This window comes from Bufo gargarizans, chromosome 2, assembly GCF_014858855.1.
Source record: "Bufo gargarizans isolate SCDJY-AF-19 chromosome 2, ASM1485885v1, whole genome shotgun sequence".
Taxonomy (NCBI): Eukaryota; Metazoa; Chordata; class Amphibia; order Anura; family Bufonidae; genus Bufo; species Bufo gargarizans.
Window position 1 is genome coordinate 611,293,421 of NC_058081.1, and position 72,089 is coordinate 611,365,509.

Genomic DNA, 72,089 nt, shown 5'->3' on the forward strand with positions numbered 1-72,089 from the left:
GCTATCAGACAATGGGGGCATATCCTAGCGATATGCCCCCATTGTCTAAGATGGGAATACCCCTTTAATTCTCCAGGTCAAAAAGAGGGACATTTAAAGGGGTTCTGAAGTTATTTTAAACTGATGATCTATCCTCTGGATAGATCATCAGCATCTGATCACCGGGGGTCTGACCCCCGGGACCCCTGCCAATCAGCTGTTTGAAAAGGCAGCAGCGCTGGCAGTAGCGCAGCGGCTTCTCGCCGTTTACCCCAGGCCCAGCGACGTCACGACTAGTGTCAGTGACCCTGAATCCACTGAATTACACTAACAGCATTATGTCAGTGTAATTGCATAGATTCCAGCTCTCACTGATGTCTACTGCTCTGCGGCCCAGTACAGAGTGGGCACTCACTCACCACTGCTCAGATGATCATCACTGACATTGGAAATGCAAGTCTGGATAAAGTCCACCCATACTTCTTATTTTGCGGCATGTGAGAAAAAAAATAAAAAAAATCCACCATGTAGCCTAAGGACTACTTTCACACTGGCGTTTTGACTTTCCGTTTGTGAGATCCGTTCAGGGCTCTCACAAGCGGTCCAAAACGGATCAGTTTTGCCCTAATGCATTCTGAATAGAAAAGGATCCGCTCAGACTGCATCAGTTTGCCTCAGTTCTGCTTTGGAGACGGACACCAAAAGACTGCTGGCAGCGTTTTGGTGTCCGCCCGACGATGCGGAGGCAAACGGATCCGTTCTGTCACACAATTTAAGTCAATGGGGATGAATCCGTTTTCACTGACACAATAGAAAACGGATTCATCCTCTATTGACTTTCAATGGTGTCCAAGACGGATCCGTCTTCGCCATGTTAAAGATAATACAAACGTATCCGCACCAAACGCGAGTGTGAAAGTAGCCATTATCTACAGCGTGTCAATGTATGCTGCAGATCTCCACCATAGATTTCACCCAATGCACAAAGTGGCCAATCCAGAGCAGAATCCCCAACGCTACGTTATCCCCCATCCACAGGATAGGGGATATCTATTAGATCAGTGAGGGTCATGAGGATGAGGGCTCTGCCCCCAAAATGAATGGAGCTGCCGGTTGGGCATGCACGCAGCCGCTCCATTGCTTTTTATGGAAATTTCAGAGATAGGCCTCGTGCACACGACCGTTGTTTCATTCCGTGTCCGTTGTTCAGTTTTTCGTGATTTTCTGCGGACCCATTGACTTTCAATGGGTCCGCTGAAAACTCTGCTAATGCACCGTTTGTCATCCGCGTCCGTGATCCGTGGTTCCAGTCCGTCAAAAAATATAACCTGTCCTATTTTTTTCACCGAAAACGGTTCGCGGACCCATTCAAGTCAATGGGTCAGTGAAAAAACGCGGAGGCACACAAGATTGTCGTCCGCGTCTGTTTTTTTCCTATCATTTGCATGACAAACTTGACTTAGATTTTTTTTTTACTTTCCTTCATGTCTGGTGATCCTCCAAAAATAAAGGAAGACACACGGAAACGGATCACGGAACCCCATTTTGCGGACCAGAACACAACGGTCGTGTGCATGAGGCCATAGTGGAATGCTGCACTTGGGGAGCTCTACGGAGCACGGCGCCGCCATTCTCGTGATCGGTGGGGGGTCCAGTGGTACAACCGAGGATAACGTGGTATAACCGGAATACCCCATCTGCTCTTATTTTCTCCAAAGCGTTTGGATGAGGTTTGTTTGCGGTTACTGTAATGTGGTGCAAATCCACAGAACCCACCGGTGTGAGGCCAGAGGCACATTTAGAGGGGTTGTCCATGCTAAGAGAACTGAGTCCAGAAGAGTCAGGGAAGGTACAGGTCCCATGGGCACAAGGACATTACATGGATGCTTCTTCAGGGACCACTGAAACTCCTAATCTGCCATCCAATGACCCATAATCTGATAATCCGGCACGGAGCTGCTGCATAGCGGTTCTCCATCCTACCGAGAAATCCACACTATTCGATAATCCGCCTGTCCCATTCATGCCGGAGTAAAGGAAATGTATGGCAATTCAAACCCACGTCCATTGACTGCCGCCTCGTCACGGATTTCCCTGTCCTGGCGGATGAGTCAGCCGGTCTCAGCACGAGCCCGTGAATCACCTCCCCCCTCCTCACGGCCCCTCGCACGATCTCGGCCTTTCACGACTGACGCCCCCAGAGAACGGGGCCGCCCACGTGTGCGCCAAATTTTAAGCCCACCCACCAAAGCTGTAGGCGCCGCTGTGATTGGCTGCGCGGTGCGGGGAGGCGGGGTTCTTAGCCCGGGTTAGAAGACGCAGTCGTGTTATTGGTTGGCTGGGTGGGGGGAAGGGGCTCAGACAGCGCGAAGCACCGGAGAGCGAAGTCCGGGAGATCTGGCGCCGCATGGAGGACGGGACCGCGCTGCTGCTGCCGCCTCTGGCCGGCCTGACCGCCACGGCCGGGATTACCGGGCTGCTTCTGTACAAGCTGCTCCGGAGGTGAGGAGACCGCGGGGCCGGGCTTTGTTAGGTGAAGTAGGGGGAGGGGGCGTTAACTCAAGCAGTGCCGGACGTGTTCTGAGAGATTTTCCTACCTCAGATAAGTGACCGCTACTAGCGGGATAGTGAGTAACGGAAGAGCAGAGGCCCGGGGGTGACCGGCAGCCTCCATGTGCTGAGGGCAGTGCCCTTCTATCAGGGTCAGGGACAGATATTAGGGTGGTGCCTGAGGCGCAGATTAGTGGGTGCCCTGTGTGCACACTGTCAGTAAGGGGTGGCAGAGCATGGTCTGGTGGCATAGTGGGTGTGTTGTGGGCATTTACATTGTACACTTTCGGGGGTCTCCTTAGGGGTGCAGTGAAGGGGGGAGCCTTGTGTGTGTCTTGCTCATGCTGCAGCCTCCCTACCTGGGTGTCTTCAGCTTTTGCTGTTGTCATTGAGGGTCCGGTCAGAAAGCTGATCCGGTAGGCAGTTCCGCCAGAGTTCACCGGATCCGGGCTAGGCGCATACTGCCCTGTCACCACCAGATCCTCACGCTTTCTGGAATATATTCTGCTTTTTGGTTGGACAAAAAGCGTCCAGGTTCCATTATGTCAATGCGGTCCTGCGGTGAATGGCGGTATGAGCACCGTGGCCTTCCCTCCGCTTTTCCTGACAACACGTTCATCGGTCACGTGGCCTAGGAGCAGCTCATTCCCATAGAAGTGAATGGGGCTGAGGGCGATACCAAGCACAGCCGCTATACAAATGTACAGAACTGTGCTTGGCGAGCCAAGAGAAGGCCGTGCTGCTTAGTGGAGCGCTGTAGCCTTCTCGAACATCTGATCGGCGGGGGTCTGAGGTGTTGTACCCCCACTAATCAGATACTGATGATCTATACAGAGGTTAGTCTGTCAGTATGAAAATGTCTGAAAAACCCTTTTTACACAGTGACTTTATAAAAGTGGTCCTAGGGTACTTTCACACTAGCGGTTTTCTTTTCCGGCACTGAGTTCCGTCAAAAGGGCTCATTACCGGAAAATAACTGATCAGTTTTATCCCCATGCATTCTGAATGGAGAGTAATCCGTTCCGGGTGCATCAGGATGTCTTCAGTTCAGACATTTTGACTGATCAGGCAAAAGATGAAACCACAGCATGCTACGGTTTTATCTCTGGTCCAAAAAACTAAAGACTTGCCTGATTTTTTTCCCATAGGAATGTATTGGTGCCGGATCCGATGTAACGTTACATTACCCTACCTTCTAACTTCCGGTCGCACCGCTAATGACGTGAGGAGGCGTTCCTGAGTTTTGACGATCTGCTCATGAGCAAACAGACAGTTTAGGGAAAATCTCAGTGGAGTTCAGCTGCAGTGTCCCACTGCGCATGTGTCGGAGAGCCTCAGTAGGGAAATATTACGGCCCAGTGCGCAAGCGCAGCTGACTCCAGAACATCCATCCGATCTCCGCGCCTGCGCAGTGTTGGGGTAGGGAGATCTCATGGCCATATTTTCTGATATATATAAAAAAATAAAAGTCTACAGCACTCCTTGAAAGGTGAAAAAAAATTGCTATTTATTCACACGTCATATAGCGCTATATGACATGTGTGAATAAATAGCACATTTTTTTTTCACCTTTCAAAGAGTGCTGCAGACTTTTATTTTAATATATATATCAGAAAATATGGCCATGAGATCTCCCTACCCCAACACTGCGCAGGCGCGGAGATCGGATGGATGTTCTGGAGTCAGCCGCGCAGACCGAAAAAAAGTAAAAAAAAAATAAATGGGATTCTGATCAGTCTTACAAATACCATCAGTTGGCATACGTTCCGGTGACGGGAACTGCTTGCCGGGTCTCTCTGGCGCAAGTGTGAAAGTAGCTTTAGGCACAGGACCGTATGTATTTTGCAGTCCGCAAACCGTGAATCCACAAAATGCCGATACTGGTTGTGTGCATCCCGCACTTTCCTCGCTCCCTATTGTAGACATGGCTGGCAGGTTCTTTATGAGGTTCTGCTGCACAGATGCAGGCTGCAAATGGATGACGTCTGAGTGCTGTCCGTGTTTTTTGTGGCCCTATAGATGTGAATGGTCCTGTGTGCAGAAGGTCCATTATAAACTGAGGAGGGCACTTGATGGCCTCATGATCAGATCCCGCCATATGGAGTCGGTTCCATGAATCCTGTGCCTTTGCCGCCAGTCCTCTGTGTCAACTTCTAACCGACTTCCTCTAGAAACCGAACCAATGTAATTTTATGTGGATTTTCTTTGCAGATTTTTCTCAGTTTCCAAACCAAAAATCTGCCTGCGTGCTTGTGGATTTGGATACAGATTTGCATTGTAAAGCGTGAATTCTGCGCTTGTAATCCGCAGACCTTTGACATGCTGCAGATTTCAAAATCCACACCGCAGGTCAATTTCCGTGTGGGAAATTTTCCACACCTGTGTAGAGGAGTGTGAAAATGTAATCTAATTAGCTGGTGCTGTAATAGCCTAGGTCTACACAACGACTTTTGTCGCGCGACAATTTTTATAATGGCAGTCTATGGTGTCGCGCTGCAACATACTGCGACGCAACAGTCGCAGAAAATCCATTCGAGATGGATTTTTCTGCAACTGTTGCGTCGCTGTCACAGCATGTTGCAGTGCGACACCATAGACTATATGCACACATTTCATGCGGTAACTGTACCAGCGTACATAGATAAGATTTCTAAAATCTTGTGCACATGGTGCAGAAATGTACCCGCGGTGTAGATTTAGAAATTTGACACTTGTCAAAAGTATGTGCAGACTTCACCCTTTGATCTGGGGCCGATCTGCCTCAACGGGTGTTGGTGGAAACTTAGGAAAAATCTGCGTGGAAAATGGCATAAACTACACTGCCATGTGCCTGTGCCCTTCTAGCTAGTAGTACAGGGTGGCGCAGCTTCTGGGCAGTTGTCTTTCCAGCTGCCCAGGGATCTCTCCAGGACTTGAGGAATGTCCTCACAAAGTCTTTGTTTCTTGTCACCCGTCTGTCGGCGGCAGGGAATTTGGGGACCAGTTGCTTCTGCACAAGTGTCTGGCAGATTAAGCCGTACTGTATGACATGGGAGGAACGCTCCAGTTTTCAGAAACAGTATCCAACTTTTCACCACTAAAATCTGCTTGAGGCCCCATGCACACGGCCGTTGTTCACAGCCGTGTGCGGGCCGTGGAACCGCGGCCTGGATCCCTCCTGAGAGCAGGAGCGCACGGCGTCACTGGTTGCTATGACGCCGTGCGCTCCCTGCTGCCGGCACAGTACAGTAATACACTGGTATAGATCGTACCAGTGTATTACTGTACTGTGCCGGCAGCAGGGAGCGCACGGCGTCATAGCAACCAGTGACGCCGTGCGCTCCTGCTCTCAGGAGGGATCCAGGCCGCGGTTCCACGGCCCGCACACGGCCGTGTGCATGGGGCCTGAGGGATTTGAGTCTTGTGCTGATTTTTGAGGAGTTTGATGGTTTTTCCTTCTGAGTAGCGATGGTCCCGTTACTAGAGAGCAGTGTATTGTGAGCGCTCGTCTGGCAGTCCCCTAGTCAGAGCTCAGCTAATCGGTCACATTGCTGACAGCAGGGCACAGCTAAGGCTACTTTCCCACTTGCAGCAGAGTGATTGGGCAAGCACTTCCGATCCGGCATGCAAAATGCAGATCTGTCTTACAAATGCATTGCAAGAACGGATCAGTTTCTCTGGATGTTATCCGGAGAAACGGATTAGTTGTATTTATTTTTTTTTTTCACATTTTTACTAGTATGCGCAGACCGGAAGGACTGGTCCGGCATTGCAGTATTTTTTTATACATTTCAATGTAAATTAATGCCAGATCCGGCATTCCTGGCAACTGATCTGGAATTTTGGACGAAGATAATACCGCAGCATGCTACAGTGTTTCCTTCGTCCAAAACGCTGTTCAGTGACTGAACCGATGCATCCTGAACGGATTGCTCTCCATTCAGAATGCATTAGGATAAAACTGATCAGTTATTTTCCGGTGTTGAGCCCCTAGGACGGAACTCAGCGCCGGAAAAGAATAACGATAGTGTGAACGTTCCCTAAACCACTGTCTGTTTCCCAATCTCCACCAAAATAATTTTGACATTGGCTCTGGGTGTGAACGGGGGAAAAAACATGAAATAATTCTACTAAATCTACATGGAGCGACAAAGCTAGTAGGAAAATAGTTCTTAAAAGGAAAGGGGTGTCGAGTGTTCTGTGAGACTTCCCCTCTAGCCTTAGTGTGACAGGATGAGACGTGACCCCCTACTATGATATTGACAATCACGTCAGACCCCGTAGTACGGGGCTATTACGAAATATTATTTTTATAATATAATGGGTCTCTATGGTGATGGATGGCACTGTATGGCATTAGTCTGAGGCATCCATTAACGCATATGTTAAATAGTTGGCAAAAACATGATGTGAACCCAGCCTAATACTTAATTTGCCTGAGATTGAAATAAAAACTATAAAGTAAAATTAAATTTTTAACCTAAGAAAGTTGCATCAACCCACCAGTTTAAGTTGTCCGACCCCGAAAACAAATTGTAATGAGGGGGAGCCCCTGGGGTCACTTGCAGCTTGAGGTTACATCACCGATGAGGAGTAGTAGGTAAGTTGGACAACCCCTTTAAACAGTGGTCATTTAAGGCTACTTTCACACTAACGTTAATGTTTTCCGGTATTGAGATCCGTCATAGGGTCTCTATACCGGGGGGGGGGGGGAATCTGTTTTGTCCCTATTCATTGTCAATGGGGACAAAACGTAACTGAACAGAACGCTCCAAAATGCATTCTATTCTCATACCAGAGAGCAAACTGCAGCAGTTTCTGTCCCGAGATGCGGAGCAAGACGGATCCATCCTGACCCCCCAATGCAAGTCAATGGGGATGGATCAGTTTTCTCTGACACAATAGAAAACTGATCCGTCCCCTACTGACTTTCAGTGGAGTTCATGACTGATCCGTCTTGGCTATGTTAAAGATAATACAACCAGATCCGTTCATAACGGATGTAGACGGTTGTATTATCGGTAACGGAAGTGTTTTTGCTGAACCCTGCCGGATCCTGCAAAAGCGCTAGTTTAAAAGTAGCCGAAGAATGAAACTTTCTGAGGTTAATTCTTGGCTTTTTGTTGGTTGAGTTGTAAATGGGTCTAATGTGGGCATTTGATAGTTAAACTAATACTTATTGGTGGCGATAGGTGACAAGTTTTTGTGTTTTGCAGGAAACGGCCGACACACGTGAAGGTGAACTGCTGGTTCTGCAGCCAGAACACTGTGGTGCCCTATGGAAACCGAAACTGCTGGGACTGCCCCAACTGCGAACAGTACAATGGCTTCCAAGAGGTAGGAAGTGGCAGCCATGGTTTCTGTGGCTTGACTTCCCTTTAGGCTTGTCTGGATTATTAATAGGACAGAGTGGTCTCTGCTTTAACCCCTTAAGGATGTAGGGAGTACTTCCCGAGTCCTTAAGGACTCAGGGCGTACTGGTACGCCCTAACTTTAAATCGGTATTCCCGGGGTTTAAACGGCTGACACTCTGGTATAAACGGCTGACATCTGTGCGGATGTCAGCCGTTTAACCCTTTCCATACCCTGTATGGGAAAGGTTAACTGTTAAGGTGCGCAGTGTTCGATTTGGTCTCTAGACATTTACCAGCAATAGTGGCCCTGTTAGAAACACACCTTACAGGTGATAAAATAGCGGCACTGGGCGGAAGGAGATGGGCCTCTCACGAATACCATTCCTGCCACTCTATATACTCCAGGGGAATCAGTGTGTATGTTCATAGACAGGTAGACTATGACCCAATAGAACAGCTAATTGATCAAGAGGGCCGGTACATCTTTTTGCACTGCTATTGGCAGGGGCAAAGGATAATCTTAGCGTTTATATATATTCCGCCCCCTTTACTACTACTGTATTATGTAAATTGATGGCATATATTACAGCACGAGAGGAGTGCCCGGTGCTGGTGATGGGTGATTTCAACTCGGTCATGGACACTAAGAAAGATAGGACCTCCACCATAACTAACTACGAATCAAATCTGGGATCAAGTACAGTGCTATCCAGAATCAGTACGGAGATGGCACTGGTCGATATCTGGCGATCCCTTTACGGAAATAAGCAGGTATTTTCTTGCTTTAGTAACACATATAGGTCCATGTCTCGAGTTGATCTGGCTCTCGCCAGCCCCGGGCTTATTAATAGGGTTAAAAAAATGAATTATGAATGTCATGGCATCTCTGACCATAGCCCGGTCATGGTAACACTGGACAGCCCTAAGAAACCAAACCAAAATAGAATCTTTAAACTTAACCCCCATTGGATGACATTGATAAGGGATCTAGATAAGATTAATGAAGAAATAAAACTCTTTTGGAGGGATAATGTTAATTCAACACATATTCATATGGTTTGGGACTCGCTTAAGGCATACCTCCGGGGTATATATTCTCATGAAATCAGGAAACAGAAAAATCTTTTCGCCCAAACCCAAAAAGAAATAGAAGGGAGGCTCAACCGGATAACAAATGAGATTCTCTTTGTAAACACTATAGAAAAACAACTCCAACTTAAAAAGGTACAGGAGGAATATAAACAAAATTTATACAAAAAAGCACAAAACAAAATGTTTTTTTCAGGGTTGAGGAGTTTTAGTGAGTCCGGAAAGCCAAGCAGATTATTATCTATGATAGTAAAAAATCAAAGGGGAGGTTCCAATATTACTGGAATTAGGACAGAGGCAGGGAATATCGTACGAGACCCTGATGACATCCTAAAGGAATTTACTAGGTATTTTTCTACATTATATCAAGCCGGGTCCCAAAATCAGGGAGGAAAAATAGATCAATATTTGGATAATATTGACATCCCTGAATTTGACCAACAAGACATTGATTGGTTAAATAGACCTATACAACTGACCGAGCTACAGACCACGTTGCACTCCATCAAGGGTAATACGTCCCCAGGGGCGGATGGTTTTCCATTCGAAGTATATCGGCAACATGAGGGAACGATTCTTCCCCCAATGTTGAAGGTACTAAATCAATCTTGGACAAAGGGTTCCCTACCCCCCTCATGGATGGAAGCCATCATCACATTGATCCCCAAAAAGGGGAAGGATCCGCTGTTGGCTGCTTCCTATCGCCCTATCTCTCTGTTGAACACAGATTATAAAATTCTTGCCAAATTGTTAGCCAACAGATTAAAAACTGTCATACATAAAGTAGTCCATGTAGATCAAACCGGGTTTATTCCCAAAAGAAATATACAGGATAATATAAGGCGGGCGTTCTTGAACATCCAGACGGGGGATGGGGGGGACTGCTCCATCCTGTCCCTTGATGCCGCTAAGGCCTTTGACAGGGTGGAGTGGCCCTTCCTTTGGAAAGTATTATCACGGGTGAGGATGGGCGAGTATTTCTCCAGATGGGTTCGCATTCTGTACCAAAACCCGGTATCGAGGGTCCGAATTAATGGAGAGTACTCTGCCCCCTTTCCCCTGACCCGAGGAACACGCCAGGGCTGCCCCCTTTCCCCTTTGCTCTTCTCGCTATTCCTGGAGCCAATTGCATGCAAAATTAGAACAGATGAGGAAATATCTGGCTTCGGGTGCGAGGGGGAAGCTGATAAAATTAGTTTATATGCGGACGATATGCTGCTCTATCTGGGAAAGGGGTATATTAACCTGCCCAGGGTTATGGACAGTCTGGATGAGTTTGGATCCCTATCTGGATACGACATAAACTGGGAAAAATCTAAATTTCTCCCACTGAGACGCCCAGTTCCACGGGGCCACAATTTTCGGGTCAGTATATTGACCCCAGCAGACTCCCTACTGTACCTGGGTATCCAGATAGGGACCAAATTGGAACACTATTTGAAACTGAATATAATCCCAATAATAGATAAAGTTAGGGAAAAAATTAGAACATGGCTAAAGCTCCCTATATCACAAATTAACCGAATAGCGCTTATTAAAATGACATTATTACCAATGTTATTATACGTTTTCAACGCCAGTCCAATCACGATAGAAGACAAGTTTTTCAACAAGCTAGAGACCCTCTTTAATGAACTTATTTGGGGCCGCAAACGAGTTAGAATTAAGATTCAGTATCTGTATAAAGAAGAGGGTGGAATGTCCATCCCTTTCTTAAAAGGATATTATTTAGCTGCCCAACTGAGATGGTGCGCTAAGAATCGGAGGAATAAATGCATCTGTCTTCTTTTTGGGGAGCATTGTAGACCATGGTCGGATCTTTTTCATATTCTTGAAACCGGTATTCTTAAGAAGAAAACAATAACAAATCCGTTTTGTAGAATGCTCGGGTATATTTGGCAACAAATTAGAGATATGACGGGCATATCTGAGGCAGTTCAGTACACCCCACTGTGGGGGAACGCACACTTATCACAAGTTATGCAATTAGGTCACGCTGCATATTGGGAAAAAAATGGGATATATTTCATTGCACAATTTTTTCATCAGGGACTGATTAAGCCCTTAAATGAAATATTACCAGACATTATATTAGGATTTATTGATAAATTTCGATATGAACAACTACGTCACGCTATACAATACACGGAGAATAAGAATTATTTGAAGATAGTAAGGAATACTTTTTTAGATTTTTGTTTTGACATGACATTTAACAGCTCTATATCACATATAGACGCTAAGTTTAAATATGAATACACAAAAACGATCACATTTAGGGGTGAAGCTAAATGGGAAAGAGATTTACATAAAGGGGAACCTATTATCTGGAATACTGTGTACAGAAACATTAAAAGATCGACCGTCTCACCCGCTCATGCATGGATTCTTCTGAAAATTATACACCGTCTCTATTATACACCAGCATTATTGCATACCATTTATAAAGATAGGAAACAGAACTGCTATAAATGTAACAAAGACAGAGGAGATTATAAACATCTGCTGTGGGAATGCCCAGGGATAAATGAATATTGGATAAAAATATTTCGGAAACTGCAGGACCTTTCCCCAATGAAATACCAGGCATGCATTGATTATGCCATTCTGGGTACACTCCCAGAGACAGACGAAAATAAAACAGAGCAGATACTGTGGTTTCGGGGCATTGCACTAGCCAAAATAATAATTGTGAAACATTGGGGCACCATGAAATACCCCAGTTTTCAGGAGTGGTTGGAGTGGATGAACAGAGTTAGGCAGTATGAACACACCCTAGCCCAAACAGCACGGAAAAAGGCAGCCTGGCTGCGGATCTGGGGTAACTGGAAACAATGACAGTCTATGTGGGTACAGCGGTTTTGTGGAGGAGAAGGGGGGGCCACTGGCAATTGGAAACAATAACAATGTTAAAGATGCAGATATGGCAGCCCCGCGGAAAGGGGGGAAAAAAAAAAAAAAAAAAAAGGGGGGGGGTGGAGGGGGGAACAGGGGGGGTTTATAAATAATTAAAATGGAAATTTAGTACAGGTTGAGATGAAACCATCTCTGCACTCTCACTTTATCTCTTTTATATTGAAATGGAAGATTGTTGTACATTAATCTTTTTTGGAAAATAAAATATATTAAAAAAAAAAAAAAAAAAAACTGTCAGGGAGCTCCCTCCCATTGGGGGGCTGCTGTGCCTTTGCAGCCCCCCGATGGAGAGGGATAGAGCCCCCAGACAGCCCCGTCCCTACCCTTCCCCGTCTGCGAAGTTGTGGCAGACGGGTAAGGGTCCCGTGGCAACGGGACGCCTTCTCAGGCATCCTGCTGTCCATGGTGCTGAACAGATCTGTGCTAAAGGCATAGATCTGTTCAGACAAAGTGTAAGTAAAATACAGTACAAAACACCATATACTGTACTGTATTATACAGACATCAGACCCACTGGACCTTCAAGAACCAAGTGGGTCTGGGTCAAAAAAGGGTAAAAAAAGTTGAGATAAAAAAAAAAAAAACATTTATCACTGAATAAAAATTAAATACACTACACATATTAGGTATCGTCGCGTCCGTAACGACCTGATCTATAAAACGGTCATGTTACTTTCCCCTGGTAAAATTACCACATGATCTAACCTGTCAGATGAATGTTGTAAATAACAAAAAAAAAGTGCCAAAAAAGCTATTTCTTGTTACCTTGCAGCACAAAAAGTGTAATATAGAGCAACCAAAAATCATATGTACCCTAAACGAGTACCAACAAAACTGCCACCCTATCCCCTAGTTTCTAAAATGGGGTTACTTTTTTGGAGTTTCTACTCTAGGGGTGCATCAGGGGAGCTTCAAATGGGACATGGTGTCAAAAAAACCAGTCCAGCAAAATCTGCCTTCCAAAAACCATACGGCGCACCTTTCACTCTACGCCCTACTGTGTGCCCGTACAGTAGTTTACGGCCACATATGGGGTGTTTCTGTAAACGGCAGAGTCAGGGCAATAAACATAGTCTTGTTTGGCTGTTAACCCTTGCTTTGTTAGTGGAAAAAATGGGTTAAAATGGAAAATTAGGCAAAAAAATGAAATTCTCAAATTTCATCCCCATTTGCCAATAACTCTTGTGCAACACCTAAAGGGTTAACGAAGTTAGTAAAATCAGTTTTGAATACCTTGAGGGGGTGTAGTTTATAGAATGGGGTCATTTTTGGACGATTTCTATTATGTAACCCTTGGAAAGTGACTTCAGACCTGTAGTGGTCCCTAAAAATTGGGTTTTTGTAAATTTCTGAAAAATTGCAAGATTTGCTTCTAAACTTCTAAGCCTTGTAACATCCCCAAAAATAAAATATCATTCCCAAAATAATTCAAACATGAAGTAGACATATGGGGAATGTAAAGTCATCACAATTTTTTGGGGTATTACTTTGTATTACAGAAGTAGAGAAACTGAAACTTTGAAATTTGCAAATTTTTCAAAATTTTTGGTAAATTAGGTATTTTTTTTTTTTTTTTTTTTACTTCATTTTACCAGTGTCATGAAGTACAATATGTGATGAAAAAACACTCAGAATGGCCTGGATAAGTCCAAAGTGTTTTAAAGTTATCAGCACTTAAAGTGACACTGGTCAGATTTGCAAAAAATTGCCAAGTCCTTAAGGTGAAATAGGGCTGAGTCCTTAAGGGGTTAAAGTGGTACTCCCACAAAAGTGTTTATTCTATGACCTGTTAAGCCCCCTTCAAACAAGTGAGTCTGCACATCAGTCTCGCAGTGTGAGTATGCAGCAGCTCCCGTCCTGCCCGCCCAGCACTGATGGAGTCTCATAGCATTATACTGGTTTATGATGCTATGTAACCTTTACAGTTCTGGAATGTATTGGATAATGCTGTTAGTGTTATCCAATACATTCCAGACCTCTATGGGTTACATAGCATCATAAATCAGTATAATGCTATGCGGCTCCAGCAGTGCTGGCCCAGGCAGACCGGGACCTGCTGCATACTCGCACTGGAAGTCCGATGCGAGAGACTCGCTGGCCTGAAAGGGGCCTTAGAAAGGTACGTGATGTAAATTTTAGTGAAGGTAATTTTATTTTTATTTTTTATACAGGGTCTGTGTTTGTGAGTTATCCCCTCCCTTCTGATCCTCAGCATAGTGACCAGCACTATGACTGTCCAGATAGCACAGCATCTTGTGTGGACAGGAAGTCAGTTTCTATAGGAACCTCAACGTCTGTCTCATAGGAATAAATAGAGAAGTAATTGACTTCCTGTCCTGCGTCAGTTGGAGATCAGTGTTGGTCACATGACACAGCTGAAGATCAGAAGGGAGGTTATAACTAACAAATACAGTCTTTTGTAAGAAGATTATCTTCACTACAGTTTGCATTATGTACCTTTTCTAATGGACCAGAGAATAAAGATTTTTGTGTGTTTCTTTAAGAGTAAAAGTAATAGATGACTTTAAAGGAGTCGTCTCATCTCGCCATTACTAAGGTGAGATGAGACACAGTCCTGACCACCTCCTGGCTGGGAAAAAGCAGTGCGCTCAGGCGTTTCAGTACCTCTCATTGCCGTGGTCGGGACTGTGTCTCGTCTCGCATTACTAACGGCGAGATGAGAGAACCCATTTAACAAATCCAGTACCACAACTCCCAGTGACAGTTAATGATGGCCCCCAAAGATCTTGGAAGTCATCTGCTCTCCTGACTTAGATGTTGCCCAGAAACAGTGCCGCACCTGTCCACAGGTTGTGTGTGTGGTACTGCATCTCAATCCTACTTCAAAGGAATCCAGAGCCAACCCATGGACAGGACAGGTCTGGCTATGTTTCTGCGAGAAGTCCTATTTACAACCCCCATGTTGCCCCATGGTTTGTGCAGCATGAAGCTCCTAAAAGGTTTTATTTTTTTTATTTTGGTCATTTCAGTGACATTGGAGCTGTAATTTGAGGTCCCTGAAATCACATAGGAGATGGAAAAGGATGAAGAATCTGCTGCATATACACTGCCTGTCCCCCAAAAAAAGTCGCCACCTGGATTTAACTAGGCAAATAGTAATGAGCCTCCTATTTGATAATTCCTGCATGGGCGATTATCTTTCAGCTGGCAATAAGTTATTTAACCCCAACTGGTGCAATGAGTTGCTTCTCATTTCTTAAACAACCATGTCAAAAGACACATCTCGTGGTCGTGGAAAAGATGTTAGTCTGTTTGAGAAGGGTTAAATCATTGGCATGCATCAAGCAGAGAAAACATTTAAGTATATTGAAGAAACTACAAAAATTGGGTTAAGAACTGTCCAACGCATTATTCAAAACTGGAAGGATAGTGGAGACCCATCGTATTCGAGGAAGAAATGTGGCGGGGGAAAAAATCCTGAATGATCGTGATCGGCGATCACTTAAATGTTTGGTGAAATCAAATCGAAGAAAAACAGTAGAACTCAGGGCTATGTTTAATAGTGAAAGTAAGAGCATTTCCACACGCACAATGTGAAGGGAACTCGAGGGATTGGGACTGAACAGCTGTGTCCGTAAGAGAACCACTAATCAGTGAGGCAAAGCAGAAAAAAGGCTTCAATTTGCTAGGGAGCATAAAGATTGGGCTCTGGAGCAATGGAAGAAGGTCATGTGATCTGATGAGTCCAGATTTACCCTGTTCCATTGTGATGGGCGCATCAGGGTAAGAAGAGAGGCAGATGAAGTGATGCACCCATCATGCCTGGTGCCTACTGTACAAGCCTGTGGGGGCAGTGCTATGATCTGGGGTTGCTGCAGTTGTTCAGATCTAGGTTCAGCAACAGTATGTGCTCCAAGAATGAGGTCAGCTGACTACCTGAACATACTGAAGGACCAGGTTATTCCATCAATGGATTTGTTCTTCCCTGATGGCACGGCATATACCAAGATGACAATGCCAGGATTCATCGGGCTCAAACTGTGATAGTGGTTCAGGAGGATGAGACATCATTTTCACACATGGATTGGCCACCACGTGTCCAGACCTTAACCCCATTGAGAATCTTTGGGATGTGCTGGAGAAGGCTTTGCGCAGCAGTCAGACTCTACCATCATCAATGCAAGATTCATGCCACACTGGATGGAAATAAATCTTGTGACATTGCAGAAGCTTATCGTAAACCAAATGCGTGCCGTAATCAAAGCTAAAGGCGGTCTAACAAAATATTAGGGTGTGTGACTTTTTTTGGGGGGACAGGAGGTGTATAATGAACATGTCCCATTAAAGGGACTCTGTCACCAGTTTCTAACCCCCCCTTTTAAAACTATTGTTCTCTCCATGGTGCCCTTGTGATTACAAAGCTGTTGTTATAAGATAAATCCGCCGTCTAGTTTTGACAAAAATAGCTTTTATCTAACCTGTCCATCTTCTGGATAAGGTGCCCAGGGCGTTTCTGAAGGTCTGAATCTGCCGCTCGCCGAGGTCTGAATCTGCCTCGTTGAGCGAAGCGCAAATGCGCGCTTCGCTCAACGAGGCAAAATCTAAAAGTCCGCACGGGCGCATCAGGCACAGGCCTGTGCGCACGCGCGGGATGTTTGAAAAGGAGGAGGGGGCACTGAGGAGAGCCGGAGGCGGATTTCTTTTACATTCAGGCGGCGCTGAAAGGATCAGGGGAGGAGCTGGGCACCAACGGCGGCGAGCGGCAGATTCAGACCTTCAGAAACGCCCTGGGCACCTTATCCAGAAGATTGACAGGTTAGATAAAAGCTATTTTTATCAAAACTAGACGGCGGATTTATCTTATAACAGCTTTGTAATCACAAGGGCACCATGGAGAGAACAATAGTTTTAAAAGGGGGGGGGGGGTTAGAAACTGGTGACAGTCCCTTTAAGCTGTGGAAGAGCATCCCTATATGTGTTGGGGACCTGTGAGTTTCCATGGTTACAGACTACAGAAAAACTCTGTAGTCTGATCTGGAAGTACTGCGTTGAAGGGGCATTCCAGCATCCAGTACGACTGCTGCACAATGGATGGGAACTTCTGTTTCTGGCTTTGTCTGCTGTTTTGCTAGCAGTGACTCCGGAACATTAGTGATGGTGAAGGGTGTCTGACCCCACCGATCTGATATATGATAACCTATGTGGAGGAAAAGTCATCAGTATATATAAAAAAAAAATACTAGTTTTAAATTTTTACATGGGCTGATGATCAGCTAAGCAGACGTTCCCAGGAATGTTTGTTCCTGAATATTTCCCCCTTTTTAACACCCTTCTGACAAATGTGCAGACTTATTGTCATCTGATCAAATCTTTTTATGTAGGTATAAACAGGGTGTGCCGGGAGGCGGACCCACACCGATCTGAGATTGCTGATCTTTCCCCCAATTAGGCCATCAATCTCACGAAACTTGACCACCCCTCCAGCTGTACCAGCTGTGCCCCTGTTTGTTTACTACAAGCACATATTTAGAAATTGATGAGAAATTAAAATATGGTATTGGACTAATCATCCTTTGTCTGATTACAGAATGGTGACTACAATAAACCTATTCCGGCACAACACAGCGAACATCTAAACCATCTGGTGTCCGGTGGGAGCACAATTGCAGAAGCTACGAAGCCACAGCAATGGGTGAACTGTGGGACGCTGCTTTGTAGGAAATGTAACAATAATCAGAGCACCAAGATAAAGCAGCTGGCATCGTTCTTACCCAGAGAAGAGGTGGGTGAAATGTGTATCCAATCTATATTGGAGTGGAGTAAGGAGTAACTAGATCCAGGGAAATATCATGCTAGGCTGATGCCCAGGTGGCTGCCCAAGCCCTCCTCATGAACGCCAGACTAGTACATAAAGATCTGATGCGCTCAGCATTAATAAATGAAGGCCTGTGGCTGCAGGTGCCTTCCTGAATTCAGCTGTATGGCCAACCTCAGGAAGAAGATAGTGTGGCGTGGGTGACAGTATTTTGTGCTGCACTATGGTGTTGTGTCCCTTACTATTTCTGTTGGCCCCGTTCTGTCAATTTGGACCTTTCCTACTACTTGGGGCTGCGTTAAGTTCTCAGTCCACCCCTGGATTGATCTTTATCTAGGGCAGGCATGCTCAAACTGCGGCCCTCCAGCTGTTGTAAAACTACAACTCCCACAATGCCCTGCTGTAGGCTGTTCGGGAATGCTGGGAGTTGTAGTTTTACAACAGCTGGAAGGCCGCAGGTTGAGCATGCCTGATCTAGGGTATTCATGAATCCTCACTGTAAGCATAATCACCTTTTTTAGTTTTGGCCCCCAGCATAGATACAATGCTGGATACGTGCTGCCACCAGAGGGCGTTTGCTGCACGCTCGTTTATTATTATTATTATTATTATTTTTATTTATTTCTTCAAACAATAGGCAGTAAGCTCCCTCTAGTGGTGGCTGTAGGAAAAGAGCATGTTCTCTTTTAGATCTATACCTATAGAGGGGATTTTGCAGCTTAAATTTGATCAGAAATGTTAACCTGTTTAGTGGTTAAGGTCAGATACTTAGCTAAAAGAAAGGGGCAGTATCCAGCGTGCATAAAAGTCTGCCTTTATCAACTCATGGTTAAAACCTTCTCCTGAGATGAATGCAGAATCAAGCTCATGGCTGCCATGATTAAGGCTTCATTCACACATCAGAGTTGGTCCAGTGATTTCCAAAAGTGATTTTGAGCCCAAACCAGGTGCGGGTCAAAAACATATAATCGGTGCAGATGTTTTCCTTATGTCTGTGGAGGCTCCAATCCTGGTTTTGGCTCACAACCACTGATGGAAGTCACTGACCAAAACGCTGAAGTGTGAATGAAGCCTAAGACTGTTTGGAAACTTCAGCTCAGGAGAATGATTTAACCGCGAGTTGATGAAGGAAGGCGGACGTTTATGCACTCTGGATGCGTTTTTTTTTTTTTTTTTTTTTTTTTTTTCCTCCCCCCCCCCCCCCCTTTTTGGATGTTTTTCACGTAAAGGATACGGACACCCGTGCTGTGCAACATGAATGTTGCATCCTGGTAAGCTGGCCATGTCTCTATACATTTTCGGATATAATATGAGTGCTATTTTAACCCCCAAGACTACTTGTTGCACTGGAAAATTCCAAGTTTAGAAGGCAACTTTGTTCCCTGTTTCATAGGAGCAATATGATAAGGAGATTGAAGTCTATAAACACCACCTGGAGCAGATGTACAAGCTCTGTCGGCCATGCCAAACCGCCATAGACAGTTATATCAAATACCAAAACCGACAGCTGAGGGCCATTATGCTAAACCAACAGTTCAAGCGTCGGGAGCAGGACAAGACCTATATACAGGTAGGTAGAAGCTGTACCAGACTGCATGAAGAGAAGTCCCCCCAATGTATTTCCACTATCAGAATCGCTCCCTTTATGAGCAGGGGCAGTTTTAATTGCTTGCTTGCCCTGTATAGTTTATCTGTAGTCCATCAGGCAGTGGTAATTGCAGTGGTCTCCTTCATTGGTAAGTGGGTAATTGTTGCGAAGTAACACTTCCTTCCTAACAATCGTAATGCTCATCTGTCAGTGTGATACAGCCCTAACCCATATTGCCATATATATATATTTTTTTTCAGCCCCAGAGCTCTTCAAACGCCTCATTCATTCGGATCCCTACCAAGGTTGTCCTCCTGCGCTGCCTCGCATTCCTGAGTTGCGCGTTCCTTGTGTCTGTTGCGTGGTGGGGCACAAGGGACCTTTTCTCTATAAAAGACTCTACAAATTTAGCTACTGAGGCCAGGAATGAGTCTCACCCAGGAGATGCTGGGCGGCTGTCTCTTATTGAGAAAGTCATTGGAGTTCTGCCAGAGCATACACTGGAAAACCTGAACGAGGCTTGGTGCTTCGGACGCGACCATCAAATCGGCTTAGCGTTTCTCGGCCTCTTGACTTGTGTCTTTGCCATGTTCCTTGCCGGACGTATTAGGTCAGTTCTTTTCTGGGACCATTATTTTTTATAATCAATCATTCTTGTTCTTTAGTGTCCCTATGTTGTTATCCCTATATGTTCTGCGTATTGATAAATGTATTTAATGCATCATTTTATTTTGATCCCATGTTTATTCTAGGATGCGACGTGTTGACGCATTTGCCTCGTTCCTCTGGGTCCTAGTGACGGGACTCTATCTATCCGAGGTGTACTTTCTGAAGGAAACTCCAAGCTGGATGAAGACAGTGAAGCTTGGCACCACTTCCTTGTGTTGCCTGGTCGGTCTCACCTCTGCAATGGCAACAAAGAAAGCAGTTGGTCAACGGAGACAGCGTCCTCGAAGGTCAGAGCCAGAACAGTGAGCCATGGGACCGGAATGAATGTCCTTTCTCATTACTATTGATCCTCTGCTGGACCCGTAGCCTACTGTACTTACTTTATGTTGTCTGCAAGTAGAACATATCTTGTGGTCCTTCCTTTACACTTCTTGGTCTCTTCCTATTGGCTTTAGGTGTCATTATAGCCAATTTGCAGCTGCCAACCATACTATGTTGAGGACCAGTCACTGTAGATGTACCTGCTCTGAAATGAGCGTTTTCTTTAGTGGCCGGTCATCATTTTATTAAGGTTAAAGGGGACTTGAGAAATGTTGCTACTTCCAGATGCCAGAGGCTCCGCTAGATGTTTTTGTCAATGGGGCAGGGCTTCATTGTTAATATTTTAAACCTTTGCCCTTTTAAGACAGCCGATCTTCATGTCAGGGTGCCCTTCAAGTGTAGAACAGACCGCACGTGGACTGAACACTGACCCATTATAGTCACTGGTCAAATTCACACGTCCAATTTTCTGCATGATCCTTCGGTCTGTGCTGAGAAAGTCGCAGCCTGCCGTGTTTGGCCAGATCTCTAGACTCACCTGTTCAAGTGAATTGGTCCATGAGAAAAATGGACCTCACATGCACACCACCTTTTGCATCTTGAACCTGTCTATTATTATATAATTTTTTTTATTTATAAAGGTTGCTCGTCAAAAAGGTATTACTTTGATATAACGCTATGGATGTTTATGGTTCAAGGCAGATTACACTACCCCATGTGTGGTATCATATACAGGAAAGCTATATAGTATTACAGGGATTGTCCTATGACAAGGGTGCCCTACCGATCATTAGAATGATGGCTCACGTTCCCTTTTGAAGTGAATGTCATGTGCATCTGTGTCTGCCGCTCCATTCAACTCTATGGGAATGGCGGAGTGCAGGTAACTAGATTATTGGATGCCTAAACAAAATAATTTGGGTTGTCCAGAAAATGAGTTATGACCATTTGGGGCATTATCTTTTTGTAGTGAATACTGATTAAATGAAGATATTTATTTCATTGGTGCTAGATTGATAATGATGAGATGATATCTGCATATTAATAACTTATTATTGCTCACCGGTATCTGTTTTTATATTATAATTGGTCTTTAAGTGATTAGGGTACTTTCACACTTGCGGCAAAGGATTCCGGCAATCCGGAAGCAAACTGACGTTTGTCAGACGGATCCATCTGACAAATGCATTGAAATACCTGACCCATCTCTCCAGTGTCATCAGGAAAAAAAACGGATCCGGTATTTTATTTGCATTTTTAAAAGTCTGCGCAGACCGGAAAGCCGGATCAGTTTTGCCAGAACACTTAATTCCGGATTCGGCACTAATACACTTCAATGTAAATTAATGCCGGATCCAGCATTCCGGCAAGTCTTCAGTATTTTTGTCCGGAGAGAAAACTGTAGCATGCTGCAGTATTTATTCAGTCCAAAAAACGTAACAGAGACTGAACTGATGCTTTCTGAACGGAATGCTCTCCATTCAAAATGCATTAGGATAAAACTGATCATTATTTTTTTTATTTTTTTTCCCCGATATTGAGCTCCTGTGACGGAACTCAAAACTTCGCCTCATCAGAGGCAATGCATTTTAATGCTGTACGGAGACAGATCTCTGTACAGCATTAATCCGAAGTTTTGAGCGGAGCGACTTTGGATCTAGGATCCGAAGCTCACTTTGCTGATCCCTAGTTAGAATGGAAAGATTTTCACCTATTCTGTGTTTCTGAACCTCAATGGGTTTTGGCTCAGAATCGCTTAACAAACACTGACTGTGTGAAAGTAGCCTAAGACCTCATACATAAGACCGTATGTATTTTGCGGTCCGCAAAAAATACGGATGACGTCTGTGTGCATTCCGTATTTTGTGGAATGGAACAGCTGGCCCCTAATAGAACAGTACTTTCCTTGTCCGTAATGTGGACAATAATCGGACATGTTCTATTCTTTTTGTGGAACGGAAACGGAATGCACACAGAGTAACTTTCTTTTTTTTTGCCAACCCATTAAAATGGTTCTGTATAAGGTCCACAAAAAAACAAAAACGTAACATACACGGAAAGAAAATGCGTTCATGTGCATGAGGCCTAATTTTGCGTTGTGCCATTTCTTTATTATTCCTACTGCAAGTTTATTACGAATGGCCAACTGGGTGTTACTAGTAAGGGGGGGTGTCTCTTCACCCAGTCAGTGCTGCCAATGTCAGAATGTGCCTGGACAAGCCAACAGCTGGTAAGGCATACATGGATCTTTTTATTGCAGGCTGCTGGCTGGTAATTAGTAAACTTTTAGTAGGAATAATTGAGGAAAGGTGCAATGTAGTCTCAAGAACAGATGTTCCAGAATTATTACTGGAAGGGGGGGGGGATACAGGAAAGGCTCTCTTTAATGGCAGCGCAGTTTTGTGGTATTACATGCAAATTCGTTTTTTGGAGGCAAAGTTCAAATTAAAAACTTGCCTTCCTGAGCCCCCCTACTATCCAGCACTATTCTCTGTGCCAGACTGCAGCCATGACGTAATATTTTGTCTGCAGTGGTGATGTGCCCATGTACCACATGTGACCACTGCACTTGGTCACTGGCTTCAGCGGTCTTGTGCAGTCTACAGCTAAGTGATTGGCTGCAGCAGTCACCTGCCAAGTGTGTAGGGTCACAGCCTTTTTCTGGAGTTTTCAATGTATTCATATTTCCAGGAAGTATAGCAGAGGAACTCCACAACAGACTGAAGATGCTCCAGAAGTGTTAATTTACTGGGAATGCAAGTATTTATTAAAACGGCCATTTCCGATGAGGTGACATTCCTCTTTAAATGAGGAGCTCGTCGGAGGTGAAACTACAAAGCATGTAATTGCAAAAGAAGCAAAGCGAGTATTAGTTGAGTAACCCTGCTGGCAATCGTGACCTCCGGGGTGTAATATAACTTCCTGCTCTCGTCAAGGGGCATTAGTGCAGCAGATCCTGCTATAATAGAAGTGTGAATTTTATAGTATTAATAATGTTATGGTTTGTGGGTTATTTTTTTTGACACTTGCGTTAATTAAGCACAAGTATGAACACTAATTCCCGTTCTTGTCTGTTGTGATTATATTATGTATTCTCTATTTAAGCATATTTTGGGTGTACAGTACAGGTGTGAGGGTCGTCCTGAGGTCCAGGGCTGTTGAGTCTGTAAAAGATAAGGTTTTCACACACTTTAACTCCTTCATAAATGGCCAGTAATTTAGTAATGACACATTTCCTGTAGTAAAATGGTAACCTCTTACTATCATGGAAATCGGGCTACTTAGATAGACCTTTAACCATATTTATTGGAATACAATTTCTGAAATTCTGATTTTATTTCCTGTAAGAAAATATGTAATGCGCTATGCATTTAATAACGGGAAATCCTATGAATTTGTCCTCAGGAAAAAAAAGTTAGAAAAGCTGTAAGTGTGTGTCCTGAAAATGCAGAGAATCGTGTGCAGGCCTAAATGGAAATAAAGGACACATAGCTTCTATATTCAGTGCTGCCATGAAAAGGTTGTCTGGGAATAAGGAACTTTTAGTCTTCAGCCTTCCTTTTACTATGGGAAAATTCATACCTGCTATCGGCAGCCCCGTTCCCGTGCACTGACTTGCGGTTGGCTATCTTCCGGTCTGCGGCTTGTTTACTTCCTCCCGGCATGAGCATGATCATCTGCGTTGCTGCAGCCAATGACTGGATTCAGCAGGAATGTGTCCATAAGGCCCCTTTCAGATGAGCAAGTGTCTCGCTGCGGATTTGCAGCGCAGCACCCGTCCTGAACTTCCAGCACTTCCGGGGTCGTATAGCATTATAGTGATTTTTATGATGCTATATTAACCCTTACATTTCTGGAATGTATTGGATAACACTGACAGCATTATGTCGGTGTTATGCTATACATACCAGACCTCTAAGGGTTACATAGAATCATAAATTAATATAATGCAATACGACCCCGGCAGTGCTGGAAGTTCAGGACGGGTGCTGCGCTGCGGGTCCGCAGCGTGACACCCGCTCGTCTGAAAGGTGCTTAAGAGACCTCGCCAGTGAAGCCAGTTATTGGCTGCAGTGGAACAAGTGCTCTTTTCTAGGAATTAAACAAGCTGTGAACCAAAAGGGACATGGGAACCGGCACACGGGACCAGAGCAGCGGGGAGTAGGTAAGTATGAGGCTTTCCATAGCGGAGGCAGGCTGCGGGCACCTGTGAAAAGTTATTTATTTCCAGACAACCCCTTTAATACGGTCTTCCTGTTCTGTCCAGCAGTTGTGAGGTGACTGCAAGCATGTCCAGTAGTGACCTTCCCCCTCTGGTCTTCACTACTGAGCATGTGCAGCACAGTTTCTGACATTGTAACTTAAAGGGGTTCTGCACTTTGTTTTAACTGAAGATCTATCCTCTGGATAGATGATCAGCTGTTTGAAGCCAGTTATGGCCGTTTAATGTCTGATCGGTGGGCGCCTGACTCCCGTACCATTGCTTATCATCTGCATGTAGAGACTTTGCCAGGAGACGGACCTCTTGATCAAGTATAGAGGATAGGTCATCAATATTTAATTCCCGGAGAACCCCTTTAATTCTAGAATTGCTTCTCCCTGTGTGTGCCATGTACTGTACAGATCCATGTTGGTTTGTGCCTTGCTTTCTCCTCTGTGACCGCTGGCTGGCTGCCGTCCACTCATGTGATGCCCATGCTTCTGTCATGCTGTACACAACTTATTATTTCTTGTTCTTTATGATGTGTTAATGCTCTGTACTCGCTGCTCATACCGGCAGCTGATTTTATGTTCAATAAATGGCCGGAGAGCCGATGACCTGACTCCAGTAGCGTGCTTTCCTATCTGCTGTGGGGGAGGGGGGCTCCTCGCTATTCTAGCACATTCCATGTTTGTCACCGTTCATTCACCAACACACATTGCGGGTCTAGAACCAGAAGAAATGTGCAGCAGTGATCCTGGTAGCACAATGGCTATTGCTGAATAGAAAGTAATGTCTACACAGACCGTCTGAGAGCAGGGTTACAAGCGAGTCCCATAATCCACTTGCTGCAGCACTGTATAGCCCGATATCGCATTGGCACAATTGTCGGTCTGGTACCCACTGCATGTCCTGAATTTTAAAGGGATATTCCAATAATAAATATTGTGACACATCCGGCGCAAATGCCTGTTGTCGGCCAGACAAAAATACATTGCCTGCAACGTTTTTTGTCTGGACGAAACCCAGCATTTATGCCAGAAAGCAAATGGATCACTACAACTTATTACAGTTAATGGGAACCGGCGGTGAAGAATAGACCCTGGCAACGCTAGATCCTGCAAGATCCAGCAGGCTGCTCTGTGCCGGAACAGCCTACTGGATCTCCATAACTGAGATGTGAGCGTAGCCTTAGCAAATAAGGATCCAGAGACCTCTTTTCCAGATGGCCACTTTCCTCTCCAGTCACTTCTATAGGGAAAGTAGTCATTTGGGATCTGGAGTCGCTGAACCCCTATTTTCCCAAAGGTGGGACCTGCACCTGTTGAGAAAGTATGGCATGGTCTGTGGATAAGTCTGGATTAGTTAAAGGGGGTTATCCAAGACCTATAATGCCCCACCACCACCACCTCCCTCATATGACCAGGCCCCTCAGAGATTGTACTTGCCTCACTCTCGGGCACACCTGTGAGGCACCCGGGCATATAGGGGGAAGGGGGGGCATTATAGGTCTTTAATAACCGCTATAAAAATCTTTTTTTCAGGAGGATACGGAACGTCACACCGGATTGTCCTCCATGTCTGGTTTTCATCTGCATAACTGTTAAATTTGAGTCTGAACTATTCTAGTCCAGTAGGAACAAGCGACCAACAATATTGCCTGGTGATGTGCATGCAGTGGGACCTCAATAGTGAAGTTTTGCTGTAGTCTGATGTAATTTGCACCAAATTTCTGATGTTGCACAATATTTGATAGATTTGGTGCATCTCAGGTCAGTACAGCCTGACCCTGCAGCAGGTTTCCTATGGCACAAACAATGTTACAAAACAATGTGGTACTGCTGGAGGAACAAGGCGGATACTACATCTGACGGAATAGTAACACACAGTTGTAGAATTAAGTAGCCAAATCTGCCCATTCCACTCTGCTCATACCATTATCCAGCTTGCTTCCCCCCATAACCTCTCCAGCTCCCACCTTCTGCATGAAGCAGAGGCCTCTTCCCTGCTTTTCTTGACCTTGTACAGTGTAAATTCTCTATATATCCATGGTTGGCTGAAAGTTGATACAGATGAGTGCGCTTTTAACATGGAAAGCTGCGAGTACAGAGATAATGTATGCAATTTTTATAGGGTTTTGTAAAAATGTTATGTTGCACTGCAAACTATTGTATTATTTTCACCAGGTTGATGAGAAGTTCCTGCCGTGTTAAACCAACATGTGCTTCCATACAGGGCCGGTGTGTTATAACCCAAGTGCCAGGGCCCAATGCTCCTGGGCGGGGGGGACTTCTGAGCTGCGATGAGCACTTCCATCAATACAGATGGAAGCTCTCATTGCTGTCATTTCACTTACGCATTACCCCTTTGGGTCACATGAGGCCGGCTGCTGCAGAGACTCAGATACGCCCCTTCTACACAGGACATGCTGCCTGAGAAGAGAGACTGACAGGGCTGGAGCAGAAGTGTGAACACAGGTTGTCAGTGAGTCTGCACTGTGACTGTCTTTTCTCTGTGGAACACGAGGGGGGGGGGGGGGGGGGCTCTTCGATCTGCTGCTGGATGCTGCTTCATTCTATTTAGTTGTTTTACTGTTTCATTAAAGGGCTTCTGTCGCCCCCCCCCCCCCCCAAAAGTAATTTTTCAGCTAATTAAAATACTTAGTGCGATTATTCAATATATAGTGCTCTTACTTTTTGCTGTGGCTTAGTTTCTTTAAAAACTGCACTTTTATAATATGTTAATTACCTCGCTACCAGCAAGTAGGGCGGTTACTTGCTGGTAGCCGCCACATTCGCCTTTCAAAAAAAAGCCCCCTCCTCCTGTTGATTGACAGGGCCAGCGAGCGCTCTCCTCCTCCGGCTGGCCCTGTCAGCATTTTAAATCCTGTGTCTTCATTTGGCGCAAGCGCTCTGAGAGAAGGACGCTTGCTTCCTCAGTGCGCCCCCCCCCCCCTCCCAACCACATATCCTGTCCGATCTCCTCCTCATGGATCCCCTTCTGTCTCCTTTCCTCTCTCATGTATCCAGAGCTCCTGTTGCTGCCCTGCACAGACCTCCTGTCTACTACTTGTTGTATGAATCCCCCTCAGAGCCCCTTCCACCTACTTGCTGTGTCCATCCAGGGCCCCTGTCTCACTCCTCTGCCTCTCATTATGGTTGCATCTGAATTGCATTCACCATAAGGACCTTCTAACGTCACAGCGTCATGTGACTGTGGCCCACACCCAGGACTGTGCCCTCTTATACCCTTTTATCTGGTCACTGTATGGTGGTTTCATCACTGTATGGCCATAATTGTATCCCTTTCCCTGCCCACGCCATCCTTTTTCAGATACAGATTGCGGTGCTAAGGACCTTTGTGCCACAATCTGTGTCAGAGATACGCCTAATATAGACTTTTCTATATAATAAATTACCTCTTAATTGAATTATCATTCGGCGGTAGGGATAATTTCTTTATAGTATATAGATTCTAGTGTACTATACTGTGCCCTGTATTTCCCAGTAGATAAATGATCCTTGGGAGACACAGTCCTCATCCCTGACCACCAGGACCAGTTAGCGCTCTGTCAGTACATGGCGGCCCCCCTCTCCGCCACACTGCTCCGCTGTGTACTGGTGCTTATTCTGACACTAGGGTTGGGTTCACATGCCATTTGTGCCATCCATCTAATGCATACCAAAAATGTATGCGTTAACAGATGCCTCAGACCGATGCCGTACAGTGGCGTCCGTTCAACATACAGTTCCATGGTAAAAAAAAACATATATGTTAATGTATGCTTTTTTTTTATTTTTATTATTATACTGGACTCTGCAAGATACAAAAACGTGGAGTGCTGCACATTTGTATACATGAAACCGATAGGAAAAACGTGATGTGAACCCATCGAGGGGGCCGGGCGTTCAAAAATTTTCTGTGGGGCCCAGTCGGTTCTAGCTACATCACTGCACAGCTCCTTCTCTCCTCCAGGCCTGGCCCAGCAATGACGTCATGACATGTGTCTCACTGCTGCAGCGGGCCTGAGGAGAGAAGGAGCGCAGGCAGCTGCGGTTAGTGAATGACAGGACCGCCGGCTCCCCTGTGCTCCAGCAATGATGGGTATGTGAGGGGGCCACTGGGGGGAGCATTACTGTGAAGGACCCTTACACAATAAAATGACCCTTTATTTAGTATGACCCCCAGTGCCCCATCCATACAGTATAACCCCCAGTGTGGGGGTGACCGGGGTCATTATTCTGAATGGAGGGCCACTGTGGGGTCATTATACTGTGAGGGCCCTTTACATAGTATTATGACCCCCCCAGTGTCCCCCATTTAGTATAATGAACCCCAATGACCCTCTATTCAGTATAATGACCCCCAGAGCCCCCATTCCATATAATGACCCCCCAGTGCGGGGGTCATTATTCTGAATGGAGGGCCACTGGGGGTCATTATACAGTTTTGGGGGCGGGGGGGGCTATTATACTGAGTGAAGGGCCACTAGTGATCATTATACTGTATAGGGGCCACTGGGGGACATGTAAATGTAAAAGAAAAAAATGCCTCAGGGGGGCCCACTGGGATTTATCACCCAAGGGCCCACATGAACCTGGAGCCGGCCCTGCTTCCGTATAACGAAAAGTTCACCTTTTGTAATTGTTTCAGTTCGTCACCATTGTCAAGATCTCTGCTTGCTGTCATTCCTTTCTTGTAACCAGATCCTGAAAAGTCGCCCTGATCATGTCTGGGACATAAGTGCAGAGCCGGGAGGCTGTGTCAGTGGGATGTAGCCACAGAGTGGCTGTGAGCCTATATTACACACCTGTATGGACCCACCTTGTAGAGTCTGCTGTGTACTGCACGGCCATTGCCCAGAGGATCATTGTATCAGGGTTCAAGCACATGACTGTTTTTTGTGGATAGCACATTCATTTTGAAATGGCCTTGCATATATCTTGTTTTTTTTTTTTTTGTTTTTTTTTTACGGATCTGTGCCAAAAAACGCAAGCTGAAAATGCTGTGAGTGAAGTAAATACTCATTGGTGTAAAAAAAAAAAATGGTTTTACACTTGTGTTCCATATGTCCATGGTTTCCTTCATTACAAAAGGTCTGTTTATTGAAGCAGGATTAATGCATAGCAAATGCTCAGTCTCAGAGAGCCTTCAGTGTGGATGTGGCCAGACAGGCGCCCGCCGGCAGTGGTCATGAAGAGCCTAAGGCCTTTTGTTAACGGAGGGTCAGCTGCTGGAGACGGGTGCATTGTAGGAGACTGACAAGTCCCTGTTGAGCTCTCGGCTTGGTGTCTAGTGTACTTTTCACACTTTCTTTCCTACTCTGCAACTTTCTCATTTTGTATTAGAAACATAGAATGTGTCGGCAGATAAGAACCATTTGGCCCATCTAGTCTGCCCAATATACTAAATACTATGGATAGCCCCTGGCCCTATCTTGTATGAAGGATAGCCTTATGCCTATCCCATGCATGCTTAAACTCCTTTACTGTATTTGCAGCTACCACTTCTGCAGGAAGGCTATTCCATGCATCCACTACTCTCTCAGTAAAGTAATACTTCCTGATATTACTTTTAAACCTTTGCCCCTCTAATTTAAAACTATGTCCTCTTGTAGCAGTTTTTCTTCTTTTAAATATTCTCTCCTCGTTTACCTTGTTGATTCCCTTTATGTATTTAAAAGTTTCTATCATCTCCCCTCTGTCTCGTCTTTCTCCCAAGCTATACATGTTAAGGTCCTTTTAATCTTTCCTGGTAAGTTTTATCCTGCAATCCATGGACTAGTTTAGGGTACTTTCACACTAGCGTTTTCTTTTCCGGCACAGAGTTCCGTCACAGGGCCTCTATACCAGAAAAGAACTGATCAGGCATATCCCCATGCATTCTGAATGGAGAGCAATCCGTTCAGGATGTTTTTAGTTCAGTCGTTTTAACCAGGCAAAAGCTAAAACCGTAGCATCCTTTTCCATTTGGTGTATCCCTCCAGGAACATCAACCCTGTTACAAATCTTTGTGTCATCAGCAAAAAGACACACCTTACCATCGAGGCCTTCTGCAATTTATTCTGTCATTTTTGTCAAGATCGTTGCTACCTGTCAGAGAATGGAAACATTCTTGTTTACATCCAGTTTCTGAAAACCCGTCCTGCCCTGATACTTCTCACCGCTGTACTTGTATCCAGTGTAGACAATCTTCTGTGAACTAAACAACCTGCATGTCTTTCCTGCGCTGATACATTGTAGAGGAGAGAGATTTATGTATTTGGCATGCAGTGTTAGTTTGTGAGAACAAGTAAAGGCTGGAAAATGGTGAGGAATTGAAATGGTAATGATATTAAGAAGTTGTAGAACTTCTTCCATAATTAGGGCTCATGCACATAAACAGCAGGTTCGCAATATACGGGCACCGGCCTCAAACTGCAAGATATGGATGGTGTGGAGTGGAAGCACTACGGAGTGCTTCCATGGGATCTTAGTCCGTGCCTCCGCACCTCACCAAAGTATACCATGTTCCCTTTTTTTTGTATTTTTTTTTTTTTTTTTGTGGTGCTTCTAAACATTCTAAGCCTTCTAACGTCCCAAAAAATAAAATTGCATTCATAAAATGATTCAAACATGACTTTACATTCCCCATGTCTACGTCATAACTATTTTTGGAGTTATTACGATCTATTATAAGTAAAGAAATAGAATTTTGAAAATTTGTAACTTTAAAAAAAAAAAGTAAATTTGGTATATTTTTTTTTTATAAATAACTTTTTGACTAAATTTTACCACCATCATGAAGTACAATATTTGACGAGAAAACAATTTCAGATTGACCTGGATAAGAAAAGGCGTTTTAACGTTATCACCACTTAAAGTGACACTGGTCAGATTTTCAAAAAATGTCCTGGTCCTTAAAGGGATTCTGTCATAACATTTTAGACCTATAACCTGAACATATGGCCAGGTCCCTACTAATAACCTGAATCTGAAACTGTCCTTATTAAATCTGCCTGTGGCTCTATTAGCACATAAAACAGGTTTTTATAACCTGACATTCACCTACCTAAGGTGCCCAAGGGGACATCGCTTCATACAGTGTGCCTGGCTGCACCCATCTCCGTCTGGTGCCCAACGCCACCTTCCCAGTTGAAATCACCGCCCTCCCTGTCTATAGCGCCGCCTCCACAATCGTCCGGTCCCTCAGGTTATGCCTAGTGCGCACGTGTGGGATCTGGCAGAGGGACCGGGCGATTGCGGAGGCGGTGCTATAGACAGGGAGGGCGGCGATTTCAACTGGGAAGGCGGCGCTGGGCACCAGACGGAGATGGGTGCAGCCGGGCACACTGTATGAAGCGACGTCCCCTTGGGCACCTTAGGTAGGTGAATGTCTGGTTATAAAAACCTGTTTTATGTGCTAATAGAGCCACAGATTTAATGAGGACAGTTTCTGATTCAGGTTATTAGTAGGGACCTGGCCATATGTTTAGGTTACAGGCCTAAAATGTCATGACAGAATCCCTTTAAGGTGAAATAAGGCTGTGTCCTTAAGGGGTTAAGCTTCATTTATATAAAACATGAAAACTCCCCCTTAAAGGAAACCTGCCCTTCTGTTCAGCGTCCTCCTTCCTTCTACAGATGTCTCTCTGGGGATCCTCTGTCTTCGTTCAGACACATGAACAGCACTATAGTTCTTCCAGACCATCCCACTCCATTGCTGTCCACCCCGCCTGGTCTCCTGCATCTACTGAGCCAACCGGCCTATCGCTCCGAGCGCAGAGCGTCACCCTCATCTCTACCCGGACGACTGAACAGAGCCCTGTCTCTTGGCACCATCCCCTCCTTGGCACGGGCAGGTAAGTTATTCCTACAGATGCTAGGTCATAGAGAAAGGAGTATTGTTAAGTGGACTGTATCCAGTGGAGGAGGATGAAAGAATGATGGTGCGCCCCTGTAGAAGAACCTATTGCACATGGGTCTTGGGATGCTGAAGTCATCTAACAGGCCATGCCCAATAGAGTTGACCTGATCGGTGACTATAGACCCCCCTTGATGCATTGATTTATTGGATGATAGTTGCACATGGTATGCACTACAGAAGTTGTGCTGCCTGTCTCCTGGTCCTTGGCCAGCCATAAGTGAGGAGCTGGTTGATGTGACTGCTTCCTTGCGCCATAGTTTCTGATGTATTCCGTTAGTCCTTTTGACCAATCGTGACTACAATACCATACATACTAAATTTTATATAGTTCCCTCTATCTTTCAGCCCCCATTGCAATTGTGACAAACTTACCCTTTACATGCATTGGTATGTAGGATTTCTTGGTGGACATTGGGGGTGGGGGGCGGTTGCTGAGAGATGGGTTTTGTCTTTCTCCCGATGGTAATATTCTTCCCTGTCCTGGCATCAGGGGCCCTTCCGGGGCTTGTTATGTCGTTAGATGATGGAATGCCTGGTATGTGCAGGGGCCACTTAAGAAACAGGAAATAGGAAGGATTTTAACCATGTGGCTGCTCTGAAATCACTGCACGGTGTCATTTCTGTCTCAGTATTTAACTGCCTGTGATCTGTCGTCTAGTAGTGCTTTATTAAGGTGGTTTTAGATGGGCCAACTGAGCAGCTGTTTGTCGGGAAGGAAGCGTGGTGGATTTAGACAGACCGATAATCATCCAGGTTATCGGGAACGACCGTATGGTCAGCAGATCGTATGGTCTAAACAGCGATCTGCTGCTCAGAAGCAATGATTCTGTATAAGGACAAGGGATCACTATAGCGATCCCCTGTCCTCATACAGTGAAGATGATCGCTGCATGTAAATGTGCGGTCTCCTTCACTGAACGAGCTGCCAGATGTCTGGAAGGAACTCTTCCTTCCCGACAATCGGCCGCTTAGTCGGCCCATCTAAATCCACCTTTCCTTTCCAACAGTCGGCTGCTCGTTCGGTAAGGGAGACTATGCAGTGATCTCCTTCACTGTATGAGGATGTGGGATCCTTAAGCAATCCCTTGTCCTCATGCAGAAGCTTGGCTTCAGACCACACGATCTGCTGCTCCGGGGCCATGATCGGTGGTACCTGCATGAACGACAGAATCACCCGACGAACAAGCGTTTCGCTCATTCATCGGGTGATCAGCAGCTGCACATTTAGACTGGAATTTCAGGGTCCCCAACACTGCCTTTGCTTGATGCAGTCTAGATTTTGTTGCCTTTTGCATATGCCAAGCAGATGGTGAAAGAAAGAGAATCGCTCTTAGCACAGTTCACAAAAAAAAAATGAATTTTTTTTAAAGACCAACTGCCACATTATTGGAATTTCAGGACCACCAATCTGAAAATTGATAGGCCATCAGTATTCTGACCATTGGAAGCCCCATTTAAAGTGAATTCTATAATATTGGTCACTTCCACCATTTATATAAATTTTCTTCAAACGCCCTCTCATGCTTGCTGTCACTTTTATTTTTTAAATGACCAAGGACAAGTTTGGGCTGTACGTGGACGGAAGGGAAGGTTGATAACTCGCCTTGCACTTGTGTTTTCTAGATTCTGGATATCTCTTCAGCGGGAGCCGTCCAGCTTCTCGGTCTTCGGTGTACAAAGAATCTCCTGGATCAGGTAAGACCAGATTGGATAAAGAGAGAATTCAATTTAAATTTTGATTTTCTCTGCTATATCGGCTTTTGGGAAAGCTGGGTGGCCAGCTTTACATTTTGGGAGCGATCTAATTTTTTGTTGATACAGCCAATCTGTCAATTTGGTTTGTGGTGGCCATATTGGTTGTCACCTAACTTCTTAAAAAAATAAAAATAATTTCTTTGTAGTAATTAATGGTAACTTGTACCTTTCTGTCTTCAGATTATTTTTCCCTACTGTCCGGAAGCTGCGCAGTCTCTCCTCTGCCTTCCCCCACACCATCAGTGGCTGGTTCTGCCACCTCCAGCTGCGGGTCATTGCTCCACAGGCGACCATTAATCAGCCCTGCTCGCCTTAACTTACATGGACAAAAACTAGGCCTCTCACTGAACAGGGCACCGACCCGGACCAACATTGATGAAGTGTACCACCCCGACAGCAGCCTCAGCTCCCATGAGTTCACTCCTAATATTGCACAAAGTGGGTTTCTGTTTTTTTGGGGGACAAATATATGAACCATTTGCCTCTGTTAGCCAGCAAGTTCTTGTAATGAACCATTGTATGGTGTTGGGCGCCATAGTGATGTGTGATAGGAATACTGGTGCTCCTGGTGCTGGTGCATGGTGCATCAGTGGGCGGTGTGCTAATAAGGTGGGGGGTGGATAGCACTGGGCCACGTTTATCATCCCGATACTGGCACGGCACAGCTTATACGATGTAATGAGGGTATGGGAATGCCAGCACTACTACTTTTCTCCTCTCTGTTGACTGATGTGCCTGGTTTTCTTCACTTTACATTTCAGATACCATGAAACCTATGACAGAAGCTGGCAGCATATCCAGTAATCACATACCCAAGAAGGATAACTCCTCTCATTCCTCTGCCTGTCAAGTAGATTCCACCACAGCGTTCCCGGAATCTCCATCCAAGTGGAAAAGTGAGTGGCTTCTCCTAACCGCTGCTCATTTATCATTGGAAGGAGCTAATGCAAGTATATGCTGACATCCCACCAGGGGGTCCCGGGACGTGTATTACCTCTCATTTGTATAACTCCAGCATGTTTCAGGACATGAGACATCCCATTTAATTCCACCTCTGCTGTAATGCATTGTAGGCACTGTAGTGTTCACACAAGCAGTGTCTGTATAAGGTCCGCCTACACACGTTCAGGAATACATACGGTTTTTCCAGGCTAATTCCCATGCAATAAAAAACACAGCGTAGCACAGTACCAGCAAAATGTATGAGATTACACAAATCTCATGTACACGTAGATTTATATATTTTTTTTCTGTGCAGAACTTGTGCTGCCGCTGTGCACCTAGTCATAAATTAGGCGCGGCTTTGGCAGTCCTTGCATCTGGAAGGCGTAGTTTTTCGCTAACATTTACGATTGTTTCCAGGCATAAATGTTAGTAAATCTGCTGGTTAGTGAATTTGCCTGCCCCCATAACGCCCAGCTGGCCGACACTGCGTAACAGCGGCCATGTGACTAAAGATTGTCATGTGGCCGGTTAGAAAAAAATGGGTAAATGTGCCCCAGTGTTTGTTCAGTGATTTCCATCAGGGATTGTGAGCTAAAACCAGGATTGGAGCCTCCAGACATAATGTATAAGGCCTCATGCACACGACAGTTTTTTTTTTCACGGTCCGCAAAAACGGGGTCCGTGGGTCCAGGATCCGTGACCGTTTTTTCGTCCGTGGGTCTTCCTTGATTTTTTGGAGGATCCACGGACATGAAAAAAAAATCGTTTTGGTGTCCGCCTGGCCGTGCGGAGCCAAACGGATCCGTCCTGAATTACAATGCAAGTCAATTGGGACGGATCCGTTTGATGTTGACACAATATGGTGCCATTTCAAACGGATCCGTCCCCATTGACTTTCAATGTAAAGTCTGGAGTTCTTTTATACCATCGGATTGGAGTTTTCTCCAATCCGATGGTATATTTTAACTTGAAGCGTCCCCATCACCATGGGAACGCCTCTATGTTAGAATATACTGTCGGATATGAGCTACTTCGTGAAACTCAGATCCGACAGTATATTCTAACACAGAGGCGTTCCCATGGTGATGGGGACGCTTCTAGTTAAAATACACTACAAACTTTGTACAAGACTGCCCCCTGCTGCCTGGCAGCACCCGATCTCTTACAGGGGGATATGATAGCACAATTAACCCCTTCAGGTGCGGCACCTAAAGGGGTTAATTGTACTATCATATTCCCCTGTAAGAGATCAGGGCTGCCAGGCAGCAGGGGGCAGACCCCCCCCCCCCTCCCCAGTTTGAATATCGTTGGTGGCACAGTGTGCGCCCCCCATCGGGCCCCCCCTCCCTCCCTCTATTGTAATAAATCGTTGGTGGCACAGTGTGCGCCCACCATCGCCCCCCCCCCCCCCTCCCTCCCTCTATTGTAATAAATCGTTGGTGGCACAGTGTGCGCCCACCATCGGCCCCCCCCCTCCCTCTATAGCAGTAACAACATTGGTGGCAGTGTGCGGCCTCCCATCCCCCCCCCCCCCCCCCCATCATTGGTGGCAGCGGAGTTCCGATCGGAGTCCCAGTTTAATCGCTGGGGCTCCGATCGGTAACCATGGCAACCAGGACGCTACTGCAGTCCTGGTTGCCATGGTTACTTAGCAATAGTACAATAGTAGAAGACTCATAGTTACCTGCTTGCTGCTGCGATGTCTGTGTGCGGCCGGGAGCTCCACCTACTGGTAAGTGAAAGGTCTGTGCGGCGCATTGCTAAAGAACTGTCACTTACCAGTAGGAGGAGCTCCTGGACGTTCACAGACATCGCAGCAGCAAGCAGGTAAGTATGAATCTTCTACTGTTGTACTATTGCTAAGTAACCATGGCAACCAGGGCGGCAGTAGCTTCCTGGTTGCCATGGTTACCGATCGAAGCCCCAGCGATTAAACTGGGACTCCGATCGGAACTCCGCTGCCACCAATGATGGGGGGGGGAATGGGAGGCCGCACACTGCCACCAATGTTGTTACTGCTATAGAGGGAGGGGGGCCGATGGGGGGGCGCACACTGTGCCACCAACGATTTATTACAATAGAGGGAGGGAGGGGGGGGGCGATGGTGGGCGCACACTGTGCCACCAACGATTTCTAACATTAGAGGGAGGAAGGGGGGGGCCCGATGGGGGGCGCACACTGTGCCACCAACGATATTCAAACTGGGGAGGGGGGGGGGGGGGTCTGCTGCCTGGCAGCCCTGATCTCTTACAGGGGAATATTATAGTACAATTAACCCCTTTAGGTGCCGCACCTGAAGGGGTTAATTGTGCTATCATATCCCCCTGTAAGAGATCGGGTGCTGCCAGGCAGCAGGGGGCAGTCTTGTACAAAGTTTGTAGTGTATTCTAACTAGAAGCGTCCCCATCACCATGGGAATGCTTCTGTGTTAGAATATACTGTCGGATATGAGTTTTCACGAAGTGAAAACTTAGATCAGAAAAAGTTTTTATGCAGACGTATCTTCGGATCCGTCTGTATGAAAGCAACCTACGGCCACGGATCATGGACACGGATGCCAATCTTGTGTGCATCCGTGTTCTTTCACGGACCCATTCACTTGAATGGGTCCGTGAACCGTTGTCCGTCAAAAAAATAGGACAGGTCATATTTTTTTGACGGACAGGATACACGGATCACGGCCTCGGCTGCAAAACGGTGCATTTTCCGATTTTTCCACGGACCCATTGAAAATCAATGGGTCCGCGAAAAAAAACGGCACAACGGCCACGGATGCACACAACGGTCGTGTGCATGAGGCCTTAGGAAAAGCTCTGCGCCTGTTCTGTGTTTAGAGACGCACCTGGTTTTGGCTCATAATCACTGACCAAACACTGATGTGTTGAATAAAGCCTAAGCCTCATGCACATGACAGTGTACCAGCCTTGCCCATGCTGCGGACTGCAAATTGTGGTCAACAACGCATGTGCACCAACCATGTGCCGCTGACTGCGGACCCGGACCCATTCACTAGAATAGGGTCCGTGATCCGTATCCGACGGTCTTCACCACAAAAAAAGTAGTGCATGTTTGTGAATGCAGACCCGTTGACTTGAATGGGTCCGCGATCCGTGTTCTATCTTTTTGCGGTGCAGAGGCCGAAAGCCCACGGAAGTAGTGCTTCTGATCCGTGCCTCTGCTCCACAAAAGTTCTATCTTCGGTCATATCTTGCGGATTGCAGACCCTCAAGTCAATGGGTCCGCATCCACACCACGGAGTGCAAACTGCCAGTGCTCGTATATTGCAGACTGGCCGTTTACAGTCCGCAATATGGGGACTGAGCCCTAACGTTCGTGTGCATAAGCCGTTATGCAGAGGTTTTCTGTCAGCTTTGTGCAGCATATAAATGCAAGATGTCCAAGATGTCTTTAGCTCATGTCCTGTGCTTTACCCACCAGGTTGTGGAGGGTTGTCGCTGACTGGCGTTTTCTTGGCCATGAGTTTCACCATGAACCTGGTGATGATCGTCTTCTTCTACCAAAAAGTCCTGTGACCTCGTATGAAGTCCTCATTTCACCTGGTGCTTTTGATCCTGACGCTGTGTGATCATCTGGTTTTTTTTTAGTTTTTTTTTCCTGATGTCGCCCATCACTGGTGCTCTCTACTGATTCCTGGACACAGGGTCATGACTACTCCAAGACAACCATTTGAACTATCTCGCTAGACTCGGGGCTTTCAGCCCTCTTCACCTTGAAGCTGCTATTGACCATGGCGAATGGAGCCAACCGCATGTTCTGATTTCTTCTGGGTGGAGCAGATGGATTTTACTTACCATTTTTTGGTGATCTGTAAATAACTTATTGTATATGTGTTTATACGTCTTATCTCATTGTCTGCGTCTTTCCTGAATGATCTCAACACAAAGATCTGTGATTCCCAGTGGATTTCCAGCAGAGCACTCATGGTCTTAAGATACTGATGCACAGTTGGCCAATTTTGGTGTTTTAATCTGTACTTGCTGTATGATTCAGAAAAGTTGCGAATTGCACCAAATATACCATGCCACTTTTTTTTTTCTTTTTTTTATTGTTTTACTAATTTGGTGCAATTTGCATAATTTCATGAATCTTATGAGGCAATTGTTCAATTTTTCCACACCGTTCCAACTTGGAAGTTAATGACAGACGGCCCCCATCTCCCCTGTAGGCTGTAATTAATTCCTATAGGATGCTAATTGCCTGCCTACTCCACACACAATGGATCCACTCCACATAAAATTTACATTCTTGATCCGGTCTAAAAATTTGCAGTGATACCCGGTTGTGTTAAATTCTGATTTTGGTGCAGATTCAGATACTGATTTCACTTTGCATAGCGGTGAATGAAATCTGTGAACATGTAGGGCATGCTGTGGATTTGAAAATCTGCTGTAGATTTTTTGCACTGCAAAAAACAAGGATCTCTCTGCATTCCAGCATTGCCGGAAGCAACCACATCACCGTCCGGCCCCATTTGCTATCCGGCCACAGCCGGACAAATACCGCTGCGTGCGGTGTCTGGCTGCTTCTTGGTATGTTTGCCTTTTTGCGGCCTGATCTCCACCAGTCCCTATTGTAGTGAATAGGGCCCGCGGGTGTCAGGTAGCATCCGGCAGTGCTGGATCCAGACATCTCCGGCAGGCTGCTTCCTGTAAAACTTGCCTTACATACAATGTACTGTACTGTGTACGGATTCCGCAACAATTCTACGCCATGTGATCCCTTTATTTATTGGTTTTCAGGTTTGTGGCCACAAGCCACAGTTTACACAGGTATTTCCATATTCCAATGTGCAAACTTATAAAACGGTTGCAGACGATGAAACTTATTCTGCGTGGAATCCTCTGTGACATTGCTTCTATTTTTGCTAACCATTTTTTGTTCCTGCTTCATTGTATCAGAAATAAAAGAAAAATCAAGCAACTTTGCAAATAGTTGTAATTAAACGAGACCTCCAGGTACCTCGATCTATTCTAGTATGTTACGGCCACTAGTAGGACAAGTGCTGTACACTATTACAGGTCTCTGTACAACACCAAGGGAACTTCACCCGCATCCACCCCCACTCCCAGCATGCCACACCAACTCAACTAACCATCCCAAGCCTCGTCGTACGCCGCCCACGTACCGGCCGTCAGGGAGGCCCTGAATAGCCTTCTCACAGTACCTCCAAGATCTCCCACAGCAGCCCCGGACACTCCAACCCGGCGACCTCCGACTCTGGCGGCAGCTGCCGAAAGCGCACCCACTGTGAACGAGAAAGAGCATCCGCAATACTGTTAGAGACCCCCGGCACATGAACCACTACCACCCACACATTCAACGCAATACCATATGCTGCAAAAACCTAACCACCGGCGGGGATAAAGCAGACAAACTATTAATGGCCTGCACCACCCCCATGTTGTCACAATGAAACCTCACCTTTTTGTTACGAAACTTATCCCCCCCACAACTACAGTGCTAGCACAATAGGAAAGAGCTCCAACAGTGCCAGATTCTGAACCCAACCCCTTACCCCCCCCCCACGACTCAGGCCAGTGGTCCGCACACTACTGCCCGTTGCAGTAGACCCCAAAACCAACTCCCCCTACCGTGTCAGAAAACAAATCAAAATCCACACTATCCACCGCATCCCCCAAAACCAACGCCCTCCTGTTGAACTCTGACAAAAACCTAGTCCACACTTCCAAATCCATTCGCAGCTCGCGCCCCAACCGAATGAAATGATGCGCTGCCGTCACACCCGCAGTCGCTACCGCCAAGCGCCTGCAAAATATTCGTCCCATGGGCATAATGCGATATGCAAAATTTAACTTCCCCAACAACGATTGCAAATCCCTCAAATGAATCTTAACTGACCTACCCGCCCTGTCAACCTCCGCCCGCAAATCCCACAACTTATCCTCCGGCAACCTACACTCCATGGCCACCGTGTCCAAAACAATCCCCAAAAAACTCAACTCAGTCGTAGTTCCAACAGTCTTCCCTTCTGCAAGCGGCACCCCAAAGGACGCAAACACCGACTGTAACGTAGAAAGCAACAGATGACATACCCGCGAATCCGCCGGACCCAAACACAAAAAATCATCCAGGTAATGGATGACTGACCTGCAACCTGAAACTTCCACCACCACCCACTCCAGGAAGGACCTGAAGGCCTCAAAATACGCGCATGACAAGGAACAGCCCATCGGCAGATACCTATCCACGTAAAACGCCCCATCCCAAAAGCACCCCAATAGATGTAAGTAAGCTATCCGAGTGCACCGGGAGCAGACCAAAAGCCGCTTCGATGTCTGTCTTCGCCAACAAAGTCCCCGGACCCAAACGCCGCACCCACACCACAGCTGCGTCAAACGAGGTATAGACCACTGAACACAATTCAGGATCAATACCCTCATTGACCGACGCACCCTTCGGAAATGACAAGTGATGGATCAGCCGAAACTTGTTCAGCTCCTTCTTTGGCACGAACGGCGGAGCCACAAACGGACCTGCCATTCACCCCAACAACACCTCCTTTGCCAGCTTCTCCGACACCACCTCCGCATACTCCCCTGCCGAGCGCAAATTCCTACCAGTAAAGGGTGTCGACCCTGGGTCCGACGGCCAAATCTAAAACCATCTAACAATAACCGAGCTGCAGGCCGAACAGGATACCTATTTAAAAACGGCTCCATCCTTCCCACCCGTTCCTGGCGTCAAACCCTTTTCCACTAGATTCCCCCCCTCTCAGGTTACCCCCTCAGAAACATCTGGACGCCCCGTGAGCCCCACCGCAGGAAGTGCACTCGTGTTTGAACTTGCACTTCGCCCCAAATTTACAGTTCCCTTCATTAAAAAGGAAGCACAAACCCTTTTGCCGCAGTCGTTGATAACCCCGACCTGCCCTGCCCCGCCACCTGCTTCCCCCCGAAAGGACTGCCCCTGCCGCCCGGCACCGTCACCCGCATCCACAAACCAATATCTTTGTGGTCCCACCGTGTGTTTGGGCGGACCGCCATCCTCTGCCTAAATTGCTCGTCATAACGAAGCCAGCCCACGCCCCCATACACCCGATACGCCTCCCCGATCGCGTCCATATAACAAAACAGCGCGGAGCAGCACTCCGGCGCTTTTTCTCCAGTGACGCTGGCCAGAATGGCAAACGCCTGCAGCCAGTTGGAGAAGGTGCGCGGAATCAGCCGATACCTGCTGGGTGCGCACGATGATGGTGACGATGGCTCCTCCTCCTGCTGCTGCCTGCCAGTGCTTGCCACATCTACTTCTGTCTCCCTGGGCCCCTGCCGAGCAGCTGCCAGTCCAGCCTCGTGTCCTCACCGCCTCACGCTCCCCCGCCGCGCAGGCCTCCCGACCCCCACTGAGGGGGGGGGGGTGTATCCCGCAGGTCCCGATCCCTCGATGCATGCTGGGGAAGGCAGGGGGCGGGAACCCCTAACCCCTGCCCTGAGCTCCACCGTACTGTGGGATTCCTGCCGCCTCCCTCAGCCTATTCAAGAGGGCCTCCATCGCAGGTGAGCTAACACTCCCAACCTGAGCTTTTCTTTCCTAAAATGGCGCCTGAGTTCCGGCTTCACCCCTTTAAAAACCCTATCGCTCCGCCCCTCTCCTAGACCCAGCCTCCTCCCCACTTAACCTTTTCCTGCCCCCCTAGCCTGCGACTACCCCCGACGTCCCCTCGTCCCCAAACCTATCATGGCAGCCTCCCTTTAGGCTGTCGCTCTAGTACAGTTGCACCGGATTGGAGCCTCCACAGAGATAAGGTATAAGGGAAAGATCTGCACCTCTTCTGTGTTTAGAGCCGCACCTGGTTTAAGCCTCATTCACACGTCTGTGTTTCATGGACTAGTGCTGTACATGTTCTCCATGAACCGCACACGTCCCCATCCATTTTAATGTATGTATTCACACATCAGTGTTTTAGCACGGATGAATGCTCTATTTTGTCTGTGTTCACTGATCATTAGGAAGAGATGCTTTGAAAAATATTTTTCAGCTGTTCAGTGTCAGTGAAACATGGATGCAACATGTACCCAACACGTATCCTTCACGGACAGCTTCACAGATGCATAACTGACCAGCTTCTCACGGATTTGAGCACGGACACAGACGTGTGAATGAGGCTTTAGGCATAAGGCCTCATGGACACAGCCATTGTTGGCCGGTGCCCGTATTGCAGCCCGCAAACAGTGGATGGATCTGGAAGGTGTGGAACGGAGGCACGGAACCCCCACAGAAGCACTACAGAGTCCTTCCTTGGGTTTTTTGCGGTGCAGACAGTTGGATACAGATCGCAGACCACATTTGAGTGAATGGGTCCACATACGGCAGGCACATGGTTGGTGCCCATGCATTGTGGTCTGTAGCACGGGCACAGGCCTACAATGGCCGTGTGCATGAGGCCTGTTTGTGAATAAGGCACAATTCAGTGAGGGCACTTACCCTTGCAGTAAAAAATGGCAGCTCCAGATGTTCGCTGTAGGTTTATGGGAAATATGAAACAGTGGTTTCACATCAATTTCCCTATAGGGAAAAACGCCATAAAGAAAACATGGGTGGCAACAAAGGGCTTATTCTGGTTATAAAAAAACGGAACCAACTTGTGCAGGGACCCTGAGCCTCTTTCAGACAAGAGAGTATTCTGTCTGGACACAATGGTTGGGCATCCCTGCTTTAAAGGAATGCAAAACTGAAGCAAGGCTCCAGGATTCAAATAACACGAACGAGAACTGACCTGTGCCATGCACCGCCACTGGGCAGAGATGGGAGGTGGGTGGCATAACTGGAATAGCAACAAATTAGGTTGCTGCATTCATTTTACATAGGGCTCGAAAAAAATTAAATTAAAAATAATCACATAGGGCATTTTTGCAACAATTTTAACACATGTGCGACAATGTTTGGTGTACAATGGTTGGTGAGTGGAGCGAATTTACTACTACAGGTAAAAAAGTAGACAAAAACCTATGCCAGCAAGGGCACGGACTGCCATATAAGCCATATGGCAGCGGACGGAAAGGGGTTGGAAATTAAGACCGGCGTAAAAAGCTGTCTTATTAAGGGCTCTTTCACACTAGCGTGTCCCTTGCAGGAATCACACTCCATGTTAGAGAGGGATCAGGCGGTCTGGACTTAGGCCCCTTCCACACAAGCGTTACGGATTCTCTCAGGGTGCGTTCAGTGAAACTCACACAATTTCGCTAGCCAGTCCAGTCAGTTTTGTCTGCAACGGCGTTCAGTGTTTCAGTTTTTTCCATGCAGGTGCAATCAGTTTTGACGCGTTTTTTACGCGCATGAAAAAAGCTGAAGATTTACAAAAATCTCCTAGTAAATACCAGTGAAAGACACATTGCACCCGGACTGTATCCAGGTTACATCCAGATACAATGGATTTCTTACTGAAGCCCCATTTACTTTTATGGGGTCAGGGCTCAGTGAAAAACGTAGAATATAGAACGATTCTCACGCAACGTAGAAATGATGCATGCACCAGGACTCATGATCCCTCTCTCACATGGAGTGTGATATCCGCAAAGGACACGCTTGCCCTAACTATCCCCCACTGGGTGAAAAGCGGTTGGTTCTCATCCACCCCCGTGCATCAGTGTTTCCTGGACTGTTTCTCTATAGTAGGAATTAAGCATCATCCTGTGGACTGAGGCATCTGTGGAGCGAGGACCAGGGCAAGCATGCTCCCAGGGTCCATGGTCGGAGGCACGGCTTCACATGCAGCCTGTCAGAATCCCATAAACTGCGCTAGTACACCATGGGGGAGATTTATCAAAACTGGTGTATAGTAGAACTGGCTTAGTTGCCCATAGCAACCAGCTCTGAATTGAAAGGTGGAATCTGATTGGTTGCTATGGGCAACTAAGCCTGTTCTACTTTACACCATTTTTAATAAATCTCCCCGCATAACTTTTTATATTTCTGCCTACAGCTCTGTTATAGGTTTCAGAAAATGGTGATGCAATTTTTTTTTTCTTTATGGCAATATCAAAAAACACATTTGATATTGCCATAATTATACTGACCCGCAGAATAAAGACGTTGTGTCATTTGAAGCGCATACTGATCGCCGTGATGTCACCACCCAAAAATCTTTTTTCTTTTTTTTTTTTCTTTACTCAATTTCCCCTCATAAAGTATTGGTTTGCCATTTTCTAATACAAGCTATGGTATAGTAAATGGTGGTGTTATAAATACTACTTTTCCCGCCATAAATAAGCCCTCATGTGAAAAAAATTAAAAAGTTCTAGGGTTTTAGAAGGTAGAAAGGAAAAAAAAAACCGAAAGTTGTCCTGGTCCTTAAGTGGTTAACGTGTCTGTGGCTCCTGTGGCTTCCCTCTTGGTGTTGCAGTTTTACTGAGGAGAACTGTATCTCCCTCATCTTCTCCTCAGAATAGACATGGCTTCCTCTCCTGGATGCTGTCTGCCATCCTCAGACTGTTTACAATGTAGCAGCCTCCTCCATGACTATCATGTATTCTACCTCCTCAGCAGGTGATCATGTAGGCCGAGACTACCACCACCAGCATCTCCGCACACCAGTAGTTCTGAAATGGAGGGAAAAAACAACTGGGCCCAAAGGATTGCATTCATTGGCTGCTGCAGAGCCCGTGACCGTGCCCATACAGCGCCGGATGTAACCAGTGCGGGACATGGAGGCAGCGGGGAGCAGGTAAGTAGGAATTTTCTGTGTATGAAGGCTTTAGATAAAAAGTAATTACTCCCGGAAAACCCCTTTAAGGGCTCATGCACACCACTGATGCCTGTTTTGCGGTCCGCAAAGCACAGATATCGGCCGTGTGCATTCCGCATTTTTCAGAACAGAATGTCTGGCCCCTAATAGAACAGTCCTATCCATGTCCGTAATGCGGACAATAATAGGACATGTTTTATTTATTTTTTGCGGAACGGCCATGCGGACAAACAGACATGGAATGCAGCCCCATTGAAGTAAACGGTTGCACATACAGGCCGCATAAAAATGGACACGGACAAAAAATAAGTTTGTGTGCATGAGCCCTAAGGGTGGGTTCACACATAGGCTTTTACAACATTATTTTTTTTTTTGCATTTTTGGTGGTGTTTTTTTTGCACGTGTTTTTGCTGTAAAAAAACTACTTCAGCTGAAAGTCTGTGGGAAATATCAAACACCGGACAACAGTTTTGTTTCTTTTTTGCTGCTGGCAAATTTTTTTCTTCTGCTTTTTAAAAAAAAAAAAAAAAAAAAAAAGCTTGTTTAAGGCGTTTTTACATCACCTTCTCAATAGGGGAAAAAAACGCAGGTAGCCATGAAAAAAATGTACGTTTACACAGTTCTGAGTTTTTTTCTGTGCTGGAAGAAAAAAAGCAAGGGATCAGCTTCAAAGTCCCACATGGTTTTGTTACGTTTTTTTTACACTGCTTTTGATCGTACTCATTTCAATGGGAATTTTGGATCTGGGTTTGGCGTAGAATCCGCAAGATGAACACATTTTTACGCCTTTTTTTGTTTAATCGTCGAGAGCACAAAAAGAAAAGCGTAAACTACTATGAGGTTTTCCCTTTTAAATCAGTGGGAAGTGGATTGTACATATTCTGTGCAGATTTTAGGTGCGGAATCCAGACCAAAAAAAGCTGTGTGTGAACTCAGCCTTACAGACCAAAAGAAACGCCAGTGCAAACTCGTGTGTGGCGTACTCTTATGCATTGCCCGGTGAACGACCATCTGCGCCGCTTAATACCACAGGAGCCATCATGAATGGCACTGCTATTACTGTCCAACACTCGCAGGGTTAACCGCGGGGCAGCAGCCCAGATACAATGTTACCGCTCCCGGGTCACAGGCGGGATGCGGCGACCTCTAGGTGACACTGTGGGCGGGACAACAGGCAGTTTGTTTACAGTCTCAGCCTCATTGACATGCAGGCGTGGTTATTTGAAGGAGTGGGCGTGTCTATATGGCTAGAGAGTGTCCTGTGGGTGGAGTCAGAGGTTAGGTAGGCGCGGTATTGTTGCATGTTCTATGCGGAGGGCGGGGTTAGAATGTTGATGGGCGCGGTTTTCTTTGATGGGCGTGGCATGTAGCGTTAGATCTGTACGGCAGTGGGCGTGCACATAGAGCGGGGGCGTGTCCGGTGATGCACGTGTAGCACCGGAGCATTAGACTCACTGCTCATCCCCGGTAATGATGGAGCTGGAACTGGAAGCAGAGAAAGAGGCGCTGGAGAAGCCGCCATATTCGTACGTGGCCCTGATCGCATTGGTGCTGGAGCAGAGCCCGGGACGGCGGCTGTCCCTGAGTGGCATCTATGACGCTATAGCCCGTCGCTTCCCGTATTATGCCCAGCTGCCAGGGAAAGGATGGCAGAACAGCATCCGCCACAACCTTAGCCTCAACCCGTGCTTCATCCGCCTGCCCCGCCAGCCCGGGCACAAGGGCAGCCTGTGGGTGCTAGACACCTCCGTCCACGATATGTTCGAGCGCGGCGACTACCGGAGGAGGAGGCGGCAGCAGCAGAAGCGGCAGGACAACTCTGGAGCCCCGCCGCCAGCATTCAGGTACCAGGACCCCTCCGGGTACCACATGCCGCCTGCTCCCTACCCGCTCCTGGGCACAGCCTGGGGACCCAGGGGCCCGCTCGTCTACCCCGGGGGCCACAGCCCAGTCTACCCTGCCGCCTTCCCCAGGAGCTTCCAGCACGACATCCCGGCTCCCCAATACTGGGATCAGTACGGAGCCATGCTGCCCCCCAGGATGGACCTGTGCCCCCCGCCGGCGATGTGTAACCTCCGCTCCCTGCTAACCGACTGACTGCTCGTCTGACAACCGGCATCTACCTCGGAAATCCACCCCTGTGCCAAGCAATCCAGCCCAGGAGCATCTACCTCTTCTACATCTGTGCCCTGAACCACTGCCCTCTGCAGTGCCACCTGACTACTGGCATCTCCAGCTAGGGACCTCTTATGCTGAGCTTGCCTTATCCTCCTGTCATTGACAGCTGTGGCAACCATTAGAGCCTGGCATTCACCTGGGATCTGCTGTGCCAAGCCCAGTCACCCAGCCCCTGACTACTGTCCTCTCCACCATTCACTGTGCCAGGCAGTGGAACAAGGCGCCTGGCACATGTTTATGACAACTGGCATTGCTGACTGTGCCCACCAGTTCTAGCAGTGCCCTTGACTTTCCCCAGCTTTCCTGTACCTCAGGACATGACAAGTAGCCTCTTCAATCCCCCTGCAATTTCCAGCATGAACTCCCATCATCCCCCTCCTTACCCAGGAGCTCCAGATCCCTTCCTACTAACTTGGCATATGGACCTGCAGACTGCCACCTCTCCCGTGCCTGCGCCATGCAGTCCCCTCTGACATTGGGACAATTTATTTCATTTAACCCTTTCACAGCTCTTACAAGACATGGACACACGTGACTTCTATGCCGGTTGTAGGGCCAGATATTTCTGTCTGGGGCTGGAGGGTGAAGTAATCTGTAACAAACCCTCTGCTCTGCTCAGCCTACAAAGGCCAAATATTCTGTAATTTCCCATGCTGTCCCCCAGAAGCTGTTTGCTGGCTCCTGTGCCTCTCCCTTGTCCTCCATGTCACTTGCAGTGCATTTTGAGGACGCCAGCAAACAGCTTTCCATATCTCAGCATGTGAGTAGAGTGGGATATCGGGGTTACCTGCGGTTGCCCATGGAATTTTAGGTTAAGTTAACCTTGATTTAATGGGGTTTTCTAGGACTTATTGATGACCTACCCTTAGATTGGTGGGAGTCCGCCACCCTACTGGTCAGCTGCTAACAAGAGCTGCCGCCCTGTAACTGACACAGCATATGGTGGTGCATGGCAGTCAGCGCCATTCACTGTGTAGTGGCCATGTCGGGGTATAGCACTTCAACTCACTAGAACAGGGATGGCCAACCTCAGGCTCTCCAGCTGTGGTAAAACTACAACTCCCAGCATGCCCAGACTGCCTACAGCAGGGCATGGTGGGAGTTGTAATTTTACAACAGCTGGAGAGCCGCAGGTTGGCCATGCCTCCACTAGAATGTGGGCTGAGCTGCAGTAACCAGGCACAGCCACTACATAGTGGGTGGCACTGTCTGCTTGTGACTCCTGCTAGCAGCTAGTCGGCAGGGGAGCCAGGTGTCGAACCCTCACCTATCTGAGGATAGGTCATCAATGTCCTGGAAAAACCCTTTAATTTTAAAGAGATTTTACAAGATCCTAATACAGATGACGTCTCCTCTGGATAGGTCATCAGTATCTGATCTCTCAGCTTTCCTTAGGCCAGTGATGACACGTTCATCGGTCACGTGGTCTATCGCAGCTGCGATACCAAGCACAGCCGATATATACGATGTACGGCGCTGTGCTTGGTGAGCAGAGAGAAGGCTGCGGCACTCACAGGAGCACCACAGCCTTCTCAAACAGCTGATCGGCGGTGGTCTCGGCTGTCAGGTCCCCAACCGATCAGATACTGATGACCTATCCTGAGGGTAGGTCACCAGTAGTAAAGTCTGGGAAACCCTTTTAAGCTTGCAGGGTTGCTGTATGTACAATCTGCTCCACCTGCGTACAGGTGGAGCAGAGCTTGATGTGTTTGCGTCTGGTTACGTTACCTGTTGTATTTATATGATTATATTGTTACTCTGGAATTAATTTACCAGATCCAGTTTTTTATACGACGTTTATATGCAGGTGTTTTCATTAAATGTTATATTGACTTCACAATTCTGTAATTAAAGAGGATTTATTCCGTAATATGGGCGGAGCTTCACGTTGGGGAAATCAGCCAATCAGGGCTCAGGTGATGCAGGTTACAGCTTGGCCTCACGAGGCCATGGAGTTGCAGAATGAGGTCCTCGCCTTACCCAGGTAAACCTAGAACCATGGGGTGGTCTTTGGTTCAGAAGAAACATTTGGGAGGAGATTTATCAAACTGGGGTAAAGGAAAACTGGCTTAGTTGCCCATAGCAACCAATCAGATTCCACCTTTCATTTACAAAAGGAGCTCTGAGAAATGAATTTTTTGCTATGGGCAACTAAGACAGTTTTCCTTTACACCAGTTTTGATCAACCGGTCCAGCTTCAATTCTCCTGTACACCTTAGCAATGTCGGACTGGGGTACCTAGGGCCCACCAGTGTAACTGATTCTGGGGGCCCATCTTAGGGCTCCTGCACACCAACTTATTTTTTTCCGTGTCCGTACCATTTTTTTTGTGTGTGTGGCCTGTAGGTGAAACCATTCACTTCAATGGGGCCGCAAAAAACGAAAATTACTCAATGTGCATTCCGTGTCTGTATGTCCGCATGGCCGTTCTGCAAAATGATAGAACATGTCCTATTATTGTCGGCATTACAGACAAGGATAGGACTGTTCTATTAGAGGCCAGCTGTTCTGTTCCGCATAATGTGGAATGCACACACCTGGTATCCATGTTCTGCGGATCCGCAATTTGCAGACTTTAAAACATCCAACAGTCGTGCTCATGAGCCCTTACAGTGATAACAGAAATATTAAAGATGAAGTATGATCGTAGACACTCACAGCAAAATGCATAAACATACGTGTGGCAGAATTTAGGCTACTTTCACACAGTGCAGTAGCAGGGGGAACAGCCTGCCGCATCCGTGCTAACGCTAGCCCACCGTGCCGCCAGAAGTCCTCTGTATTTTTTTTATTTTTTATAGTGAATGAGGCTGGAGCAGACCTCTGGCGGCACGGTGGGCTAGAGTACGCTGGAATAGCCTGCCAGACCCTGCTACTGCAAGTGTGAAGGTAGCCTTACACATATATGGACACATGCAGTTCCTATCACACATAGGAAACATGCAATGCACGCACCAAGACATTTATGCCTAACCCTATTAAATGTAGCACACTTAAAGGGGTTGTCTTACTTCAGCAAATGGCATTTATCATGTAGAGAAAGTTAATACAAGGCACTTACTAATGTATTGTTATTATCCATATTGACTCTTTTCCATCAAATAATATGCTGCTCGTATCCATGGTTTTGACCACCCTGGGATCCAGCAGTGGTGGCCGTGCTTGCACACTAGGCTAAGTGCTTTATCCTATAGTGTGCAAGCACGACCACCACTGATGGATTGCAGGGTGGTCGTAACCATGGAAACGAGCAGTGTATAATGTGATCGAAAAATGAATCCAGCCAGCAAAGGAAGCAATATGGACAATCACAATGTATTAGTAAGTGGCTTGTATTAACTTTCTCTACATGATAAATCTGATTTACTGAGGTGAGACAACCCCTTTAAGACCATGTTCCCTTGATCATGGGGTCCAAGCAGTAAGACCCCCACCAATCAGACACTTATCAACTGTCGTGTCATAGCTGTTTCACCTTTTTTACATTCCCTATCTTTAAAGGTTTTCTTTGGGTGTAAAAAAAAAAAGATTAAATAAAAATGTAAAATCTGGCCCAAAATATGTGTCAAACTAAAATAGAAATGCTCGCCTGTTAAAGGGGCTGTTTCTACTTTTTTAGTTATTCTCTAACCACAGGATCGGGGATCACTAAGTGATCCGTGGGGGTCTGAAAGCTGGAGCCCCCACTGATCGCTCTTCTTGATTGAGTGGCGGGTCGAGCATATGCCCTGCCTCTCCATCTATTCTCCATGGGGTCATCAGAGATGGCAGAGTACAGCGCTGGCTATTTTCAGTGGTCCCAAAGAGAATAAATGGAGCAGCAGGGCATATGTGTGGCCTGCCACACCATTAAAAAAGGGGGGACAGGACCTGTTCCTGGGATCAGTGGGGGTCGCAGAATCTGACCCCACTATTCATATAGTTATGCCCTATGGCAGGCATGGCCAACCTGTGGCTCTCCAGCTGTTGTAAAACTACAATTCCCACAATGCCCTGCTGTAGGCGGATAGCTGTAGGCAGTCTGGGCATGCTGGGAGTTGTAGTTTTGCAACATCTGGAGAGCCTCAGGTTGGCCACCCCTGCCCTATGGTGTGGAGAGGATAACTTAAAAACCTGCACAACCCCTTTAAATCCTCCACCACCAGTATCACTTTATGGCAGCAGCCGTGATGCCTGTAAATATGGAATATCATCACTGCTGCCATGTAAACCATATGTGTCAATACTGGAGAATGTGACGCACTGTGCAGAATTTTTCGGGCATAAGTCCAACCCCATTGGCAGGCCACAACCTTTAACAAAGCCCAAGCAAAGATGCTAGAGGAGCAACGTGAGCAAAGGGCACAAACGGAGGGTCATAACTGAAGCAGAGACATTAGGGTCACCTGAGGCAGGGTAGTAGTGTGGATCCTGGAGCAGGGGTAACTGGAGAAGAGGCAATATTAGCGGTGCATTTAGAGTGGGGGCATCTGGAGCTGGGGCACTAATGGGGGTGCACCTAAAGCAGAGGCATTGGGTGGGACCTAGGGCAGAGTGAACTCTGCAGAGAGTAGCACACATACACAGATCTGAGTCTACTATAAACAAATCCCCTATTTCCCCCTTAGGCCTCTTTCACACGAGCGAGTTTACTGCTCGGGTACAATGCATGAAGTAAACGCATTGCACCCACACTGAATCCTGACCCATTCATTTCAATGGGTCTGTGTACATGAACATTGTTTTTCACACATCACCTGTGCGTTGTGTGAAAATTGCAGCATGTTCTATATTCTGCGTTTTTCACCCTGGCCCCATAGAAGTGAATGGGGGTGCGTGAAAAACGCATTGCATCCGGAAGCAAGTGCGGATGCAATGCGTTTTCACTGATGGTTGCTAGGAGATGTTGTTTGTGAACCTTCAGTTTTTTATCACGCGCGTAAAAAACGCATTAAATCGCATTGCACTCGCGTGGAAAAAACTGAACGCAATCGCAGACAAAATTGATTGAACTTGCTTGCAAAATGGTGCGAGTTTCACTGAACGCATCCGGATCTAATCCGTCATGCTCGTGTGAAAGGGGCCTTACAGTTTCCTACATCTCACTGCTGTCACACACCTAAGAAATTAGCCCAGCACCGCAGAGGAGTCCTTCTCTCCAGCAACCACAGTTTCCTGACAGCAGGGAGGGCAGGAGGATGGCCAGACATGTTCTCTCATCCTTCACAGGCAGCAGCCTCAAAAGTCTAGAAGATACTGCAGCCTCCTGTACAATGTACACCAGTAGGAGGCTGCATAACTGTGCGATACTGCCACCTAGTGGATACAATAATTATCTCCTGAGAAAGGAGAAATAATTACTCCTCCATCTTATCTCGGGCGGAGGAGACTGGGGGCGTAATGAGGAATCCCCCGTCTCCCCGGTGGGCCAGTCTGAGCCTGCACCTTAGTATACGAAGTGTATGGGAATCTTATAAGAGAACTTATCCACCTATAAGAACTCTGTACTCTTCTCTGGAGGTTCTGCAGAAGGCAGCCAGTTAGGAGGTCAGCACATAGATGTCTTCACAATATAAAACTAGTGGCCCTAAACTAATCAAAATGGTGTGCCACACTGCAGGGCCCGGCTATGGAGTCCATGTGCCCGGCTTACAGAAAAGGTTTGCCCTTGTGAAAAATTGTATAATGAAGGGGCGGAGCCTGGCCGCTGGCAGTGATGGACATGTGATCCTGCAGCTCCCTCACAAGTGCACCTCAGGGTCGCCTGTTTAGTGAGTTAAAAGCCTCTCAAAATGGTTGAAACCTCCAAGGAATGTTCTGGGGAGATACCGGTAACTCCGAGGCCAAATGGACTTGCAAAATTGCTGGAAGAAGCAAAATGCACAGCCCGCCGGAGACTTGTCCAAGATGGCGGCGGTGGCGGCTGCAAGCACGGGAGACCAGGCGGCTGACTCATATAGAGACAGTGTGGCGGAGAGCGATTATGGTGAGTCTGCCTCTGCCCCTATTACTAAGGCTTTCTTAAGGAAAACTATCCTTCAAGCTATGAGCCCTGTGATGGAGGAATTGGCTGACATAAAACAAATAGGTCTGGAAATGGCGCAATCCAGTATAGTGGCCTTTTCTGATGCGGTTGCGACGCACTCTTCTCAACATGCTGAATTTATAAATAAGGCATTGTTACTCATAGAAGACCAAGAGAACCGGAGTGTGAAGAAAAAAAAATTAGAATCAAGGGCTTACCAGAGCAGTTTGCGCCAGAGTCCCTTGGGAAGGTGGTGCACGAGATCTTTAGCAATCTTCTAGGCCCAGAGAGGGCTGCGGGAATAGTGGTTGAACTAATTCATAGAGCATTACGCCCCAAGCCAAAACAATAGAGCATTACGCCCCAAGCTAAAACAAGGGGAACCACCAAGAGATATAATTTGTGGTCTGTTATTGTATGTGGATACGTCCCAGATTTTAACAGCTGCTAGAGAGATACAGCCCACTATATACGCTGACGCTACCCTACACTTCTATCAGGATCTAGCACCAGCTACCCTAGCTAAGCGGATAATTTTACGCCCATTACTTGAAGTTCTACGGTCAAAGAACATTCAATATTCGTGGCTTTTTCCTTTTGGCCTGACTGGTTCAATGGTTGGAGGCTTACAGTACATACCCCGCTTGACCTGGATAAAATATGGGTAGCACTGGAGATTCCCCCGCTGCAAATCCAATCCTGGATGCCAATGCTGGATGATCAGGACCTCCCGCAACTGCTCAAAGTGGAACTATGGAAGACAACGCATAGGAATCAAGCGCCGAAGGAGAGGAGAAGACAACCCCAGTCAGCTGCTTCAATCAGTTGACTGTCCTGACTTCCCAGGTTCTAGATTCATGTTCCTCAAGCAGGATGTTTGGAGATACAAGCTACCATGAAGGTTTGGGGTCAGCGACCCAACAGCTATCTTGACTGTTTTTCTTGGTAGCCCCACTGGGCACGAGCTCCCTCGTTATATTATCTCACTGTTATTATATACTTGTGAGTATATGACCGTTTCTAACCTGGACCTAATTTCCCCCACCCCCCATCAGCCTAACACAAAACAAGTTCCATGGTTGTTACAAGTTTTGAATGATTTAAAAATGTTTGCGGAGGGTCAAATTATTCTTAGATTATATTAAATCCAGTGTTGGATTCGTCGTCACAACGTTCTCATATAGCGCAAAGAGCAATTGGAAAGCTCCATACGAAATTACAGGAGTTGGGATTAGAAGATTTGTGGAGACATAGGGCCCACTAGTAAAATTTATTTTGGGGGCCCACCGTACGAATACATACAAATATTAACTGCTCACATAGCAGGGGGGGGGGGGGGGGGGGGGGGGGGGGCACCTGATACCAGATGATTTAATATGGAGGTCCCTGCAGCAACTTTGAGAAGGTAGATCCTGGGGAAAAGAGGATACTGTCAGCTTTCCTCTATAGCTAGAAGTCATCCCAGCTATCTGACCATGTATATAATAATAAAGTGGGGAGTTTCTTTAATAATCTTTAATGTTCATATATGAACATAGGCTGGTTGAGGTGCTGTACATTGAATATATGTATGTAGTGCAGTAAGTTATGTACCACTTATGCAGGGGGTGGGAAACGAGGGGCCCACCTTGCTCAGGGGCCCACCGGGGGTTTCTCCTGTACCCCTGTGGGCCAGTCCGAGCCTGCCTCTCTCCTTAAGAAAGCCAGAACTAAATCCTTCATACACAAAATAAAACTGATTCTGGCAAACTGGTTACTGCTACAGAGGAGATTGTGAAGGCTTTCCATCTCTTATTTACACCAAACTATACAATCTCAAAGATCCTGGTGACAAAGACAATGACTTGAGTACTAGGGATGCAGCCTAGAAGTTTTTACAATCCTTAAAACTCCCCTCTCTAGCCCCCCCCCCCCCCCCCCCCCCCCCCCAGTTGCATTAGACCTGGCCCGTCCATTCTCGGAGGAGAAACTCAAAGACGTTATTTGTAGCTTCTCTCCCAAAAAGAGTCTAGGTCCAGATGTATTCCCCCTCCAATACTTTAAAACCTTTCAAGAGATTTTAGTACCTCATTTGACAAAAATATGTAATGCTCTTCTCTCTGGGAGCTCCCTCCCTAGACAATCCCAAAATGCCTTTATTACCTTAATCCCCAAAGAAGGAAAGGATCCCACAGAATGCGGCAGCTATAGGCCAATTTCTTGTTAAAACAAATCTGTAAATTTTGGCTAAACTGCTCGCTAACAGAATTAAAGCTATCATCCCCTCCTTAGTAGCCCAGAACAGGTTGGTTTCGTCCAGGGGAGAGAGGGTAAGACAAATACCGCTAGTCTGTTTCATGCTATTCACACGGCTCACACCTTCAAAATACCATTGGCCCTTCTCAGCATCGACACAGAGAAGGCTTTTGATAGGGTCCAATGGGCATTTATGGAAGTGACACTACGTAGATTTGCATTTCCACAGCCACTGATACATGCAATTGTCACACTCTATCAGTCCCCTCTTGCGCGCCTTAACATAAATGGCACACTCTCTCGCATTTGAAATTACAAACGGAATGAGACAGGGTGCCCATTATCCCCCACCCTGTTTGTCCTTGTAATGGAAACCCTACTTCAAGCTGTCGGAGAACAAGAACACGCCCAAGGCTTACCTTTAAGTGGGAGACAGCAGAAATTTTTAGCTTTTGCTGATGATCTATTGTTTTTAACGACAAATCCACCTGTTAGCTTACCGGTGATTGCACAGTTGTTGCAAGAGTATGGGGTTTTGTCTAATTATGAAGTCAACACAACCAAGTCAGAGGTTCTGAATGTATCGGTCCCCCAGTCACAAGTGCCCGGCCTAAAGTCGAGCACTGGCTTTGCGTGGGCTCCTACATCCATTACCTATCTAGGAGTATGTCTCTCTAGAGACCTTTCAGATCTTTATTATCTAAATTACTCCCCACTGTTGGTGGAGATTACAAAGTTACTGAAATGAGGCAATGTGGATTTCCTGGCTGGGTAGAAGAAACCTATTGAAAACATACATTATGCCAAAAGTTCTGTACATACTACAGATGGTTCCCATTCACCTATCCCCGCCTTTTTTTTACTTCCATTAGAAGCCTTTTCTCTAGGTTCTTATGGAAAAATAAGAGATCAAGATTGGCTCACTCAAAGATGGTCAGGAACAGAGAAAAGGGAGGTTTGAGTCTACCTGATGTACATTCATATTATAAAGCGGTACAATTGAACAGATGATTACAGTTATAGTTCCCAGCTGGGGAGGAGGACCCCTTCGCAGTTTCGTCTCGTGGAACAATGGCACAGACCTAAGCCCAGATCATCTAGGAGTAGCAATCCCATGTTACTAGGCACAATAGAGGTTTGGCAGCAATTGGGACAGATCCTAGCTCCATGACCCTCTCTTCTCTTACAAATGTCCCTCTTGCCCGTTCTGCTTGACTCTCCAGGAGCAGCCAAGGAAAGCTTGTGGCGCTCCTTGATAAATTGGAAACTAGGAGATGCTCTCACCGGAAGGCTCATTCCCAGAAAATAAGCTTTTAGGGCCTTCCTTCCAGTAGATGTATCTGAAGTATCACTATCCTTCTATGATGCTCATTTTAAATGTATATGCTCTAAGTTATTAGATAAGGCAGTGCCGGAGGGCGACCTTACAGAATTTGAGCAGCTGATGTTGTCAAAACTCCCCAAAACCAAGAAAATCGCTCACATTTATCAGCACTTTATTTTGCACACCTTATACAAACCAAGTTTCCTGAGCACTTGGGAGAGGGAACTGGGAGTTGCTCTTTCTGACGCAGAGACACGGTTTATATTGACGCATTCTCAAGGCTTCTCACGGTGTGTGCGCCTTCAGGAAAGCCATTATAAACTACTGTGTAGGTGGTATAAAACACCAGAATTTCTGTATTTTGGTAATGTCTCTGACACAGACAGATGGTGGAGATGTCAGAAGTCCAGTGGCTATTTTTTTGTTTCAATCTTTTTTATTGGCATTTTGTAAAGCAAATACATATTACAATAAAAGTTGCATTACAAATTTCTTATCGTCAGTCGAGTTATTGAAAAAACAACTAACTGAATATAACATAACAGTTGTCTTATACTAAAGAGTCAAGTATTATAGACATCATCCACGATCAGTACCAATGTTCTTCATGTAAATTCAAATACTACATATAGAAAACCTTATGCTTCGTATACCCAACGTAATTCAATGAGTATCCACCCTTCCTCTGTAACCATATTAAACTTTTCTTGCTTGTTTTGCTTGTTAGCTAATGGTGATAGTCCGCTGTATAATAAATATGTGTGACGATCACATATGTGTGTTGGTCAACCCCTACGCACCCAAATCTCTATCCCAATTTTTGAGATCCCTGCTAACCTATGTATAAACTATTGACCATCTACCCCATAACACAATAACTAGAGGTTAGCCATAGCTGCCATTGTTTCACAAATTTTTGATAGGATCCGTTCCCTAAGGCTATTATTCTCTCGTAAGCAAAGGTGGTGTTAATGGCTGATACTAAATCTTTCACACTTGGTGTCTCCTGTGATTTCCACCTCTGCAGTATCATTAGTTTTGCTAAAACACAGATAACACATACCAGTTTCCTGTTTTTCAACTGGAGGTCTGTCACTCCAACTAAAAGTAAGGCCAATTGTGGAGACCACTGAACCTTCCCCTGGAGCAGCCTGTTCAGCAGCTCCTCACATTCTTTCCAGTACTTAGGGCACTTCCAAAGGATGTGAAGAAGTGTACCCCCCCTCCACAACCCCTCCAGCAGTCACCCGACACCCCCACATACATATGCTGCAATCTCTCTGGGGTGTAGTACCAGTGCAGTATAGTCTTTAAAGCCGATTCCACATGACTAGAACAGTGCAAGTGTGAATGTATCAATTTAATTGTTCTCTGCCATTCGTTATCTGTTATGATGATATTTAGTGAGCTCTCCCATTTACGCATAGGGTGAGATTTTTTAAATTGTATTGGCTGGAGTAAGGACTCATACAATTTTTTAATTCCTTTGGACTCCCCAGAGAGGTATAACATACCCACCTGATTGCATCTCAGATTCGATGATGTTAATGATTGTACCAGGTGCCGGATTTGTAAATATTTAAAAAAATCTGACTTGGGTATCCGCAATTGCTTCTGCAGGGTTTGGAAAGATTTCAACAACCCATTTTCAGTCCAGTGGCTATTAATTGCATATCTGGTGGACGTGTGACGACACTGTCACGGATGGTGTAACAGAAAACAAGAAGTTACAAATAAGGATCCGACTGGCTTGATCCGAAACTAAGGAACAAAAGGGTGACCCCTATTTAAGTCCTGAAACCAGGGGCGTAGCTAAAAGCTCATGGGCCCTAGTGCAAGAGTTCAGCTTGGGCCCCCCGTCCCTCAGTGCTTGTTGGAAAGGGGCAGGGGAGCACATAGCCTTCCTGCTTCCTGATGCAAACATTGAAAGGGCACCCCCTCATGCCAAATTCTTAACCTAACCCCTTCCCTCCAGCCAGAGGTGTACATTGACCAGTATGCACTTTCTGTAATGCCAGTGTCTTATGTGGCACAAGGGTCTTTGGGCCCCTCAGGCTCCTGGGCCCGGTTGCGACTGCTACCTCTGCACCCCCTATAGCTACGCCCCTGCCTGAAACTCTCCCTGTCTTCTCAGCCCATGCAAAGATCTCTATGATAGAAAATTGCATACCTTCGTGCCTTGACTGTATGACACCTGAACACCTTATAATAGTGAGAGGACACGACCATCGGCTCCCTACACTCAATACGGAGGGAGTCAGGGTCACCTAGGATCAAGCAAACAGGAAAACACAAATAAATGAACAGACTTATCTGTAGAAGCATCAGTTGTAGCATCCAGCATGTACACACTCCAGGAAGTTGTATAAACCGCAAAGTGATGCAGTATGGGAGGGGATTTAAAGGGATGCAATCAGTGCAACTAGATGACAGCTGAGAGAGGGAAACGAGATGACAAAACGAATGCAAAACAAAAGAACCTCAAGCAGGAGGTTCTGAAGAACGTCTGTCAGAGCTTCTCAGATGTCTGGCAGTGACAGACACTCAAACATTTTGGAAACAAATTTAATCTTTTATACAGAAAATATACAAAACACCTTTTCTTCTCTCACCAGAAATGATTTTTCTGGCCAAACCGAGCGCCACCCATCGGCTCTCTAAGTCAAACTTAAAGGGTTTCTACCACCAGATTTGGTCCTATTTAGCTGACTGACACTAGCGATGTGCTAGTGTCAGCAGTCCATAACAGTGTTCTTACTTATTATCTGTCTGCTGCCGTTCACCTTAAAAAGTACTTTTATAGATATGCTAATGAGCCCCCAGGTGCTATGTGGGCGTCATTAGCACCTAGAGGGCTCTGTTCACTAACCATTTCAGCCGCCCATCGCGTCCCTCCAGCCCACCCCGCTCCTGTTGATTGACGTGAAACTTCTCTGTATCTCGTACCACTTCCCGCGTCTGCGCTGTGCGGTTCTGTATTCTCCTGGCGCTGGCTTCCTCACTGCGCCTGCGCCAACTAGTTACAGTGAGGAAGCCGGCACCAGGAGCGCGGCATTCACTCACTGCGCTTGCGCTGAATACAGAAGCGCATGGCGCAGGCGCAGGCGCGGGAATTGGTACGAGATACTGAGAAGTTTCACGTCAATCAACAGGAGCGGGGCGGGCTGGAGGGACGCAATGGGCGGCTGAAATGGTTAGTGGACGGAGCCCTCTAGGTGCTAATGACGCCCACATAGCACCTAGAGGCTCATTAGCATATCTATAAAAGTACTTTTTAAGGTGAACGGCAGCAGACAGATGATAAGTAAGAACACTGTTATTGACTGCTGACACTAGCACATCACTAGTGTCAGTCAGCTAAATAGGACCAAATCTGGTGGTAGAAACCCTTTAATTACACCTTTACTAGCAGTAGCTAAGGCATTAATTCAATTTGATTGGTTACAATCAAGCCCTCCCTCTATTGAGGAATGGTACGCTAAGGTAGACCAGATATTCAACTTTCAGGAACTTATTAGTTGGACAGAGGAGGCATGATTGCTTCCTGAGGTTGTAGAGCCCTTGGAGGCTCTGGAGAGGCCTACTATGAGGTGTTGCACTTCTGTATATCCATCTTCCCTACATAGGAAAAGCAAAATTTCCTTCTGTAAAGTAGTTTAATGTTTCTCGATGGTCTGATGCATGTACACTAGTTAGAATAGCAGCACAATCTTAAGCAATAACCCCCCCCCCCCCTCCTTCTGTGTTTTTTCCTTGTGAGTCTGTGTCTGTCTGTGTATTCATTTTTTTTGTCATGCACAAAGAGTCTCAAGGGGTAAAGGAATCGCAAAATCTACATTAGCCTTCACACTCTTGAGAGAGTCAAAAACCAGAGGGCTCTTGGATTGATTCCATTGGCTTGCTCACAAACTTCCATACTTCACCCTGACTTACAGGTCCTTCTAAAAAAATGTGCATATTGTGATAAAGTTCATTATTTTCTGTATTGTACTGATAAACTTTAGACTTTCATATATTTTAGATTCATTACACACAACTGAAGTAGTTCAAGCCTTTTATTGTTTTAATATTGATGATTTTGGCATACAGCTCATGAAAACCCCAAATTCCTATCTAAAAAAATTAGCATATTTCATCCGACCAATAAAAGAAAAGTGTTTTTAATACAAAAAAAGTCAACCTTCAAATAATTATGTTCAGTTATGCACTCAATACTTGGTCGGGAATCCTTTTACAGAAATGACTGCTTCAATGCGGCGTGGCATGGAGGCAATCAGCCTGTGGCACTGCTGAGGTGTTATGGAGGCCCAGGATGCTGCGATAGCGGCCTTAAGCTCATCCAGAGTGTTGGGTCTTGCGTCTCTCAACTTTCTCTTCCCAATATCCCACAGATTCTCTATGGGGTTCAGGTCAGGAGAGTTGGCAGGCCAAATGAGCACAGTAATACCATGGTCAGTAAACCATTTACCAGTGGTTTTGGCACTGTGAGCAGGTGCCAGGTCGTGCTGAAAAATGAAATCTTCATCTCCATAAAGCTTTTCAGCAGATGGAAGCATGAAGTGCTCCAAAATCTCCTGATAGCTAGCTGCATTGACCCTGCCCTTGATAAAACACAGTGGACCAACACCAGCAGCTGACATGGCACCCACTGACTGTGGGCATTTTGGCATTTCGGCATTTCCCTCTCCCCAGTCTTCCTCCAGACTCTGGCACCTTGATTTCCGAATGACATGCAAAATTTGCTTTCATCCGAAAAAAGTACTTTGGACCACTGAGCAACAGTCCAGTGCTGCTTCTCTGTAGCCCAGGTCAGGCGCTTCTGCCGCTGTTTCTGGTTCAAAAGTGGCTTGACCTGGGGAATGCGGCACCTGTAGCCCATTTCCTGCACACGCCTGTACACGGTGGCTCTGGATGTTTCTACTCCAGACTCAGTCCACTGCTTCCGCAGGTCCCCCAAGGTCTGGAATCGGTCCTTCTCCACAATCTTCCTCAGGGTCCGGTCACCTCTTCTCGTTGTGCAGCGTTTTCTGCCACACTTTTTCCTTCCCACAGACTTCCCACTCAGGTGCCTTGATACAGCACTCTGGGAACAGCCTATTCGTTCAGAAATTTCTTTCTGTGTCTTACCCTCTTGCTTGAGGGTGTCAATGATGGCCTTCTGGACAGCAGTCAGGTCGGCAGTCTTACCCATGATTGCGGTTTTGAGTAATGAACCAGGCTGGGAGTTTTTAAAAGCCTCAGGAATCTTTTGCAGGTGTTTAGAGTTAATTAGTTGATTCAGATGATTAGGTTAATAGCTCGTTTAGAGAACCTTTTCATGATATGCTAATTTTTTTAGATAGGAATTTGGGGTTTTCATGAGCTGTATGCCAAAATCATCAATATTAAAACAATAAAAGGCTTGAACTACTTCAGTTGTGTGTAATGAATCTAAAATATATGAAAGTCTAATGTTTATCAGTACATTACAGAAAATAATGAACTTTATCACAATATGCAAATTTTTTGAGAAGGACCTGTATGTTCTTCATTTTAGACAACTTGTGTTGTAATCTCCTTTATATGCATCAACAAAACTTTTTTCAACTACTTGAATGACTTAGGCTACTTTCACACTCGTGTTTGGTGTGGATCTGCACAGACGGATCCGTTCAGATAATACAACCGTATGCATCCGTTCAGAACGGATCAGTTTGTATTATCTTTAACATAGCCAAAACGGATCCGTATTGAACACCATTCAAAGTCAATGGAGGACGAATACGTTTTCTATTGTGCCAGATTGTGTCATAGAAAACGGATTGACTTACATTGTGTGCCAGGACAGATTAGTTCGGCTCAGTTTCGTCAGACGGCTGCACGCAGCGTTTTGGTGTCCGCCTCCAGAGCGGAATGGAGACTGAACGGAGACAAACTGATGCATTCTGAGCAGATCCTTTTCCATTCAGAATGCATTAGGGCAAAACTGATCCGTTTTGGACCGATTGGGAGAGCCCTGAACGGATCTCACAAACGGAAAGCCAAAACGCGAGTGTGAAAGTAGCCTTATAAAATTGTAATATGTTTATTCGTTCTATATAAAAACCAATAAAAGTGAATTTAAACAAAAAAAAAAAAAAATCGCATAATTAAAAGTTATGCCACTTTTTAGTATTTCAGTTCCTTGTCATTTTCAAGGTGTCTGCTTTGGAAACATTCCTGAAAACTTGCCCTGATCATGTCCAGCTGAGACAGATGCACTGTTCATTACACGAAAGAGCGCTGATACACTGAAACAAACCCTGCAGCTGTGTGAGAAGCACATTTTCTGGAAGGTATTCCTGCCATTGGATATGAACCTTTATTTTGTGCAATGTTCAAACTTCACTTATAAGGATAGGTCATCAATATCAGATCGGTGAGGGGCCGACTCCTAGCACCTGGTCCTGACTCCTGGTTTGAAGAGGTCACTAGGCCAGTAATGTTGCATTCATCGTTTACATGCCCTGAGCGCAGTTTAGTCATATTCAAGTGAATGGGTCTGAGATGTAATACCATGCTCGGCCTCTATCTAATGTATGGCACTGTGCTTGGTAAGCTGAGGGGAGGCTGGGTGTCGGACCCCCACCGATCTGATATTGATAACCTATCCTGAGGATAGCTCATCAATATAAACTCGTGGACAACCCCTTTAATATGTGGTATTTTTTCCTGCTCCCTTCAAGTTGCAATTCAAGTTGTGAACACTAGAGGGAGCCATTTACCAGTAAATAAAAAAATCATGGAGTTGATACCTGTGAGGTGAGCGCCCCTCCATGCGTTGCTATCTATGTTTATACTGACATACGCACTGTATCCTGTTACATAGCTCCAGAATGTCAGCTGTTGTATACAAATCATTGCAGTAAGATGAAGGGAAAGTGGCCGCAGATCTTTATCCTCCTTAAATACATTTCCTTAAAGTAATAAGAAGAAATCTGATCTTGTCTTTCATCGTGTGCAATGTTGCTGTGTAAATACCAGACATAAATTAAGGTGCTGCTCACAGCAACCAATCAGAGTGCAGCTTTCATTCATCTAATGCAGGGTATAAAATGATATATGAAATCTGATTGGCTGATATGGGTAACACATCCACAATTAGCTCTGCTTATAGACCTGAGCACCATAATACCTTGCCGTTTCCTCTCTAGTGCAGAGCAATAATTGCAACATTTTGCCATTTTGTGCTCAAGGAGTCCTGATTACCCACCATGATGAAGGCCTGAGCAATATTACCTAAAATTAAAATCTCAATTTTTGTTTGCAATTTAAAGGGGTTATCCCATGATTAATGTAAAAAATGAAAATCAGACATCATATAATACATGACAATCAGGGGTGGATTAAGTGCATGATAGGCCCTGGGCTATCTACCTAACTTGGGCCCCTCCCTCCATTTTAGTTTTTTTTTCTGTATGAAGAGGCAGCTTTGCTTCGTTAGCGACACAGTCTCTTCCTAGGCCATATGACATCACAATCATCTTGGATACAGCAGCACACAGTGCTCTAGACTAACAAAAAATACCCAGGAGCCATTGGCTCTTAAACTGAAAAATGTAGGAGCCAAATAAAAAATACCAAATTTAAAATGCATATAATTATAATTAAAAAGACTTGGAGGAGAATACAGCACCACATACCTGTTACATCCAGTGACATCTCCTGTCATGTACACCTTCTCTTTCCTCTTCTCCTCCTTTTGATCCAGACCGCCATGACTAATTCTTTCAGCCGCATCTCGTCTCTACAGAGTTTGTTACACAGACACGTTACATTTTCCATTAACCTCCCCATCCTGGGGCCCCAACAGTGTCATCCTGCTGCCACTCCCAGTACTGTGCCCGTGGTGCTCCCCAATGCCCCAGGTATACTGCTAAAAAAATAGTGACCCCCCAGTAGACATAATTGGGGCTATTTATCAAACTAGTGTAAAGTAGAACTGTCTTAGTTGCCCATAGCAGCCAATCAGATTTCACCTTTCATTTTCTAAAGGAGCTGTTAAAAATGAAAGGTGGTATCCGATTGGTTGCTATGGGCAACTAAGCCAGTTCTACTTTATACCAGTTTGATAAATGACCCCAAATGTCCCTATAGTGTCTACAGCAGTTATAATGTCCCCCCATGCAGTAGTTTGCCCCCACACTGCCCACATGTAGTAATTTTCTCCCACACTGCCCCATGTAGTAATTTTCTCCCACACTGCCCCCATGTAGTAATTTTCTCCCACACTGCCCCCATGTAGTAATTTACCTCTACTGTTCATTCACTAATATGTCCTACTGTGCCCCCCAGTAATGTCCCCCAAAGTTGGCACAAAAAACTAAAAGCTAATACTCACCTGTGCCCAGGCGCTCACTCGCTGGTGGTACTGGCCCGGCAGGCGCGCAAATGTCACTGTGCTGTGTCCCGACACAGGTGTGCGATGATGTCATCACACCCGCCTGCGCTGGGATTTTACTACCTCATTATGTGAGCGTCCTCGAGACCTATCTACGTCTTTTTTTCATGTGCTGCTTTATTTAAAACTTTACTTTTATTTATATGTTCTCTATAAAATCTTCTCCAAAATAATCAACAAAAACTGTAACAGGCTAAAACTCTCAGTGGCTTTGCCTCCTAATCTGCGTACTCCTGCTGTTTATGTCTCTTCACAGCAGCGTTCTGATTCTAATAGTCTGTAGCAGCTTCAGCCTCCGAGCGCTCTGGCTGACAACTGTTACTACCTTCCTATAGTGCTAGAATTTAACTCCTATAGCGGAGCTCCCTGTCTGTCTGCCACTGAATCTAAAAACACTCACATATACACCCTGCATCCCGACATGTTTAGCCGGACACCCAGCGTCTTCAGGGGATCGTGCAGGTATGTGTGTTGGGGGCGGGGACCATCCTTTAAACATTCGGTATCTGATGACGTACATTTAATGACCTATCATGTTACTTATTGTGTATCAGTTTCCCCCGTCATTGCTTCATCTCCGGCTCTAATAGGCTTAACTAACTTGATGTTTCCGCCTCCTAGCCGTGTCACGCCGTGATCTCCCAATCCCTCTCTCAATAACCGGAGAGGTCCGCGAATGTGCGCCAACTTAGAAGCGGAACTTCTTCCAAAGCTCGGTGCTATGGAGAGGTCCGCGCTAGCACGCCAACTTAGAAACATTTCTGCTTCTAAATCTCCATACCACTGAGAAATTAGCGCATGCGCGCCAACTTAAAAACAAAAATGATTTTTATCTACTTAGTGCGCATGAATTTCAACTTAGTCTCGCATCTCTCTTATTACTCTCTTTGCATTCATAATTAGCTCCACTTGTCTGTTCAATGGGATCTGTCTGTGATTTTTAGATTTTCTCTTATGTTATGTCAGTTTTCCTCATTATGCTGTTCTAGCAGTTTTATCTGCTTACATTCTCTTGTCTTCCATTATAATAAAGAACCACATCACTGAAGATATATTTACTTCCAGTATGTTCTATTAGGTTCTAAGAAGTGGCCACTATTTCATTATGAAAATTGGCAAACTGTAACTATTTAAAAGAACAGATCCCAATCTATGACTAGGGCTAATACATATATATATATATATATATATATATATATACACACACACACATTAATATTAAACGTTTTATATACATTAAGATTTTAAATAGATTTTAAATAGAATCTTAATTAATGTATATAAAGCGACTAAGGCTACTTTCACACTAGCGTTCGGGCGGATCCGTTCTGAACGGATCCGCTCATAATAATGCAGACGGAGGCTCCGTTCAGAACGGATCCGTCTGCATTATATTAGCAAAAAAAAGCTAAAGTGTGAAAATAGCCTGGGACGGATCCGTCCAGACTTTCAATGTAAAGTCAATGGGGGACGGATCCGCTTGAAGATTGAGCCACATTGTGGCATCTTCAAACGGATCCGTCCCCATTGACTTACATTGTAAGTCTGGACGGATCCGCACGGATCCGCACGCCTCCGCACGGCCAGGCGGACACCCGAACGCTGCAAGCAGCGTTCAGCTGTCCGCCTGTCCGTGCGGAGGCGAGCGGAGCGGAGGCTGAACGCCGCCAGACTGATGCAGTCTGAGCGGATCCGCTCCATTCAGACTGCATCAGGGCTGGACGGCTGCGTTCGGGTCCGCTCGTGAGCCCCTTCAAACGGAGCTCACCGAGCGGACACCCGAACGCTAGTGTGAAAGCAGCCTAAGTTGAAATTCATGCGCACTAAGTAGATAAAAATTATTTATGTTTCTAAGTTGGCGCGCATGCGTTGATTTCTCAGTGGTACGGAGATTTAGAAGCAGAAATGTTTCTAAGTTGGCGTGCTAGCGCGGACCTTTCCATAGCACCGAGCTTGGGAAGAAGTTCCGCTTCTAAGTTGGCGCACATGCGTGGACCTCTCCGGTCATTGAGAGAAGGATTGGGAGATCACGGCGTGACACGGCTAGGAGGCGGAAACATCAAGTTAGTTAAGCCTATTAGAGCCGGAGATGAAGCAATGACGGGGGAAACTGATACACAATAAGTAACATGATAGGTCATTAAATGTACGTCATCAGATACCGAATGTTTAAAGGATGGTCCCCGCCCCCAACACACATACCTGCACGATCACCTGAAGACGCTGGGTGTCCAGGTAAACATGTCGGGATGCAGGATGTATATGTGTGTGTTTTTAGATTCAGTGGCAGACAGACAGGGAGCTCCGCTATAGGAGTTAAATTCTAGCACTATAGGAAGGTAGTAACAGTTGTCAGCCAGAGCGCTCGGAGGTGAAGCTGCTACAGACTATTAGAATCAGAACGCTGCTGTGAAGAGACATAAACAGCAGGAGTACGCAGATTAGGAGGCAAAGCCACTGAGAGTTTTAGCCTGTTACAGTTTTTGTTGATTATTTTGGAGAAGATTTTATAGAGAACATATAAATAAAAGTAAAGTTTTAAATAAAGCAGCACATAAAAAAAAAAAAAGACGTAGTTATATCTCAAGGACCAATTTTAGTGGTACTATTTAAGTACAAATCGTACATGTGCTGAGAGGTCCTACAAGTTTGTACAATTGTTGAGCTTGTATTCATTGACCTGATTTTTGAGGCTACAGAGATAGAATGGTTTTTTTTAAGTATTACCCGTAACTCTGCAGATCAACCGTGTAGCTGAACCGCAAAGGCATTCACAGAACTGACTCCCACACAGGTACACACAGCTACAGGCAGCCGCTGTCACTCGCTGCACACTACAAACACAGCATTTCCTCTACAACACAAAAACACCAGTACGTAAGTCCTTAAAGGGATATTCCAAGATTTTAATATTATCCTCGAGAGAGGCCATCAATATCTGATCGGCGGGGTCTGACACCCTGCCCACCCGCAGATCAGTTGTTTCAGAGTAGCACCAGAAGTCGATGCCAGAATTGCGCAGCTACATCCACTGCGTAGTGGACGGCGATGGTAACTGCAGACCTGCTCCTATTGAAGTAATTGGGATATACTGTATATAAACCCATACAGCATGGATGTCAAACTCATGGCCCTCCAGATGGTGCAAAACTACAACTCCCATCATTCCCTGATAGCTGTAGTATGCCCAGGCATGATGGGAGTTGTAGTTTTGCAACAGCTGGAGGGCCACGAGTTTGACATCCCTGCCATACAGTATTCCACTGCATTGTATAGGATTCTTCTAAATCCCGTCAGATATATGACATAAATGACTCATATTACATCATACAAACTAACATGGGAATGAACCAGAATACACTATACAGCATAGTTATGAACTATCCTTCCATCCATTCCTCCATATCCTATCCCTGTCCATGGTACTGAATGAACTGGAAAAGTCTAATTCTATTCTACAGGGGCTTGGATGCCCCAAACATGTGCCCCTGCCAAGAATGTACTTACAATAACTATGGCACCGCCAACACTGCACGAATACTAATGTAAATGTATGACCTACAGTATGTGCTACTCCCAGAATAAAACAGTACTGCTCCTATACTGGGTCTGGGTACAATAAAATGTTAGATAGATGTGACAGAAAGATATACAGTGAGGAACAGAGGTATTTGAACATCCTGCGATTTTGCAAGTTCTCCCACTTAGAAATCATGGAGGGTGTGAAATTCACATTGTAGATGCATTCCCACTGAGAGACAGAATAAAAAAAATAAAAATAAATCAGGAAATCACATTGTATGATTTTTAAAGAATTTATTTGTCTTGCACTGCTGAGCATAAGTATTCGAACACCTGAGAAACCTCAATAATTCTGTCTCTCAAAGCCCTGTTACTGTGCATTTAAAAAGTCCACCTCTACTCCACTCATTAATCTAACTTAGTAGCACCCGTCTGAGCTCTTTAAAGACACCTGTCCACCCCACAGTCAATCAGACACCAACTACTACTATGGGCAAGACCAAAGTGAATGTGAATGGTGAAATGAGGAAAAGAACAAACTGCAGGTGGCGCTATACTGATCCTTTTTTTAATAGCCCATTGGCTATAGTACATTTTTAATTACCGTATTTTTCGCCCCATAAGACGCATTTTCCCCCAAAAAAGTGGGGGGAAATGCCCCTGCGTCTTATAGGGCGAATACTAATGAACGCTTCAATCATTAGTACCGGAGGACCAGGAAGCGGTGAAGGCTCTGTACTTACCGCTTCCTGGTCCTTGGCTGTCGGCTGTGCAGTGGCTGCGCACAGTGTGAGGGCACTCTATGACCTCACGCTGTGCGCCGGTTCACAGCACAGCCGGCGGCATGATGAAGAGGATCGTGCTGGAGGAGAGGAGCGGTGGCGTGCGGGAGCAGGAGAGGTAAGTGATTTTTTATTTTATTCAATATGAGGCTGATGGGGGCTAATATAATACCTGGGAGCTGGTGAGAGGCATATGGGGGGCTTATATGAGGCATATGGGGGCTGATGAGTGAGAGGCATGGGGCTCTTATCTGAGGTCTGATTGGGGATCTGATCTGAGGTCTTATTAACATTGGGGGTCTTATTTGGGCTGTCAGCTGAGGTCTGAATAACAATGGGGGTCTGACCAGAGGTGTAATGAAAAATTTTTTTTTTCTTATTGTCCTCCTCTAAAACCTTATGGGCCGGTGCGTCTTATAGGACGAAAAATACAGTACATGCAATTACAAATCGATTCAGATCTATGTGCTGGTTTGAAAAATATAGCAAAATAAATAGGCCCTGTCTCAGGATGGGTATTATTACTATATCAATTGGAATGAAATGCTTGCCCCAGACACTAATAAAACTTATGTAAAGTAATCAGACAGGTGTCACACAGAGAGAGTTGTGTAAATTAGTATCTCTTTATTCAGTCAAATTAAAATAAAAATGAAGATAAAAATAATATTAATGATAAAATCACACAAAATATTTTTAAATAACCCCCAAAGGACACAGATGCAGGATTGCCTTCTAAAAATACATGGTTGTGCAAAGAGCAGTTTATCACATATTCATAATCATTATTAAGATGCATGCAGATACTCTCAAAGTGTGAGTGTTTATAATCTACAATCTCTTGTTAGTCAATAATAGCCAGAATGTACCAAATCACTTTCTGCAGTAATATGTCATGCATACTAATAGTCCTTTTGATAATAAATGAATCCCACATACTTTAATTCTCTGCTGAGAAAATGAGTCTATGCTGAAGAAACAAAAGGTGTATATTCAGCCTCGCTCTACCCCAGTTGTTTTGGGGGCACAGTCACCAGTATCACACTGCTGTATATAGTGAACTTAAGCAGTAAGTATATATATTAGTTCCACTGAATATACTGTGATGTGCAGTGCCCCCGTATATCTCCGGTGGGCTGCTAGTCAGTTCTTCAAGTCAAGTGCTGTAATACAGTATTTCAATGAGGTGGAAGGTTGCAGCTAAGTGCTTCAAATGGGTGTCCCGTTCATATGGACTGCACCTCAAATGGCTTAATAGTTATTACCTCCGAGGTCAGGTACTAACAAGTGCCTATTGTGGCATCCCACATGGCGCTTGTGTGCTGACCACTGTTACCTCTCTCAGCGTCGCTTGTGTGTAACCAGTTCTCTCACTCAGCTGCACCGTCCGCATCCCACGTGGTTCTACAGCCTCGGCGTTCCGCGTGTTGTGTATCGGGATGTTCCATGGGCGCGTAGGTCAGTGTGAGCTGGTTCAGATGGAAGCGCTTGTTGAGGAGGAAGGCCAGAACCCTGGGAACCTGAAGCCGAAGGGCCAGCAGTAGGGGTGACCGCCACTTCAGTGGAAGAGGGGGAGACAACCCCGCTGAATGTAATGGTGGGAGACGTGGAGGACTTGCCACCGGGTCCTGAATTTGGAGACCTCAAATGCTTCCGTCTTCAGGGAAAGTTTCGGTACAGCCCAACACCGAGACCCAACTTTATCCCGAGCCTGGGAGAATATGCTGTATCGGGTAAACCAGCTGCGGGGTGAACATATTCAACAGTTGCTGGTGCTCCAGGTTTATCTCAAACTCGTGTCAGGGTTAGCCCATCAACATTTTCTCGGGGTTCGTCTGGGAATGCAGAAAACACAGGACCGGATATTACAACGGT

General features: G+C 45.9%; 1 protein-coding gene across 1 annotated transcript; it reads left to right on the forward strand.

The window, feature by feature from the left end:
- Window positions 1-2,333: 2,333 nt before the first annotated feature.
- On the forward strand, window positions 2,334-39,958 carry TMEM201 (transmembrane protein 201). Its single transcript, XM_044282034.1, has 11 exons — window positions 2,334-2,481; window positions 7,725-7,845; window positions 17,416-17,610; window positions 19,037-19,213; window positions 19,492-19,841; window positions 19,984-20,187; window positions 32,045-32,262; window positions 33,951-34,022; window positions 34,263-34,520; window positions 34,844-34,978; window positions 38,466-39,958. The coding sequence occupies exons 1-11, from the start codon at window positions 2,387-2,389 to the stop codon at window positions 38,558-38,560; spliced, it is 1,920 nt and encodes a 639-aa protein (XP_044137969.1). The 5' UTR covers window positions 2,334-2,386; the 3' UTR covers window positions 38,561-39,958.
- The last annotated feature ends 32,131 nt before the right edge of the window (window positions 39,959-72,089 follow it).

Excerpts from the sequence above, each read along its gene's own strand:
- TMEM201 (XM_044282034.1), top strand. The coding sequence starts at position 2,387 with ATGGAGGACGGGACCGCGCTGCTGCTGCCGCCTCTGGCCGGCCTGACC. Across the intron at positions 2,482-7,724 it reads CTGTACAAGCTGCTCCGGAG|GAAACGGCCGACACACGTGA; the intron begins GTGAGGAGACCG and ends TGTGTTTTGCAG. Across the intron at positions 34,023-34,262 it reads CAAAGAATCTCCTGGATCAG|ATTATTTTTCCCTACTGTCC; the intron begins GTAAGACCAGAT and ends TTCTGTCTTCAG.